Source organism: Enhydra lutris, unplaced genomic scaffold (genome assembly GCF_002288905.1).
Source record: "Enhydra lutris kenyoni isolate GAN:26980312 unplaced genomic scaffold, ASM228890v2 scaffoldscaffold3, whole genome shotgun sequence".
Lineage (NCBI taxonomy): Eukaryota > Metazoa > Chordata > Mammalia > Carnivora > Mustelidae > Enhydra > Enhydra lutris.
This window is the reverse complement of record NW_019154087.1, coordinates 61,599,226-61,670,045: the sequence shown is the minus strand read 5'-3', so window position 1 is coordinate 61,670,045 and position 70,820 is coordinate 61,599,226. Positions and strand designations below refer to the sequence as shown.

At 48.4% G+C, this 70,820-nt stretch overlaps 1 protein-coding gene across 1 annotated transcript; it reads left to right on the top strand.

Annotated features, from left to right (window-relative positions):
• Positions 1 to 11,534: 11,534 nt before the first annotated feature.
• Positions 11,535 to 43,316, top strand: LOC111157429 (FH2 domain containing 1). The gene is made up of 11 exons (XM_022518828.1): positions 11,535 to 12,032; positions 21,211 to 21,272; positions 21,951 to 22,053; positions 27,485 to 27,570; positions 27,872 to 27,972; positions 30,902 to 30,972; positions 31,076 to 31,183; positions 33,185 to 33,255; positions 34,782 to 34,899; positions 38,733 to 38,897; positions 41,283 to 43,316. The coding sequence occupies exons 1-11, from the start codon at positions 11,535 to 11,537 to the stop codon at positions 43,314 to 43,316; spliced, it is 3,417 nt and encodes a 1,138-aa protein (XP_022374536.1).
• Positions 43,317 to 70,820: the final 27,504 nt, after the last annotated feature.

Genomic DNA, 70,820 nt, shown 5'->3' with positions numbered 1-70,820 from the left:
TGTTTGCTCCAGCTCCGGCTCACTTCTTCAAAGGGTAAACAATTTGAAACAGTTAAAACCAGTAGCAAAAGAAATTGCCATCTGACGTCCTCTTTAACTTAATTCCTCTGAGGGAGACGCACATACTTGTTTTTGATGATGGGAGGCGGAAAGAAGTGATACGCTTTCATGTTATATTTCAAAGGTATTTTTCTCCTCAAAATTTGAATGTTACAACAGCCAGACCCTATATTGGTCGCTCATACTGATCAGTTCTCTAAGCACTGTAGAAGTTATAAAGTAAAAAAAAAAAAGGGGGGGGTTGCTGAGCTGAGGATTTTCTGGGTGAGAACCTCATTGATGTGTACAGTACTTCTCCTGTATCTGTCTCCACTTCCATCCCTGCCCCCAAAACACACACGCACACACATGTGCACACACACACACACACACACACACCTTAAAAGGGAGCAAATGAACATTGGGCTCTAAGGGGACATAGCAGGAGAGAGGTCATCGGCTGTCTAATTGCCTCATTCTTATATGCTGGTAAGCGTTGCCTGTAATCTCTCTTACCCTCAAAGAAATCAGGCACTGCTGTTGACGAAGTACCTGTATTTACTTCTGGCCAAGGAAATGCCTGTTGATGTCACCATGGATATCGACATCACATGCATCCCATGTGAAAGCATTTTCTTTTCTTCTTCTTCTCCTTTTCTTTTCTTACTGTTTTTTTTTTTTTTTAAAGTAGCCTCCACACCCAGTGTAGAGCCCAAAACAGGGCTTAAACTCATGACCCTGAGACCAAGACCTAAGCTGAGATCTAGAGCCAGCTACTTGGAAGATTGAGCTACCCGGCTGCCCCTCCATGTGAAAGCATTTTCTATTTAAAATTTTCAGAAATCGCTACTTAGCACCCAGAGTAAAAGTTTCTCCCTCTAAGGATCAGAGCCTAGTTACTTTTTACTGTACTTAAAGGCAACTTACTATTTCCATTTCTTAGCCTGTGAAAACATTTTCTCAGTTCAGAGTTGTTTAGAAAACAACAGCAGTCCAGTGCCTGAATTCTTTTTTTTTTTTTTTTTAAGATTTTATTTATTTATTTGACAGAGAGAGACAGTCAGAGAGGGAGCACAAGAAGGCGGAGCAGCAGGCAGAGGGAGAAGCAGGCTCCCTGCTGAACAGAGCCTGATGCAGGGCTCCATCCCAGGGATCCCAGATCATGACCGGAGCAGAAGGCAGATGCCCAGTGACTGAGCCACCCGGGCACCCCTGGTGTCTGCCTTTTGTCAATAAGATACTTGATGAAAATTTGCATCATAGTGACAACAGTTCTGTTGATTTTCCTTATTTTATACTTTTCAACCTTTGAAGGAAACAAGGAGGTCTAGCAATTTCTCTTAGAAATGGCTGTTATTAGGAGTGATGAGTCTTGGCATTTGTCTGCCAAGTCTGTTTAACTACAGAGCTGGTAGACTTAGTTTCTTCTGCAGTTTTCCGATTTTAAGAGCAAAGGCACAGCCTATAATCTAACGCAACAACTGATTTCATCAGATATGTTTTAAGAAGAACAAAGACTAAGTAAGTCTCAGTCTGCATCCCTGAGAGAAAGGAATTTAAAAACCAGTTTGATGCCTCAATCCTATGCCAGAGGGGACTTGTTTTAGGGTGTCCCTGTGGTTTCTTAGAGGGCCAATGAAGTCAGCTCAAGCATTAGACTTCCTCCTTAAGCAAAGAAGTCTGTTTGAGAACCGTAAGGCATTTTTTAGGATGGATTCTGCAATTTGATTGATTTGGGTTTGATGGTTTTGTTGAGGAGCTCCTAATGACAGATTCCAATACGAAAATGCTTGATGTAGAGGAAACCACAAGCTTCTCAGGGCTGAGGAAGAGAAGCTGGAAGAGAGAAAATGAACAGGGCAAAGGGAAAAAGAGCAATCTGGAAAGGACAGTCTGGGGAGAGGGAAGACAAGCTGCAGACTGAGAAGTTCTTGGGCAGGTGTTGGAGCTGGTACCTGTGGGGCCCATGGCTGGGGCCACACGAAGCTAGGAACACGCTCCAGAGAGGTTTAGCTGGCCAGGAGAAGTTCACACTGGCCACACTGGCCGCTGCTCTGGCACCCCTGAGGTCACAGCCGCAGCTTCCTCCAAGCCACAAATTCCAGGGGCTGGGCTTACTTTGGGCACGCCTGGCTTCAGGAGTCTTGCCAGCCTTCCCCCCAGACAGGGCTGCTGGCGTTTCTGGGGTACAGACAAGAGGCTCACCTTGAGGCCCCATCACAAACTCAGGTGAGACGAGGTTAACAATCAGTGTATTAATGTATGAAGAACAAAGAGTCTTCTAGATTCATACCCATGAAGACACTGACTCTATTTGAGAGTTGTGCCCTGTGCTACTCAGCCACCTTTTGGCCACCTAATAGGCACAACATGTCATCAAATAAGAGCCAAAGATGAAGGCTGGTGCATTCAGCCAGCAGTGCTGCTTGGGTGCAACAGAACAGTTCAGACCACAGGAGGGGAAGGGAAAATGCAGCCAATGTCAAATGGAAGATCGCCACTTTCTTCCCATCGGCACATATGTGAACCTACCAATGCTTTTGAACGGGTAGCTCATGTGATGAAATTAGACTTTCAGAAAAACACTGGCCTGACAGCAGAGTCAGGGAGAAGAGGGGAGAAGGAGAAAGGACACCAAAGCAGTGGACACAGGAGCCCAATTTAACTTCTCTAAACTAGAAAATATAGAACAGTGGATTTCTGGGCTTGGTAGGAGAATCCCATGTGATGCCTGACCCATGGACAACAGCAAATAAATATCACCTCCCCCATCCTCTAATTGGGGAGAGTGGATGTGGATATAAAGTATAGAAGTAAGAGACATGATTTGTGGAAAGAGCAACAAATTCAGAGAATACTTAGATATAAGGAATTCAGAAGAGAAAAAGAACCAGAGGAAAGCCAGGATTTTAAATTTTAAAAAATCAGGTCTTTTTTAAGATTTTATTTATTTATTTATTTATTTGAGAGCGAGCGAGCACAAACCCGGGAGAAGCAGGCTCCCCACAAAACAAGGAACCCGAATTTGGGACTCGATCCCAAGACCCTGATCATGACGTGAGCTGAAGGCAGACGCTTAACCAGCTGAGCTACCCAGGCACCCCTAAGAATCAGGTCTTAAGTAAGAGGTATGGGTAGGATAAGTGCTAGTTTTACAAGAAAGATGAATTAACCCTTGGACATTGAATTTGGACCTGAGATATTACAGAGACAATATGGATTTGAGAGTCGCTGACCTAGAGGTGAAGTCAGAAGTGGATTTGCTTTAGAGCTGGAGTTTTCCTGCCCCTCACTCTCCTGGACACTTCCAAGGACATACACTTAGTGGTGTGTTTATAAGTTATTGATTTTCTTTAAAAAGCTCCGTCAAGAGTTATACAAGCTTCAGGCCCTACAAAATCTGGACCCTTCCAGGTTCAAGTCAGAAGACGGAACCCATGGGATAATGGGAGACAGAGTTGGAAGAATCCAGTTACTGTCCTCAAAGGACGAAAGGGTTCAGCAGAGGAGGCCAGAGGGGCAGAGAGAAGGCCTGTAGGCCAGACTGCTGCAGGGAGATCAAAAAGACTCATGGTTGATGATGGGTCACTGAATTTGACTCTTCAAAAAAGTGGCTCATTTGACAGTGCATACTTAGTACAGTGTGGGGGAAGCCCGGTTTGGGGAGGTGGGAGCTGCTGAAGAGCGGGAAGTGTGCAGTGGGTGCAGACCCTTCATCTGGCCAACCCTCCAGAAAAGAAAAGGAAAGGATACCATTCTGCTCCTCACTTGTGAAATTCTTCATTCAACTTTTGCCTTTGCAATCCATAATCCTTTGGGATTAATATTAACTTCCTGAGCATGGATATCTTTCTCTTTTATTACATTTCCCACTCCTTGAGGTTTACTCTGGTCTTGGCTGGATCTACTCCTCACGTGTAATGTAAGCCTGGTCTATGGCTGATAAATGAGCTCTTGGCTGGTATTAATTTTGTTTATTGCTTTTGCTTTGCTTTGTTTTTGTTTTTGCTCTAATAGCTTCACTTTTTTCCATCCACATGGAGAACGAGTTGTGGGAGTGCAGGGGTTGAAGACCTGGGAGGAGAGACAGAAGTCATCGGGCACCAGAGACTGGAAAACTGTGGTCTGTTATCTGTTAACCAAGTCAAAGGTAAGGATGACTTCATCCCTACCCAGGGCGCCTCTCCACCCCTGCAGCTGATTTCCGACCGGCTGGTTTGCCCAGTAAAGGTTTTCTTTGACTATGTTTCTCACCGCCTGGTTTCACAAATTATTGGGGGGGGGGGGGATGCGATTAAACTGTTCCCCCGTTTCTTCCTGTCAGTCTCCGGACAGCCTCCGTTCATGCTGTCTCACTTGCAGTGGCTTTTTTTCTTTGCTTTGTTTAAATATAATTGAAAGAGCCCTGCTACCATCATCACCGAGGAGATTAAAAAAAAAAAAGTAACAAACCTACAGGTGGCAGGACCCAGAGAAGAGGTGACCTTGGGCAGCTCCCGCTCAGCTGGGATTTGGCTTTAAGAGCTGGGACATTCCCCCCTCCAAAGCCTGCCTAGTACTCCAGGGAGAAACCAGCGTGGGGCAGAGGGTAGCCTGGCGCGCGCGCCTATGTGTGTGCGTGTGCGCGCGCGCGCCGAGGGTGTGCGTGCAGGAGTGTGCGTGTGCGCAGGGGAGGGTGGCGGGGAGGTTGCGGCAGAGGCAGCTTGGTGGAAAGCACTTGCAGGTTCAGAAGCGGCTTGGCGCCTCCCCTCGCTGGTTACACGAGGATACCTGGCTCTTCTTCACACTCGTACTTCGCTGTTTCCCGCCACCCCTACTTCCCTCGGGCGCCTTCGGGTGCGGGGAGCAGCGTGCCCGGGGGCGTCTTCCAGGCCCCCGGGGCCCGGGATAGGTGAAAGCAAGCGCCGCGGCGCCGACGCCGGCGCTCGGAGGGTGGGAGGAGGGAAGGGGCAGAGCAGGAAAGGGCGTGCTGCCCTTTGCGGCAGGCTGTGGGAGCGGGCTCATCTGCAGCATTGTTACCTGGGGCAGCGGCTGAGCCCCGCCCCGCGTCGCCCTGCCCCTTCGCCGTCCCGAGCCGCCTGCTCCGGCTGCAGAGACCCGGCAGAGGCGTTGGCGCTGGAGCCCGCAGTGGGGATCCAGGAGCGCGCGCGGGGAGCGCGGGCCGCGGGTGAGTGGGAGCCGGGTGGCCGAGGCCGGGGCGACCGCCGCTCGGGGGGAACAGGGAGCCGGACACTCCCCGGCTCCAGAGGGCCAAGGGCAGGGATCAGCTTGGACCCCGGGCTGCGGCGCCAAGTCTCGGCTGCCTTCGCGTCTCCAGGGGAAGGGCTGGGGAGTTTTGCGCGCTCCCTCCGCACCCACTCGGGTGACTTTGGTGCCTGCACTACCCAGACTGCAGAGGACAGCGATAGGTCTCCTGAGGCCAAGACGCGCGGCTCTGGACCCGCGTCCGGAGAACGAGCTAGGTCACGGGCCGCCTCGGGGCTGGACCAGGGTCGGCTAATGGAGCTTTGGCTGCGAAGATATTTGGATAAACCGCGCCCCCACTTGATCCCCGCCCGGTCCAAGAGCGCGCCACTGGCCAGCGGGGAGCCAGGACTTGCAGCTCCAGAAAGTGGGTGCGGGGTTGGCGAGGACCGCGTCGGAGTGATGCGGACCGAGGACGGGGCGCCTCTTGCTACTGCAAACTCGTCCTGGCGGTGCGAAGTTCAGATTGGAAGTTTCGCCGTCAAGTTGTCGAAGTTTGGGGAGGAAGCGGGTGGGCTGGTGGATGAGCTCCAGCCGCTACGGTGCCCCCAGCTCCGGGACTGCGGGCTCTCGGGTTTTATCCTCCGACCAAACACCAGGAGTCTCCCCTCTACATATTTTTTTTTTTTCTTTCCCGTGCTCTCCCTGGCTCCCATCTGCTGGCCCGCAGTGCGGCCGCGAGGCTTTCTCCTCCGCGCCCGGGACCCAGACCCCGGACGTGGGGGAGGTGTCGCCGCGAACGTTCAAGGACCCGGCAGATCCCAAGTCCGCGAACCAGGAGATCCCCTCTTTGGCTTCCAAGCACTGAGATAACCTTCCCTCGTTAGCCTCCGCAGCCTACCCGGCTTCTGGAGCTCCGTGGGGCCGCGGGGCCGCGGGGCCGCGGGGCGGAGGGGCGGGTATCCAAGGAACCCTGCTGGGCGGGGGGGGGGGCGGGGGGGCGGGCGGACCCTAAGTCTGGGTCCTCCGGGCAAGGGGGCGGGGCCGGGCGACCCCCCCCCCCGACACGCCCAGACCCGCCCGCCCCAGGGGCCCGGGGAGGGGCGAGCGCCTGCTGCGGCAGCTCGGGTCGGTTGGGCTCCAGGACCGCGGGGCGCTCGGCGCTCCCGGGAGGCGGAGGGTCCAGTCCTTCCCCGGCGTTTGCCCTTTCGGCCCTGCCTGTTCCCGCACGGCCCGCAGCGGCCTCTCGGCGGAGCGCGCCCTCGCCCCGCCGCGGCAGCAGCCGCCGAGCCTGCGCGGCCGTGTGGGCGTCTATCTCGGCGGCGCACGGGCGCCCGCTCCCCCACCGCCTCTCCTGCCGCGGCGCAGATAAGGACGCGCGCGGCTGGGGGCTTGCGCGCGGCCGCCGGACCTCCCACTCGCGTCGCTCTTGGGGATCCGCGCGGCGCCCCCGAGCCTTCTGCGCGGCGCCCCCGAGCCTTCTGTGCGGCGCATCCGGGGCCGTTTGGGTGAGTGGCTGGGGCGCGACCCAGGACCCGGGGCTTGGGGGCGGAAGGACGCGGCGGATCGCCGGCCAGTGCTGTGACCTAGGAAAACTACTCTGCGTCCAGACTTCTTGAAAGCAATCGTGCCCCCCGGTGCCCCCACGCCGAATTTCTTCAGGACCTGGGAGTCAGTTTTCAAACATCTGTTTGCACAGAAATTGCCCCCAGTGTTCGGCCGTCTGTGACCCCCTCAACTGACCCACAGCTGTCTTCCTGGAATGAGTGGCCAGCGCTTCCTTCCCTCTCTTTAGAGCATCCTTTGGCGCTCGTGCGCTCCCCCTCCCCCTTGGTTTGGGGACCTTGATAGAAACTGAAAATGCACATTCAGAAACAACCGTTCTCTCTCTACTCTCTGGGTGTTGCACTCAGGGGCATCCGTGAAGTGTTTATGTTGTGTTGCGGCTTAAATACGCTGACTGGAGACAGTCTGGGGTTCTCTCGGTGCCGCGTGCAGTGCCAAGGAGGAGGGCTGGATGCTGCCGGCTCTGGTTCGACTGTGTGATTGACATTCTGGGTTTAACGATCAAGAAAGGTTTTGAAAGATAGGCGGTCGGGGAGGGGCTTTTCCCCGGGGAATTAGTGGAGGGCAAAAATTCCATATTTTAGAATCGCCTGTACCCTCCCCACACTCCTTTGTCCTCTGCTTTTCAAACCTGGCTTGTTCTGCCCCCATTTGTCATTAGGAGGGTGTGGGCCAGGCCTTCCTGCCCCCACCTCATTTGTGACACAAGTCAGAAATGAAGGGGAAAGGTTTTCTGGAGGGTTTTCCTTGGGGTTCACTTTTGATTTTTGTTGACCTAGAGGGTGAGCGAGCAGCTGAGCCGTCAGGCCCCACTAACCGTCTTTCAGGAAAACCTGAGCTCTGAACGGTCTTACAGGAGGAGCTTGCTTTCCTCCTAAATGTACTGAGAAAGGAAACGTACATATTCTCTCATCTTCCCTGCCACTCACTCCCTTCATGTTTCTAACACCACAAGCAAAGTGGTGCTAGCTGTTGGGTGAGAGGGCCTCTTTGAATTCCCTTAGGAACATTTGCATTCTAAGACTTATTTTGGCTGACCAGCTAAAGACTAGAGACATGGCCCCAGCATGTGAATTAAAAATTTATAGTTCAGTGATGCTCTGTTGAGCTAAAACCTCTCTAGAGGGTCGGTCACTTAGACACACCCCTGATGGCTTATGATTAGCACTCGGGGCTTGAAGAGTTCTCATCTTCAGAGCCTTACGGTGACAGCTCTGTTTTACTCAGGGCTGAACATTGTCAGCTTTAGCAGCTGTCCTCCCTGCTGCTGAGGTCCCCAACCTGTAGGTGGGATGTTAAATACAAACCTGTCTCTGGCTGCCCTGGGAAGGTAGATGGGACCCTTGACATTTTCCAGACAGAGCCAAGACTAATTCCATTGTCCCTGCTGGCAGTTGGCAGCTGTGAGAAGAAGCAAGCTTTTCAGGGCTGCAGCATTACCTGTGGGGTAGCAGACTTGGAGGGTATGCGTTTGCATCTTTGCTGGGAACTGTACCCTAGTAAATGAAATGTTCTTTGTTTATCCTCCGTTTTAATATGTTATGAGACTGTGGAAAGGGTTAGAATGTCTGTCTGCACTCTCTTTTTCCTGTGCCTCTTTGACACTGGAAATCCTGCCCAAAGGGAAAGCCCTATTAAAGCCCTATTGAAGCCAGTAGTAAAAGCATTAGCATCTTAGCTAATCATTGCTGGAGAATTTATTCATTAGAAGCTGCTGGGGGCCTAGGACCCTTATTTGTTACCCTGGGAAAAAATGAGCCAGACAACATACCAGTAACAGTGTTGTAAATTTCATTTTGTTCTTTGGACTTTTAAAAATAACATTCTTTCTCTAGATGGGGCCGTGGTTAGAATTATAGCCGGCTCCTCACTAACACTTGTCACTTTTTACTTTGACAAGCCTGTATCTTGTACTTCTTGTGTGCAATGGGCGGTACTCAAAAGGACTCGCATCCTTTGGAGCTTTAGTGTCAGAAACTAGTGCTGGTTTGAGTGTAGAGTCTTTCTCACTCTCTCTCACACATACACACTCCTTATTTGCTGTGTGAGTTTTAATGGCACATCTGTGGATAGACTTACGCAGCACGGGGGGAGTCCCTGCTTTGTAGGATGGAGACTTTTTTAAGGTTATCGCCATTCTTTTTTTTTTTTTTTTTCCAAAGATTTTATTTATTTATTTGAGAGAGAGACAGTGAGAGAGAGCATGAGTGAGGAGAAGGTCAGAGAGAGAAGCAGACTCCCCGTGGAGCCGGGAGCCCAATGCAGGACTCGATCCCGGGCTCCAGGATCACGATCTGAGCCGAAGGCAGTCGTCCAACCAACTCAGCCACCCAGGTTATTGCCATTCTTAACGGGAATGATCTGTAAACGAGTCAGCATATCTGCAGTTGGAGGTGAATTGGAGGATTAGCAACTCTTTAATACATGAGATGTTTTATGTACAGAAGTATTTTAAACTATGTAAGGGATAAACAGCCAAGATTACCTGTGCAGTCTTGAAAAAAGAAGAGTTCAAATGTAACTATAAACTGTAATTGACAATGAGTCATTGCTTAAGGGGTGCCAGCTATGAAAACAGCCTAGTTATGCCCCTAATGGTAATTATGCAGACTCCTTTTAAAAGCCAGTTGCATCGCAAGTGAACTAGAAGTTGGCTTGGATAAATAATTTCGGTTTTACTTTCTAAAAAATTATGCAGCGGGGATGGCTACACAGCACTGCAGATGTACTTAGTGTCGCTGATACACAATTATAAATGGTTAAAATGGTAAAAAAAAAAAAAATCCAGTTAGTAGCTGACAATACCGTCTTCTACACATGCATAGTTTTCAAAAGTTAAATTTTCATGTTTCATAAAAACATTTGTGCTTGTATTTATTTATTTATTTATTTATTTGGCGGAGGAGGGGCAGAGAAGGAATCTTAAGCAGGCTCCACCATGCCCAGCATGGAGCACAACTCGGAGCCCAACTCCGGGGTCGATCTCACAACCCTGAGATCATGACCTGAGCCAAAATCAAGAATCAGATGCTAAGTGACTGAGCCAAGCAGGCACCCATGTTCTTATAATTTAGAGATAGCATAATATATAATCACTGAGTTTTGAAGAAGGACAAAGCTAGTAGCGTAGAAAGCAAAGAATAGGACTATTAAAGGTATTTTTCTAGCAGCCAGGAGTAACAACATTTTATCCATGAACCCGATACATATTTTAAAGAAAATACAGTACCTGTGAAAGTGAAGAGAAATCATATATACATACGACATTGGTTATTGTTAATAGTATCTTGGTACATGTATTAGCTCATTTATTCTTATGCAAACCAATGGAACAATATATTTTTATATTATAGATAAATATGCTGAGACATAGGTTCAGCAGCCTCCCTCACTCAAACTGCACATCTAAGAAGGAGCAGAACCGAGATCTGAGGAAAAAATGGTCTATTTCTAGAGTCTCTGCTCTTCTTCCCAAGGCAGTCCTGCCTTTTATGCATGGTTCTGTGTAAAGCATTTCATAATATTTGAATTAGTGCTATCAGACAGTTTATACATTTTCCGTTAACCTGTCCTTAAGTCTGAAGAAATGTAGTTGTTTTGATCTCTGTTTCCACATCCGGTCCATAACAACTCAGTGCCAAAAACAGACATTTAAAGGCCAATGAAAACACAAGCCAGAAATATAACTCAAAGACTGTGTGGCTCAGGGATAGATGTGTGGCGGGTATGATGCGAGCAGCATATCTGTGTGTGTGTGTCTTCTCTGCTGAGAGTGTCACAGAAGAAGCCAAAGAGGTCAGCGTGAAGTTGTGGTTGTTTCTGCAGAGTGGCTTAACTAGAATCTAAAGTGATAGCGTTGGCAGCAGTGAGAGAGGTCATGGAATGGATCCCAGCCTCCTAGTTTTACAAAGGACAGAACGGAAGTCTAGGGAGGTGAAGTGACTTGTCTAAAATGTAAGCAGTAAAGTTTGATTTGAGCTACAACATTTAATCTTCACACCTAGTGTTCTTTTCTCTGTTTGCGGCGAGCAGGAACATGGTGGCTCTGAGTCTGGGGGAATGAGTTTGGTTGCTATTTTATCATTTCCAGATGCCCTGCCTCATCTCTGCAAGGCAGAGGATACCCTTTGACCAAGTGACTGGTAGGGGACACGTCCACACAGGAGAAAAGCGGGGTCGTCCACGACTACCTAATGCTTCAGCCATTTGGGTAATTCCCCTAGGGCTCGGGTATCCATTGCCTAAGGAAGAGAAGCCAGTTAGTGAACAAGTAGTTTATTCATAAAGTGAGCGATGCTTGCAGAACCTATAGCAGGTTCTCAATAAATATGTGTTTTATTGATGAATGGAAGGTTTCCAGGTTGGGGTTGTTGGTGCTGCTGCTTTGGCAGCATTTCCAGGCATTAAAATTTTGTCTGGTTCACATTTAGAAAAGTATTAGTCCCTTTTTATGCTCTTTTGGATGTGTTGCCTCTCATGGATTGTAATACCCAGCCGCCGCAGGAAGACCGGCGCTGGGCACTGAAGGGAACTAGCTGGGCACTGAAGGGAACTAGCTGGCATTCAGATGTTTTCTTGTACCGATGTAAGGTTGTTTTATCTTTGTAGGTTTGGAAGATGACACACAACCCTGTTGCCTTTTTCTCTGGCAGCCGACCAGTGAGTGAAAAAGTATGACACAAGTTTAATGTTTGTGTCTGCTTCCCCAAGGCCAAGAAATTATCTCCTTAGAAGGCAACAGTACTATGCATGTTATGAATTGTGTCTCCTTGGTCAGCGATAAAGAGAATGGGACGATCACCACGGCAGCCGGCTTCATGATCCGGGAAACAGCACCACGGCCGCCTCCTCCTCCTCCTCCCCCACCTCCACCTCCACCATGTCCCTATTCAGGGGAGGGCTTTCCTCCCTCTCCTCCTCCTCCCCCCCCACCTCCACTCCCCGGGGGGCCTCCGCTCCCACCTCCCCCTCCAGGACTACCCCCAGCTTCTCACCTGAATGGCTATAGCCACCTTGGTAAGAAAAAGCGAATGAGAAGCTTTTTTTGGAAGACCATTCCGGAGGAGCAAGTTCGTGGCAAAACCAATATCTGGACTTTGGCCGCCAGGCAGCAGCATCACTACCAAATTGACACAAAGACCATTGAGGAGCTCTTTGGACAGCAAGAAGATACTACTACCAAGTCTTCCCTTTCTAGGAGAGGAGGAGCCTTAAATTCATCCTTCAGGGAGGCTAGGGAAGAGGTAAGAATGGATTGGGTTGGGGCGGGGGTGGGCATAATCCTGCACACACTGCATTGTTTTGTGTTTGGAAGGGTGTGTACATTTCTAAACTTGCTAAATCACTGAGAAATAAGATAATGCAAATGCGTGTGCTCTGGAAATGATAGAAAGGGCCTTATATGATGAGCTTGAGCTGACTAGCAGGAAAGTGTATGAAGCGCGCATGCCACATCCTCCCAGACATCCCGGTGGATTATGACCTCACGCTGAGAACATGCTATGTGGGGCCATCGTTCTTTGGCCTCTCAGCACTGCCCTGTCTCCAGCACATCTGCTGCGGTTTCCCCTGGTGGAGCAGTTCTGCCGAAGTCCACATTGTTAGTCTCTGTGGAAACAAAAACCCAAGTTCCTGAACTCCACTAACTGAGAGTAACTGGAACTTTCTGAGACAGAAGGCCCTTTGTTAAAGACACCCTTAACTAATATATGTCTTGAAGATTTTATCAGTATTTTTCTCTCTAGTTTTCCTTCCCTAAGTGTTAGAAGGGAGCCTTCATTCCTAGAGCTCTGGATTGAGCCGTGGCCTTTGTGGAATAGAGATTTCCAGAGAGTTCGAAGCGTAAAGCTGGTTTTAGGTGGATTTCCTAAGAAACATTTCCAGTGAGCAGTAAATGCCTTACACGGAGAACAAAGTAAAGCTGGCAGGTTATAAGAAGTTCACCTCGAAAGCATGGCTTCAGGGCTGCCAATAACCATATATTCTGGAAACTGAGTCAAAACATGCATTTAAAAGTACTCTGTTTAGAAACAAAGTAAATTGAGAAACCTCTGCTTACTAGCAGAAGTACTGAGGGAAGTAGAGATTGAAAGGAAAGAATGTTGAACACCAAAAATGGAAAGTGGGGTGGAGGGGTGGGCAACAATGTATCATTTTTAAAATCTGTTCTACAGGAGCAGAGGCTATAGGTCAAAGATGGAGTGACTCGGGTAAGAGTGGGCAGGGCTCCAGGATGAAGTAGCACCCCTCTACATAATTGAATTCTCAAGCCGACGGTATTGACCTCTTTCCTCTGTCTGGCTCAGGAACAGGTTAACTTCTCTCCATGGGTTCACTTGGGGGGATTCACTTGAAATTGGTGATGTAGTCCCCTGTTGAAATAGCCAGGAGTCTACGAACTATAAAATGCAGAGAATGCTAGGATTAGAATTAAATGTGTACTGTGAAATAAATCTGAGAGGAAGTCTTGAGGACAGCCCCTCATGCCCTCGCCCGCTGAACTCCGACCTTCCCTGTTCTTCCCTTTCTGCAGAGCCCTTTTATTTCTTAGTGGATCCTTTCAGTATTGGACGGAGCAAGAAGTCACTTCCTTAGTACCCTGGCCTTTGCCCCAGCTTCCAGCAGAGACTCCTTGCTGTACCGTAGGGCATTTCTCACCATTGTTTCCTAGCTCTCCTTACTGAATTTCAAGAATTTGGAAGGAAAGAGTGGATGGGTACAGCGGGAAATGGAGTGTACCTCTCAGGAAATCACCTGTAACAACCAGAAGGGGGTCTAGCTCACAATACTGCTGAGGGGGCAGCTACCAGGTTAGAATGCATGGCCTCCCTTATAAATATTTTTATAATATAACATAATATATGATATGATATGATATGATGTAATATAAGTAAATTGATTTTGGAAAATGATAGTTCCAGGGGCTGCTGGAACTCACAGCTTTAGGTTTGCTAATTCAAGAGCAGGTAAAAGCACTCAGGGAGGGAGGGAAGTAGCAGGGATAAAATACACATTACATTTACCGTCTTAACTGTTTATAAATGTGCCGTTCAGTGTCAGGAAGCTCATTGACATTGTGGTCCAGCCGTCACCACCACGCCCCCATAGAACTCTTCCCATCTTACAGAATTGCAGCTCTGTACCCGTTAAGTCCTGTCTCCCCATTCCCTCCGGCCTTCAGCCCCACCAACCACCTTTCTGCTTTCTGTCTCTAAAAATTTAACCATTCTATGTGCCTTATGTAAGTGGGATCATATAGTATTTGTTTCTTTGCAACTGGAACACTTCAGTTCGCATAATGTCGTTAAGGTTCACCTGTGTAGTACGTGTCAGAATTTTAAGGCTGAGTGATAATTCCTCTGTATATATACCACATTTTGTTGATCTAGTCATCCATTGATGGATATGTGGGCCTCCACCTTTTGGCTATTGTGAATATGGTGCGATGAATATGGGTGTGTGACTGTTTTTAACACTGGTAGGTCCTAATCTGAGAGAAGCTGCTAGAAGGAAAAATTAAACCACCATGACCGTGTGTCATAAGATAATCTAACTTTTCAACTCTTTAGAACTCAAGTAGGATGAGTAGTTTAGGTGGATGGATTTGAGTGTCTATTAGGCAATATCGTCACATAACAAAGGGTTATCCAGAATTATTTTTAATTTTTCATGCTATCTCCAACATGGTTAGAAGTATTATATATATAAAATATTTATAAATATGTTAATACTTATAAATAATTCATAAATAATTATATATTATATTTAATTTAAAAATATATAAATTAATAAATATATATATATATATATATATATCGTAGTAAAAGAATACAGTACATGCTATTTTCTGCCCTCATTAGACTTTCTCCTAAGGAAATTATGACTCAGCAGAGTGATAGTTTCACAAGGTCCAGTGATAAGTTTTCCAATTTACTCAGAAGGAGCAAATGGAATCCAGCGTTGAAAGTAGTAGTTCCCGGGGCGCCTGGGTGGCTCAGTGGGTTAAAGCCTCTGCCTTCGGCTCAGGTCATGATCCCAGCGTCCTGGGATCGAGCCCCGCATCGGGCTCTCTGCTCAGCAGGGAGCCTGCTTCTTCCTCTCTCTCTGCCTGCCTCTCTGCCTACTTGTGATCTCTCTCTGTGTGTCAAATAAATAAATAAAATCTTTAAAAAAAAAAAAAAAAGAAAGTAGTAGTTCCCACTCCCTGTCTGCGTGGAGTGGAGAATACCCTAACGAGCACGTTTGGCAGAGGGACCCATCCTGAGCCTGGAAACACAGGCCATGATTTGGAGCACCTCAGGGATCAGATAATGTCCCTTTGAAACATAATAACCTCCTGCAGAAATGGCCTGCCATTATGTGGTTGGCTCCTACTTGAAAGGGCTTATAAAGCATTACAAATAAGTTTCATTATATCCCAGACAAAGGAGTTGCTGGAAGATAAGGAAGACCTGGGTTCAGGAATGGCTGAATTTAGGAAGAACAACACTCAAGAGAGTAAATTAGAACATTTAGTAAGGGGGAGGGGAGGCAAGGTTATGAAATATTACTAACCTTGTGTTTTTGTTACCTAAAAATTAACCCGAGGAGGCTACAAATGTTATAATAATAATTAAACTGTAATAAAATAATTAGAAATAACAAAACTAAATAACGGGGATTAGTAATAACCCAAGTCAGCTCGAACTCCAGAGTTTGCAGAGTTCACTGACCTCTTCCCTGAGATGTTTTCTGTCTGCCTGTTCCCGCTGTTCCCAGCCCCTTCAGCATCGCTCACACTGGTAAGCTGGGTCTCATGTCTCCCATTAGAATCTACAATGCTCTTAAAGGAACGGACAAGGTGCCTGGGTGCCTCAGTCGGTTAAGCATCTGCCTTTGGCTCAGGTCATGATCCCAGGGTCCTCGCATTGAGTCCCACATCAAGCTCCCTGCTCGGTGGGGAGTCTGCTTCTCCCTCTACCCCTCTCCACTGCTTGTGCTCTCTTTCTCTCAAATAAAATTAAAAGAAAAAAAAAAGTGACAGTCTTAGCTAGTTGATATCCTCTAAAGGAAATTAAAGGTAGCTGAGCTGACAGAACTGAACCAAGGGAACAAAGGGGGTGTTTACAATATGATAGATCCATATGATCAAAAGCAGGATTGACAATACACAAGATGAACGAGGCCTGAGGATGTAGTATAAAACAAGGTAACTACAGTTGATAACACTGTGTTGGATAATAGAAACTTGCTAAGAGAAAAGAACTTAAATGTTCTCACTGAAAAGGAGGAACCAAAGATGACCGTGAGGTGGGGGGAGCGGAGTCCTTTCACCATGTTTACGTATATCAAATAAGCATGATGCACACCTTAAATATCTTACATTTTATTTGTTAATTATACCTCAATAAAAGTGAAATAAAAGAAAAAAACCCACAAATGTTGGAATACATGAGATCATTCTAGATGCTGTCTGTAATAATTTTATAATTAAAATTAATACCACCTTATGAGAAATAACTAAAATTCCTTATTAGGAGAAGAGAGCAAAGAAGAGAGGAAGGGAGGATGGAAGGAAGATTGCTTTTTCTAATTTTCTGAACAGTAATAACTTATTCTCCCACTCCAATTTATTCTTTCTCAACTTTTGTTATGTTTTCAGTATGTTCCAGAATTCTGGGACATGCTCAATCCAGAACTATAGAACTAGACGAGTATTTGAAATACATTTGAAAGGAGGGGGAAAAAAAAGAAGCTTCAGCTAGGTTTTTTTTTGTTTGTTTGTTTGTTTTAAGATTTTATTTATTTGTCAGAGAGAGAGGGAGAGAGAGCGAGCACAGGCAGACAGAATGGCAGGCAGAGGCAGAGGGAGAAGCAGGCTCCCCGCCAAGCAAGGAGCCCGATGCGGGACTCGATCCCAGGACGATGGGATCATGACCTGAGCTGAAGGCAGCTGCTCAACCAACTGAGCCACCCAGGCGCCCCTTCAGCTAGGTTTTTATCCCCACCCCCACTGCCCCCCAGCCTCGACCCAGGCTGGAACATTTCCCAGTTGGCAGCCAACCAAAATGAAAAAGAAAATGAAAAAAACAAAACAAAACAAAAACATCAAAAACCAAAAGTTATGTCTATATAAGAGGATACAGGAAGATTTTTTTAAATTTTGCTTTTTCAAATTTGACATAGCATTGAAATATCCACTACTTAGTGGTACTTAGAAAGGGAAGCCGTCTTTGACCTATTGAAAGAAACGTGGCTTAACCATTTCTACTGCCTTGAGGACATCATGCTCAGTGAAATAAACCAGTCTCAGGAGGACAAATACCATATGATTCCACTGGTGTGAAGTTTCCCAGAACAGTCAGACTCAGAAATGGAAAGCAGAAAGGTGGTTGGCAGGGACTGAAGGCAGGAGGGGGAGTTAGGACTTAATGGGTACAGAGCTGCAGTGCTGTAAGATGGGAAGAGTTCTGTGGGGTCGTGGTGGTGATGGCTGGACCACAATGTCAGTGCTCTTCCTGACACTGACCATTTAAAAATGGTGCAGGAGGGGGGGCTCCTGGCTGGCTCAGTCGGTAGAGTATGCCGCTCCTGATCTCGGGGTCGTGAGTTCGAGCCCCACATTGGGGTAGAGATTACTTAAAAAAAAAAAATAGAAGTGGTTAAGATGATAAATGTTACATTTTTTTTCTTTTTTTAACCACAACTAAAATACAAAAGCTGCTTCTTCCTTGAAAGACTATGGGAGGCAGATTGTGTAGGGGATTGCTTGTGGATGAATGTTCTGGAATCATAGAAGAAAAGAGGGGTGCTTAAAGGGTTGCGGTGGAACCAATCAGAGCCCTGCCCGAGTGCTGTAGTCTCAGTGTTTCAGAGGGAGACCCGACAGCCCTGGTCAGCCGGGCCATGTGTGGGGACACTGGTTCTCCAGCAGGGCCACCTCCCATCCTAGTGGGAAGTCCTCAGAACCACGTGAATGGGGCACAGGACGTTGTATTTTGTTCCCTCGTTCTCCCAGGCTGGCGTAACTCTTCGGTGGCCCTTGATGGGAAAGCCTGTGAGCTCTGTAGTACTCGGGCTGTCCCTGCTGTGACAGGCCCTGATTTCAGTGGGAGTCCTGCCTCCCTGCCCTGTGGTGTCCAGAAAAGAAGATTTTGGTCGATTGGAACTGGTGGGCAGGGAGGGAGCTGGGTTAGGCCATCCTTGTTCCTGAGGCTGTCTGTTGTGGCCTGTGCCACCTGCACGAGCACAGTCCGGTGATCTGGGGGATTCCAGAACACCGCCCAATCCCACACACACAGGTTCCTGAATTGTCCAGCTTTGAGCTGGCAAGCATTTGGCGAGTAAGATAAGCTAATTTGCATGTGAAGTGACAACCCATTTTAAAAGACTTTAACAAACACTTTTATAACACTGCTTTAGAAGGATCCGGTGTGACAGCCTGTGAGGAAGAATCAGCTCGCATGCTAGGCAAGTCAGAGGATGCCAGGAGAGAGCAGGACTGCCCCTGGAATGCTATCAGTTTTCCTGCTGTTTGGATAAGGCTCTGGGCTCTCTTTGCCCTATAAGGTGCTCAGTGATGGCCAGCCCAGGTTTTTCTTTAGGAGTATTGCTGAATTCTCTTAAAAATTTTTTTATAAAGTTTTATTTATTTGTCAGAGAGAGCGTGAACACAAGCAGGGAGAGCAGCAGAGGGAGAGGGAGAAGCAGGCTCCCGGCTGAGCAAGGAGCCCAGTTCAGATGAAGGACTGACCTGAGCAGAAGGCAGATGCTTGACCAGCTGAGCTACCCAGGTGTCCCTCTGTTAAACTGGTGGCCAGTTTCTGAAGCTTTGCTTCAAGTGGTGGAGGTAGCCACTGCCCCAGGCTGTAGCTGCTACCCCGAGTCAAGGGGCACTCATGATGGCAGCTCCTAGAGGCTGTCTCAGCTGTAAGAATATGATTTCTATCCATCATCTCCCACATAGAGCTCTGGGGTTGCCAGGGGACTTGGCCAGGCCCTAGGGTTGGCTTTCTTTAGATCTGCCCCCATTTCTGGAGTGGATACCAGTCTGAGGCTGGTGGGGAAGCCTGGCCCCTTCTCTCTATTCCTGTATCCTAGCGATATTCAAACTCACAGGAACTAGAGTGAGAAGGAACCCGAGAGACCCAGACTAGCATTTCAGTTCTCGTGTTGCTTTGGGAAAGGGATAACGTGACATCTCTGACATCTCGGTTTCCTTATCTGTCAAATAGGAGTGAAAAGAATAATTTCTCCATCCCTTTTCCAGGGGCAGGAGCTATAAACCTAGGTCGGGGACATGCAGTGTCAGGGGGTCATGGGTGGGGCTTGGAGTTGGGGGCGGGAGAGGGTGCTGCCATCCAGGGTTAAATAGAGCAAGAGGTGGTGATTTAATGAGAGAAATAAGAAAGAAGTTTTTTCCTCATTCTCGGTAGAGGTGAGTGCCGAGGGAGTCCTTTGGATACGAATACTACTGTATCAGTATACGTGTTCTTACTTGTGGCTTTTTAATTGATGGATTATAATATACACTTGTTTTCTGTCGTACTAAATTTAGATTCCTCTGTTTCGTATGCACTTTCCTCTTTAAAGGGTGTTATGTTTGACAGGTTTTATTCTCTGCCCGTTTTCTCCCCTCCTTTCACACTGAGCTTGAACTGCAGTCCCTGGGTAGGTTTCCAATAAGGAGCCTGCCCGGTGCGCCTGGGAGTTTATTTTATGGCTGGTAGGTGATTGCACAAACATGAAATAAACCCCTAGGATGGTAAATAATGTGATTGTTTAAGATCAGCCTTCAAAAGAAGGCAGCCACACTCCCGTAAAAATTTAACCTTATAGCCAAGAAGTGCCATTAAATTTGGTTAACAGTTCTCGATGCTGCTAAGAAACTTACAAGCAGGCCTAGAGAACAGGAATTTAATCTGAAACCTGATTTGCTTTTGTTCACAAATGAATCACATACATTTGGAAAGGAAGAGAATCATAACAACATTCCTGTTTTAGCTAGTCTCCCTTTACCAAAAAACAGTTGGAAAAAAAAAAAACTATGGCAGTGTTAAGGTGATCTTTTCCTCCATGTATCTTGGATGTTTCCTTCCAGAGAAAGAAATGGCTTCTGTATGAATGTTTATGTATGTATGTATGTATTTATAAAGATTTTATTTATTTATTTTAAAGATTTTATTTACTTAAGAGAGAGAGAGAGAGCCCAAAGGAGGTGAGGGGTAGAGGGAGAAGCAGACTCCCTGCTGAACAGAGAGCCTGATGTGGGTTTGATCCCAGGACTCCTGGACTCTTGGACTCTTGGACCCCAGGATCATGACCTGAGTCGAAGGCAGACACTTAATCAACTGAGCCACCCAGATGCCCCGGCTTCTGTTTTTAATAACAACATCCTCCCCACCCCCTGCCGAGCAAAGTTTCTGTCTAATTTCTAGTCTGATAAAACCCTGCCCAATTTTTCATTTTGAACAGCTAAAACCTATTGTAGCCCAAATCTGGGTTTTGACAGTATATTCAAATGGCACCATATTTCATTAAGTCGAAGATGCTGTGCATTGTCAGACACATCCTGATTCCAGTGATGTTAATATGCATGGTTAGACTTGGTGAAATATAGCACAACAGTTTTCCTTTTTAAATTCTGAGTAAATAAAACGTAGAAGACTTTCTTACCTTCCCCTGAAGGACAATATATGAAGGACACATATTCTTTCTCAATGAAAAGAAATTTATCTTTTAGAAAAAAATTAATTGTATTACATTTCTTAAAATAACAGTACTGGTCCTTCTACATCCCTAAAGCAGGGTTTGGAACTCTGCAGTTGCTTGAGTTATTTTTTGCTTTCTTAGTTCAAATCTCATATGATCTGGCTATGCTAACACAGCTGTTTTTCAAATTTGAGCTTTTAAATGAAGGCTATATTATTCTAAGAGGAAATAGCTAAATTTAAACAATTTTAATATACATTGTTCATTAATAATTATATAAGATAAGGGGCGCCTAGGTCGTTCATTCAGTTAAGTGTCTGACTCTCGGTTTCAGCTCAGGTCATGATCTCAGGGTCCTGAGATCGAGCCCTGAGTCAGGCCCTGCACTGAACATGAAGCCTTCTTGGGATTCTTTCTTTCTCCCCCTGCCCCTCCCCTAGCTTGTGCACACACACCTTCTCACTCTGTTTCAAAAAAAAAAAAAAGTTATGTAAGATTAAAATAGATATGTATTATTATAGTTAACGAAATAGATCATTGCAGGAAGTTTGGGGAGATGATAATATTTTAAGATTTGCAAAACTGTGTTAGGTATGCCGATTAATAACCAGATTTACACACTGGAAGTTATTCTTTCATAATTAGTGTTGTATTTTGATAGGCTTTACTTCTCTTCTTCCCTCCCAAGTCTTCTCATTTGTGATAGTCTTCTGTGTGTCTGTTCTTTTCCAGATTACTGTCTTGGATGCAAAACGGAGCATGAACATTGGGATATTTCTTAAGCAATTTAAGAAGTAAGGTTTTTGCACATATTTGCAACTTTAGGCATATCTCTGGTGTCAGCATCAGTCTGTGGGTGTGGCTGAGCTGAAAATTCAGCTTCTAACATGAGCGAAATTCATTCCTCATATCTGCCTACCCTCCTTCAACACACGGCGTGATGAGTGTGCGAGTGCCTGTCGCTCTCTGCTCTTTTCCTGCATGGAAGCATAACCTAGTGGCTTGAAGTACAGGCAGAGTTGCCTAAGGGTATCTGTTCAAGCCTGTCATGCCGGGGAATTTATGAATTCACCTATAGTGTTGCCCCTCAGTGGAGGTTGGACTGGTCAGAAGACACTGGTGAAATGCCAGTGTTCTAAAGTGGAGAGGAGAGGCTCGCCAGGGTTCCATGCGGCCAAAGGGGATTGCTTTTCTTCTCCCAGAGAAGACTCCTATGGTTTGCTGCCACTTTCAGCTTTTCTGGGATGCCCAAGGGTGGGCTTCTGGGTGTAGGGGCCTCTGGGCTGTGTGTCGGGACCCCCGCTTTCCCTGGCATTGGGTCTCCTGTGATTGCTGACACAGCGCGTCCCTCCGACTGGGAAGAAGGCGGGATGGGCAAAGGGTCAAGGTGATTTGTTTTAGTTTCCACTGACTTGTGTTTCTTTGGCACTCCAACAGACGTGAAATGGAATCTAATTAATTGTCTTTTCAAGGTCTCCTCAGTCCATTGTAGAAGATATTCATCAGGGAAAGAGTGAGCATTATGGATCAGAAACCTTGCGAGAATTTCTTAAGCTTTTGCCGGAGTCAGAGGAGGTAAGGAATTTGGCACAGGAGTTTTAGATGGTGGGAGTGATGATCAAAGCTCAATATTTTTCAGAGTGTCAGAACTCAACCTGGGAGGGGCCCTCTGCCACCTAGAGCCAGAGTCTTCTCATATACAAGTAATAAAAAGTGACTTAGTAGAGAGAGCATAAATTGTGGAGTTAGGGAACAGATGTCCCCTTGCTTGGGCAAATTTCCTAACTCTGGTGAACTTAGTGTCTGCACCTGTACAGTGAGGGTTTGCTAGGATGCCAAACCCTTAGTTATTCATCAGGCGTGGTACCGGGCACATGGGACCTCAATTAAATTTGGTTTCCTTTTCCATCACCAAAGACAGTTCTTGCTGAGGCCGTATCTAGGTTATTTTATAAATATGTATACCTTATACACACAAAAATAAAAGGAAATCGCTTTTGGATAAAGATGCTTTAAAATTTTGGAGAAGTAGGTAAACTGCTAAGAAATGTTGTCTCTGTAATTGACTTAAAGGGGGAAATTGCTGTGATAGTGGTTTAGTACTGCAGTATAAAGTTAATCATCTTTTTGGGGGGACTGAATTAACTGAGCCGTTGAATGGTTGGAAGCTTTGTAAAATCTTATAAAATTGTAATACTGCCTTTTATTTCTGAAGAAGGGAACCCTGAAAAATTTTAGTAAGAAATGACATGAATATATGCGCTTGCAAACATTTAAATAATGTAAAATCTTACAAAGTAAAAAGTTTAAGTTACCCTTTTACCCACACAGCTGGTTCTTCTCTTCCCCATCCCACTCCTCTTCCCACACATAATTTATGGCATTTGACTTTAGTGCCATAAATAACAAGAGGAGTATATATCTGTACTTCTTTTACATCAATCTGTGATAAACTTGCAAAGCCAACTCGAGGGTCATACTAGCTAACTGAGGATTCTAGGTATATTTGATAATCTGAACCTCTCTCTCTGTGTCAGCTTTTCTGTTTGCAAATTAAGTGTAATTTACCTAAGTCAAGATTAATTACCAGCATTTATTAATGACCGTAAAGGGTCTTAAAGTCTTGAGGGAAAGGTATGTTAAATCATAATTTACCCTGGATCTTAAACACCGAACAGCCCTTAGTCTTTTTTAATGTAGAGAATGAGAGTTTCAGAGTTCTTTAATTAGGATGGCTAGGGTTTAATTAATTTGGATTTTAAAAAGATTGAGTTGTTCTTGAAATCTTACTCCCCTTTGGGCTTTTCTCGTGCCTCCTCCTTAGGACTTGCTGTGGTGCTCACTCCTGCCTGACCTCATGCCTTATTTCAGTGAGGGTCACATTTGAGAGCGCGTGTGGACATGCTCCAAAAAGCTCTAAATTTCTAATGAAAGGGACGTTAGGCGGGGTTGGGGGAGGCTGCCAGCTTCGTGCCGCAGTGAAGAGGTGGGAGATTAGGTACAGGTTTTCCTAATACCTTCGTTTCTAATTTTAAATTCAGGGGTGATTAGAGAATGCAAAGGCTGCAGAGGCCTCGGGGATTTTTCAAAGAAGCAACTTAGCTGTCAAGCCTCCCATGTTGTTGAGCTGGGGGGGGTGGCACATAATTCAAGGGGGGGTGTTAAGGGTAAGACGACTGAAACCCACCCAAGTGCTGCACTCACTCCCCTCCAGACAGTTAGCCAGCTCCAGAGACAACGTCCTGCTGGGATGAGACAGAGCCCTGAGACTGCCACCGAGCCAAAGGCAGCTGCTTCTCCTGTCCCCCTGTCCTGCCGCAGGGTCATCCTTAGCCTGAATACCCGACAGGCTTGGTCACACTTCTTGTTTACATTACCGACTCTGGGCTTCAGTTCACCACGCCCTCCACACTCAACTGGGAGCTTCCTTCAGCGGGAACACCCTGACCATCTCCAGGGCTTCTTGGCGCCCCTCCCTGAACCACTGCGGGAATCTGCAAGGGCGTCTCCGTGCCTGTGGAAGCCACCTTCTGACAGATGCCTGCTGCGGGGACCCACTGGCCTCGCTCTGAGGGCTGCGTGGTCCCCAGAGCCACCCGGACCAAGGCCAGCCCCCAAGTCTAGGGTAGAGGGTGGAGGATAGGGGTGGGGCCAAGGGGGAGCCAGGGCCAAGTGAGAGAGATTTAGGAATGTGGCAGAAATATGTTAATAAGTGCACCAGTGTTTGTGTAACCACATGTCGCTAAGCTTGGGGTGTAGTGTTCTGTGCTCATTTTTCGCACAGGAAGGGACTGAACATTGACGGAGCGTGTGTGTCCCTGTGTTCCAGGCACTGGGCAGGGCAGAACAGAATGCAGTCGGGCGAGATAATGGGATCAAGTGTGTAGTCCGGTGTGCCTGGCACGTAGAAGGTCACTCCGTTGCAGCTCTGATTATCTGGGGTGCCTTTGCCACTGAATCCTCTCGGCCACATTATCAGACAGTCCTCAGGGTACAGATGGGAAACTGAGGCTCACGCAGGTTCGCTGGAACTCCGCTCGTGTGTCCCATACTCAACAGGCCAGAGGGGAAAGTGGATTTGCACGTGATTCATCTGACCCCAGCACAGTTCCTTCTGTGGCACTCCGCCGCATCCCTTTGAGGAAGGAAGGGCAAAGGTTCTCACAACCCCACCCCGCACCACCGTGGGCCTCCCTCCAGCTCTTTCATCGCCCCTGCTCCAGAGCGAGCACCAGGCGAGTGTCGCTTGAGTGATACTGTCATCTTATCAGCATGTTGAAAAATATGAGCGGAAACAGCCCTTTTCAGTCGTGCATTCTCAGCTGACAAGCCAGAAGAAGGTTAATTTGTTTTTAGGATTTCTGTGCCCTTCCCCACAGATCTTTTATCTGGCATGTTTTTTTTCATTTTGCCCTAAATGTTTGCACAGTTAAAACTTGGAGAGGAAGAAGGCAGGCCCAGAAATAAAAGCCCTGGGAGGGGGTTCTTTGCCCTGGAAAGTATTCCTGTGGGCAGAGAGGGGACAAGGGAGAGGCTGGTGCAGGAGCGGGGTGGATGGTCAGAAGGGAGCCCAGATGCAGCCTGCAAGCCCTTCCCTCCCTTGGGGGTGGGGCCCCACCGCTGTGTCACTTTCAGGGACAGAGGGCTGGAAGGGGGTAGAAATTTCCTGTTCTCTCAGGCAGCAGGTTGGTTGCCGCCTCTGACATTTTTATCCCCTCCTCCCAACCTTCTATACCAATTCTGCCCCTTGTTGGGGAGAATGACAGAGAGGAAACCCCAGGGTCTTCTCTTGGGTGAACCTGTTGGTGGGAAATCTCGCTATTTCGATGCCGTGTGAGTGGAATTAGATGGGACGAAGGAGGTCTGCCCTTGGGAATGTGTGCGTCTTAAGGAGCATGCTTTCTGCTGTTAGGACACAAACTGGGCACAGCCAGGTCATAACGAGAGTCACTTGGCTCAGCCAACAAAATTATGCCTAACAATGTGTGATAAATGCTTTTTCATGATGACGAGAATGTACAATAATTATAGGGTTTGTTCACCTCTCTTTTTTACCTCCCTACCGCTGTGAAGGTACAATAATCCCTCTTAATGAACGAGTCTCATTTTGAAATGGAATTAACGACTGTATACATGGCATTTAAATTAAATACTATCTTTCCATCACCATGCTCTTGAAATCCATAAACATTTTTAGCTCTTTATGTAAGTGAAGGAGATTAATCTTTGTTCAGTTACAGCTTGAGCACATGTTTAATAGAAATATCTACCAGGTTTATTTAGTGTGACCTATTCTATATGCTTTAGACAGAAAATTGCACTCTTCTTTTCAGAAGCTTTGCACATGCTGAGTTGATGGTCTTAGAAAAGGGACAACCTCGCTCTGCCCCTTTCCATATATAGTGAATTGCTAAACTCTAGTTCAGAAAGGATCGGGACCTCCTCCTACGGTTTTCTCCATTCAGCAGCTAGGAACTGACTTGAGTTTAGCTCAACCAGAAATTTCATCTGCCCCTAAGTCAAATAAGCCTAAAAATGGGAAATTCAGTTTGGGGCCCTAACGGTAGAAGTAATGCCGTTCTCCCAATGGCTATTTTCTGCCCATTTTTAAAAAAATGTAGTCTTAAGCATCAGACTTAAGTCTGGGGTGTCCATTGGCCCTGTACATTTTGTATTTTCAGATTGTTGATGTAGACACTTCAGTTTGTGGATCTTTGCAAAACTCCCTGCTCTGTGTTTTGGAGCTGTCATTTCCTATTTCTCAAGACACTGAAAAGGCATGTTATTTTTATGGGCACCCGCCATGATCCCAGGGATGGAACAGAGTAATCTTTAAAAGACTAATGAAAGATGGTGAGTGCTCATTGGCAACAGTTAGCTGCAGAGGTGGGCTGTCTACTTTACTTGTAGTCCCAAGGTTCGATTTACCGTAAAGTATTCTTGTTGCAAGACGCTCTACGACAGTGGACATAGTAGAAAAGTTCCCGTCGCTGGGCTGGTCCAGTTCTCTGCGTGATGGAGGTGCTGATTTGCTCTGATGCAGTTTGAGAACTTTCTCTTTGCTTCCATGCCCCACTGCTAGCTGTTCGGCTGTATTCCTGGGTCAGAACTCTTGTTTCTCTTTGCTGCGGTTAAAAGGATAATTTTGAGTTGAGTTTAATTTTTTACAAGAGTAATCCATGTTCATACAGACATTTTAGGACACAAAAATGAGCAGCAGAAGAAAATAATAAACCTATCACCTTGTGTAGGTAGGGGGAGTGCATTCTAGTCTTTTCCTCCACACCTGTGGTATGTGTATGGAGAGTGGGGGTCGCAGTGGATGCCTCTTGTAAAATTTCTAGAAATGGGATCTGAACGTACATTGTTTTATTACCTGGTCATTTTCAAAGGGGAGGTTTTGACATTGACCCCTCAGCTGCTTAAGCCCTGTTCCTTTTTCTCTTCCCACTGGACAGCAGGTGTGTTCTTGCCTAAGCACACAGCAGCCGTTTGGTGTAAGGTTGTTCTGTGTGGAGGGGGGATTTGGCCAGAGAAAGGTCTTTTAGCCCTCCCCCAGTCCGAGTATTTTATATCCAAAATATCCAAAATATTGAGATTTTTTTCATTAGGGACCTAGAGGACCGTGTTAGAATGACAACCCAGTGTCCTCCTCTTTCTCCCAATGATCTCCTTTCCAGTTTATAACTTACAGAACATTTCCATCCTTAGAACTGACCCTTCCCTTGAGGACTCCTATGTCTCTAATTCTCCAGACAGACTGAAGTTATTTATACCCACACACATGACACAGCTCTTCTTCTCATTTGTCTGGTTTCTCTTCTTTCAAAAAAACATAGTCATTGTGATGATTTCCTTTTCTGTCTTTTCTTGGGTCTATATTTTTATTAATTTGAATTTAGTACTGAAATCTTACTTTCTTACAGGGATTCTAAGATGAAATTTAAAATAATGTATTTTAATCACAAGTTATTTTCTTTTTCTCTATTCTCTGTTTGTCTTTTAGATAAAGAAACTGAAAACATTTAGTGGAGATGTGTCCAAGCTGTCCCTGGCGGACTCCTTTCTGCACTACTTGATTCAGGTGCCAAAGTAAGGATTGTCCATCATTGTTCCTCACAGAGAAAGGGTTCAAAATCAGTGACATCAAATGCTACAGTTTTACTTTTTTTTTCTCCAAGACTTTATTTATTTATTGGATAGAGGGAGACACAGCAAGAGAGCAAACACAAGCAGGGGGAGTGGGAGAGGGAGAAGCAGGCTTCCCGCCGAGCAGGGAGTCTAATGCGGGGCTCGATCCTCAGGACCCTGGGGTCATGACCTGAGCTGAAGGCAGCCACTTAACCCACTGAGCCACCCAGGTGCCCCTACAGTTTTACTTTTTATGTTTCAGCTATTCACTTCGGATTGAAGCCATGGTGCTAAAGAAGGAATTTTTACCTTCGTGTTCTTCTCTATACACAGACATAACAATTCTAAGAACCGCGACTAAAGGTAAGTGACCACGTGAGGCTTCATGTAATTTGTTTTTATTAATTTTGGTGGGAGCACTTTATTTTAGTTTTTATTCTTTTTAGTAAGCTTTCTTCTGATTTTTAAAATCAATTTATTTCTTTTTCTTTCTTTTTTTTTATGGTTTTTTTTTTTAAAGATTTTATTTATTTATTTGACAGAGAGAGAGAGATCACAAGTACACAGAGAGGCAGGCAGAGAGAGAGGGGGAAGCAGGCTCCCCGCTGAGCAGAGAGCCCGACGTGGGGCTCGATCCCAGGACCCTGAGATCATGACCCAAGCCAAAGGCAGAGGCTTTAACCCACTGAGCCACCCAGGCACCCCTAAAACCAGTTTATTTTTTAATGCCAGTGTAGTTCACACACAGTGCTCTCTTAGTCTCAGGTGTACAATGTAGTGATTCAGCAGTTGCCCACAGCACTCGGTGCTCATCACGAGAAGTGTACTCTCCATCCCCTTCACCTCTTTCCCCCATCCCCCACCCACCTCGCCTCTGGTGACCACCAGTTTGTTCTCTAGAGTCCAGTCTGGTTTTTTGGTCTTTTTTCTTTGTTTTTGTTTCTTAAATTCCACGTATGGGCAAAATCATAGAATTTGTCTTTCTCTGACTGACTTATTTTACTCAGCATTATACCATCTGGATCCATCCATATTGCTGCAAGTGGCAAGGTTTCATTCTTTTTTGATGGCTGAGTATGATTCCACTGTGTATACACACCACCTCTTCTTTATCCATCCATCCGTTGATGGACACTTGGGCTGCTTCCATAATTTGGCTACTGTAAATAATGCCCCAATAAACATAGGGTTGCATGTATCCCTTTGAGTTAGTGTTTTCATATTTTGGAGGTAAATACCCAGTAGTGGAATTACTGGATCATGTGGTCATTCTATTTTGAATTTTTTGAGAAACCTCCATACTGTTTTCCATGGTGGCCGCAGTGGTCTGGTAGCATTTTCTTTTTAAAAAAACTGTTTAGTTGAAATGAGAAATGTGAAATCCTAATACTGCTACACCCTAAAAAGGGAAATGAGATATTACGTGGGATGACAGACAGTTAAGGCTTATTTCCATTTACTTTCCTCCCTAATTAATTAATTGATTAATTGACCAATCAATTAATTAGCATAGTAACCTCCCATAAAAGAAGATTTCTTTCATCCCCAGCTTCAGAGTAAACCTTGCTGGTTGTAGCTAGCTCTTGTTCCTCTCCCAGGTCAGCTTTCCGTGTGCATGCTGTGTGTGTGTGTGTGTGTGTGTGTGTGTGTGTGTGTGTGCACGCGCGCGCACGCACAAACCCTGGGCACTTAGGCCAGCCGCATCCTCCCTCATCCTCTGGCCTCTGGTGTCCAGGCCTGCTTTTTCAGCAGCATTCCTCCTTTCCTCCTGACTCCTCCTGGGCATCTCCAGTGTGCCCTTCTGCAGGTTCCTGATGGTTCTGCCCTGTGTTTTTTCCCACCTGCTTCCCCTCAAGTCTCTAACTCCTGGTGGGCTATTTGTGTTTGAGAGGGGTGAGTGGGTCGTTTCCATTTCTTTGAACGACCTGCCTGCCCAGGTAGACTCCTTGGAATTGCTCTCCTGCCTCCCTCCAAAGCAATGGGGTTTTGCCCTCAGGCATGTATGATGCTGAGCAAGCAGGCCTAGCCCAGTTGTGGGCACCCCTCATCTCCACGGCAGCATCTCCGGTGCTCTCCACCCCTCACATCCTTCTGCATCCCACGTCCAGTGCCAGCCCGATTTCCTCTGGGTTGTTTTCTGGACTTCTAGGCATTGTAGAGCTGTTGATTCCTACTTGATTTTCCTGTTCCGTTGCTCTGGCCCGTATTGAGATAAAGTTTTGCTCTTCAGCCCGTCGTATTTTCTTCAGTTTAGAGAGGAGTCTCAGAATTCAGGGCAAGTGTTCTTCTTTCCATAGGGAGGCCTGTTAAAATTTCTTCCCACACACACCAGGGCTATTGCAGCAACTTTGGAAAGGCCGTTCCTCCTGTTCACATGGAGATGGAATAGTTCTTGTAGTGAGCCATGCAAATTTGTGGGCACGGCAGAAACATTTCTTATCTGGTTAACCTTCAGATACTGGCCTTCTTAGATAACGTAATACAGGCAGTGATCCAAGTGTAATTTTTTGAAAGTAATACCACACTTAATGGAGAATATGAAGTTAACAAGATCATAGGTAGCTTTTTATTATCTATATATACTGTAATTTTAATAATCATCAAACCTTGCTTTTAGCTTTTGAAATACATTAATAATTTTTAATAATGTTAATTTGCATAGATGTGTGTGCAAAAGCTGCTATGTTTAAAGAACTAAAGATATATTACAATGAAAGCTCCTTTATAAACCTTAAGCCAATCCAAATGAAATTTGTAGATTTGAATAAAGTGGACTGAGCCTCTGGGTGCCTGGCCCCTAGGGTTTAGTGCTTTGCAAGTCATTTACATGTCATCCCAGCCTGTTTATTTTTTTATCTCCTCATAGCTCGTGGACTAAGCAAAATGTTGCTCTCATTAGTTTCCATCTTCTATAAATATAATCTCAAAGGCGAGGGGATAGAAAGGAAAGAAAATAAAGAATTGCTAAGAAAGAGGTTGTGCCTATAACACAGTGCTCTGCTTTTCCTAAGGCCTTTGCATTTTCCACTCCTTGAAAATGTTCCTTATTGAAGTGTTTTGTGATACACTGAAGCATCATATGTATCCATTCCCAGTTAAAGACCAGGACACGGATTGCCAGTAGCAAATGACGCATTAGATACACCACAGAATGTGTGGCTTGATTTGTTTTTTTCCGGTCTTAATACGTGGTTTAAGGTCAGAGCTTGCTTCAGGCCCTCTTGAACTTGGTTGTGGTGGCTCTCTTTGTGCACGGAAGCTCAAGGTCCTGTGGCGTGTTCTTTTTTGACAGAGCTGATGCTGTGTGAGGAGCTACATTCAATATTACACTTGGTGCTACAGGCAGGGAACATCATGAATGCAGTAAGTAAAATAAAAAAAAAAAATTAAGATGTTGTGTTTCTAAGTTTATTTGCCCATCTGAAGATATACGTATATATATTTTTTTCTGATTTGTCTTCTTTAGGGAGGGTATGCTGGCAATGCAGTAGGATTTAAACTGTCTTCTTTGCTCAAATTGGCAGACACAAAAGCAAACAAACCTGGGATGAATCTTCTGCACTTTGTTGCACAGGTATGTGGAAGTGGGAATTCAGAGAGAGAGAGAGAGAATGAGTGTGAGACCTCGCTGGGGAGGTTTTTCCCAGGTATTAGGTGGCATCCCACAGAGACAGGAGAGGACCAGGTGGGCTCCATGAAGGTTCTATTTGCAGAAGCACCCTGCAACTTCTGAGCTGAGCTGCCCAATGCCTGGGGCTGTAGACTAGGAGGGAAATAGAGAGGTTGGGGGAGGCAGGGGTCAGGGTTGGTGAGGCCCGATTAGGAAGGATCCACATCCTAAATACTGAGGAATCTGGATTCATGCTTTAGCAGTGGGGAGCCAGTGGAAGTCGGAGCCCAGGATAATGGCCTGGCCAGGTTGGCTTTGTTTTTCGGAAAATAAGGCACTGTGGGGGATAGGTGGGAGTGGAGAGAGAACTGGAAATGGGGCCCCTCTTGGCAGAAGGTGGCTCTCTGACGGTTTGGAGAGAGAGAGCTGAGACTCGGAGTCTCGGCCACAGGGATGGAGGGCAGAGGCCTGGGTGCTGAGACATTCCCAGCTTTGGGCTGACTAGATTTGTGACTGGTTATGTGTAGAGAGTGAGGGAGCCAGAACAGTGAAAAGGATCGCTTCCAGTTGTTCCGCTTTGTGAACTCTGAGGCAGGCTACCTTGTGACAAGCATGCGCTTGGTGTTTGCACCCTGGCCGTCACCTCCGATTCTGGCTGGGGCTCTGGGATACCAGAACAACCAGTTACAAAGTGAAAAGTCTGTCTGTTGTTACATTATCTCAAATTACGAATTGTACCACTTTGTTTTTCCTTCATTGGATTGCCTTTGTTGTTTTGATAGTCATCACGTAGATGTAGCTGTAAGCTGGGGAGGAAGTTGGGCTGGCTTCCAGTGTGAGCTTCAGGACAGGACAGAACTGGGATTTTGATTTGTCTTTTATTAGCTGTACTTCCTCAGACAAGTTCCTTAAACGTTAAGACCCTCAATTTCTTCCTCTAATCATGGGGCTAGTGATCCTTCCAAACAGGTAACCAAGAGGGCTGAAGGGGATAATTCCATAAACTGCTTACTTCAGTGTTCGGCCCATAGTACGTGCTCTATAAATAACACACATAATTATTACTGCATTCTTCAGAAGACAAAGGACATGTTGAACTCAGGACTCATTTAATAAGTTGATTTTCAGGACATTGAAAGCAGAAACTGTGTTCCGTATCCCGTGGGTCTTACAGCGAGTCTTCTGTCAGTCCCTTTATTTTATTTATTTATTTTTTAAAGATTTTATTTATTTATTTGACAGAGAGACAGAGAGCACAAGTAGACAGAGTAGCAGGCACAGGAAGAGGGAGAAGCAGGCTCTCTGCCGAGCAGGGAACCAGATGTGGGGCTCGATCCCAGGACCATGGGATCATGACCTGAGCCAAAGGCAGACGCTTAACAACTGAGCCACCCAGGCGGCTCTCTGTCAGTCCCTTTAGATCCATGGAGCCAGGTGCTATGTGTCACTTGGTCCCTACCCATGGGGGGACGTTTCCAGAGCTGGTAATTGCTCCCTTGGTATCCACCTTCCTTGTGTCCCCTGAACAGGTGAAGAATCCAAAGGCCTCCGTGGCTTGTGCACCTTAGGCTTAAACTCAGTTTGCAAACTGGTTTAACTGCTGTAGGCATCTCGTCACTTAAAGGCACCCTCACAGGTATGGGTGGTATTTAAGGAGGATGTATTGGATTCTCGCAGCAACAATGGGCCCTGCTAAGCCACCACCCACCTCCATTGAGTTTGTGTGCCCATGAGTTGTATTTCACGTCAGGATCGGTTGCTCTGGGAAGTTAAATATATCTGGAGAGTAGGGGAGTTCTGGTAAATCTTACTAACTGAGGAATATAAGAGTTCACGTTTCACTGAGTTGCTTTGAATAATATATCAAGCATAAAAACAAGAACTTTAAAGTCCCTTTCAGTCTTGGGATAATTGTTTCCTTCCAGTTTTATACATACAGTAGAGAAAATTCTGTTTTCATTCTAGGAAGCCCAAAAGAAAGATGCCATTCTTCTAAACTTTTCTGAAAAATTGCACCATGTTCAGGAGGCTGCTAGGTAAGTAAAGAAGACTGAAAATGAATTCTGAGAATTCACGGTTTTGTTTCAAATGACTTTTTAGATTAATTAATTGATTTGAAAAAGAGGGCGAAGGCATGAGCAGAGGGGGCGGGGGTGAGGGAGAGGCAGGCTCCCTGCTGAGCAGTGAGCCCGACATAGGACTCTATCCCAGGATCCTAAGATCAGGACCTGAGCCAAAGGCCCACATATAGCTGACTGAGCCTCTCAGGTGCCCCTAAACTACTTTTTAAGAAACTGGTGAATATTTTATAACTTTAAAACATTTTATAACTTTAAAGAGTTTTGTCTTGTTGAATTTTCAGACCTCCCTTTCATTTGCTCACAGAGGTGTGTGTGCACTTTTGGAATTTGGGGGTTTTGAAAAATTAATCTGTATTTTTAATCAAAAAAACACCATTGTAGTCGTTTTCAATGAATATCATCAGTGTAAAAACAATATGGATCAAGAACTTCAAATCCCTCCACACCCAAAGATAGAGCTCAAACAGCACAGCCTCTTACCTTGGGAGTTGGTATACATCAGTCAAACTTCAGGGCCGTTTCCTTGTAGAATCTAACATGGTACGTTTATTTTCTATTGCATTTGGAACCATACCAAGGGTTGGGAAAGGATTTTGTTTTCAATTAGTCACACAGCCTCACAGAGAAAGTATCTACCAGACATAAGGCTGTGTTTACATCACTTTAATTTGCTGCTGATCCCAGTATAGGTGTGCATTTTAATGTGGCTGTAATCTGTGTACACAAGCGCTTTTGAGTTCCATGTTTTTTAATTTATAGTATATATCCCTGTATTCGGTGGTATATGTTCAATAACGAGCTTTCCTGGAAAGAAGTCCTTGTTTGTAGCATTTGCTGATTTCCATGGTGTGCATACTGCTACCGTGGCAGATTCAAGCCACTGGTGTGGCCTCATTGAGTGAGGAGTCGGGAGGGGTGCCCACGCCCACAGCGGCCTCTTGCAAGCTGGCTCCAATGAACCACTTCCAGTCCTGTGCTTGCTATCTGAGGGATTATATCTGATTATAAGAGCTATGAACCCGATGCAGAAATACACCAATCATAGCTCTTCAAGCCAAGCCCTGTCATTGGCCAGTGTCTCAGTGTTACTGACTGTGAACATCTTACCACAGATGACATGTCTTTCCCAAAGTGAGCTTATTAGGCCAAAGTTGTGAACAGTTCATAGTTTCCATTTACAGAATTTCATATTCTCTCCTCTCCCGCAAAGAATGAGCATCTTATAAGATATAAACTGTTCTGGTTTTGAATTTCTAGAAGAAATTAGTGTGGTAATATTTTTTCCTCTGACTAGTATAGAAATATACTAATAAAGAAATAAACCATTACGTTTTTGAGCTGACATTTCTGGTCAGAGTTAGCTGGGGAAGTTTAGCTAGACACTGTCTACTGTGAAAATAGAGTTTGTGAAATATAATGTGAAAATAAAGTTCGTTTGGCTTCCCTGCACCACCTGCTCACTTTCCCCTTTCTTCTTGTAGATTATCTCTGGATAACACGGAGGCAGAACTGCACTCGCTCTTGATCAGGACAAGATCTCTGAGGGAAAACATTCAGCGGGATGGTGAACTCTGTCAGCAGATGGAAGATTTCCTTCAGGTTTGTGGGCGATTGGAGTCCATCTCTCTCATTTTGGCTTCCAGCTGCTCCTGCCAGGGCTGGTTCGGTCTGCAGGGCTTTGGGGAAGCAGAAGGTTCCCATTCATAATTTTTTCCCCTGGGTCAGTAGAAGGACCTCTGTATTTCAGTGCCCATTCTTTGCATGGTTGGCTTTCTAGAAGGGGCTGTCGAATGTGGTGTGAGCCAAGGGCTGGCCTCCGTTGATCGCCACGTGATCGACAGCAGCACACCGCTCTGCGGGGAACTGATACCAGCCTCTGGAGCCAGCACTTGGCAGCTGATGCCTGGTAACTCAGGTTTGGCTTCTCAGCCGTGGTGTAGGAGTTTTTGCCTCCTAATCAAATCTCTGGACGGCAGAACGAAGTTTCACGGAAACCGTAGACACCTGAAAACTCGGGCTTGTTTGTTCCCTCACTTGTTTTTATTGAAGAAACAAGCTACGTTTTGGCATGTTTTCTATCGAGAACGGGAGCACACAGGAGAGCTGTGCCTATCAACACCCCCAAATACATCAGCCCCACAGGGTGTGTCGGGAGCCGCTCTGAATAACATCAACAAAAAAACCAGCAGAGTGGACATGTTTGTGACAGCTCATTGTGACTCACTAATCACATAGTCTGACATACTTCTTTTATCTTCCTTATTTGAAAAACAAAAACAAAACAAAACAAAAACCGGTGGCAGCTTTTCATGCTTTCAATCTTCAGGGAAAGTGACAGGCTACCTTAAATATCAGCGCTTCGAGCCTTGCGAGGGGGCGGTGTGTGTGGCGGGGCTGCCTTTGGGGGCAGGAACAGTGTGCTCCGAAGGCTGTCCCACCTGAGCTTTCACTCATCGACTTGTAATTAAGCCACAGCAAGCAAATATTACACGTTTCAGCTCCCATCAGCAAACATTTCGTTTGGCTCTGGAGGGAGCATATTTTTATTCCTAAACATGGGTTCTGTATTCTCTTTCCACTATCACCAAACAGATACTCTCTTTTACATGCACAAATTTTTCCCAGAGTGAAACAACACAGCAGACATCACCACAGAAACACCTAGCCGTAAGTAAGAAAGCACTCAGCAGTGAGCACACATGAGGGAAAGCAAGAAACTGAGGGAGAAGGCCCATCCCACAGTGAGAGGAGCATTCTGGATGTCTCCTTCCCTGGCTCTTAAATTAAACATTCATATTTTATGCTACATAGCAGTACAGAAAGGCATCTGATGGAAAACAGCTCTGTCCCAGCTGCAACCCCGGAATGCTCTTTCAAGGCAACCTTGTTTTAACTCTAAATGTTTCTTTCTAGGAGTCCTTTTTATCTGTGTAAATAAAATGTTCCCAAGCAGCTATTTATTTTTCTTTTTTATATTCAGTTCCTTTTTACATAGGGGAGGGAGTGTAATTCTGTAAGGTAGGGTAGGCTCGGGCCATGAAGGGCTCTGAATGCCAGTCTGAAAACGGGACTGTGCTCTTAGCTATGGGGAAAGATTGAAGTCGTTTGTGGAGAAAAAAAAAACAAGAACGCAGCTTCGTAAATCTGACCCTCTGGGCAAGAAAGAAGGAGTAAATTGGTTTGGAACTTGGGTCTGGGGCAGGCAAGTGAGATGTGAAAAGTCGAATTTGCTAGCACAGCTGCTTGTCTCCTGTCGATTCCGCTTGGCCAATGTAGCTTTGGACTTTGTCATTTGGGGTCCTGACTGGGCAGAAAACTAACTTTGGCAAAAAAAAAAAAAAGAAAAGAAAAAGAAAAAACAAACCAAAAAAACCCCTCTGAGCTTGGTGATTTTCCACATCCACATTCAGAATGTCTCACTTTCCGGAGTCCTCAGGGTGACTGCAGTGCCTGTAAGTTTTTCCTTCCTGGTTCTCTCTCCATCCCCACTGGATCTAGAGATGAGACATGGGAGGTGGAGCTAAGCTCCCATGTAGGTTCTTGTCAAGAGTCCTATTTTTCTGCCGTTGAGTTATCTTTGGCTGGAATCCACCTTTCCCCCTGTGGAAGAATGACAGGCAAAGATTTATCCTTTCATGAATGCCCTTCTCTCCATAAAGAATAACAGAGCGTGAACACACACACTGCCTTGGGCTACTGACTCAGATGGTTACTTTCTCTGGTATTCGGTCTCCTAAAGGGTTTTGGTTTCTTACTACCTCTTGAATGTGTTTGGTGCAAGAAACGGACTTGCAAGGGGGAAAGTGTTTTGGAGTGGGAGGGAGGCGATGAGTCTCAGAATCGCTTGTCACTCTCCAAGCATGTCCCAGCAGCAGTTCCACTCCTTGAGGGTGGGCAGCCCATAACTTCATATTTCTGAGGCTTAGCCCTCCACTCAGAGGAAGTTTCTCAAATATTAGCCTTTTTAAAAACATGATATTTGTGATTTATTATGTACTTCACACATTCCTTCTTCATATAAGCCTTGTTCCCCAGTGGAACAGAAAGTAACGTGAGACTTGAGCGTGATCCTAAATATTCAGTTCCCACGGGCCTGTGGCTCCTCTAAGCGGCCGCTGCCTCATTTCAGCTCAACAGTGAATGTCACATGCTGCTGTTGGGGAAGGGTGCTTGTGCATCTCATAGCTCCCCAGCCTGAAAGGGTTGGCAGCCCACCAGAGGAAAGCACTCTTCTTTCATTTCTGCTTCCTTGTGGTGGTGGTACCTGAATCGATTTTTTTTTTTTTTTTAGATTTTATTTATTTGAGAGAGAGGAGAGAGAGGGAGAGCATGAGCAGGGGGAGGAGCAGAGGGAGAGGGAGAAGCAGGCTCCCCACCCAGTAGGGAGCCTGATGCGGGGCTTGATCCCAGGACCCTGAGATCATGACCTGAGCTGAAGGCAGACACTTAACCTTAGACTGAGCCACCCAGGTGCCCCGATGCCCTAATCTGTGGAGGCACTGGAGGTTTTGTCCTCAAAGGATTAGGAGAAAGTGAACATGAGAAGTGGATGGACTTGTAGGATGTAATAGTTACTAACCATCGGGACTCCTCAGAATCTCCTGGGGGTTGTAACAAAATATTAGTGGTAGTGAGGCACCTGGGTATCTCAGGTGGTTGAGCATCTGCCTTTGGCTCAGGTCATGATCCCAGGGTCCTGGGATCGAGCACCACATCGGGCTCCCTACTCAGCGGGAAGCCTGCTTCTCCCTCTCCCACTCCCCTGCTTGTGTTCCCTCTCTTTCTGTGTCTCTCTCTGTCAGATAAATAAAATCTTAAAAAAATATATTAGTGGTAGTTACACCTCAGACATACTGAATTGCGTGAGTTCTGTACAAGCAGGGACTGTGGACAGTGCTTCTGAGCTGACTCGGATAAGCACCCTGGTTAAGTAGCCTTGGCTGGGGCATGTGTCTGGGCACGGGGGCTTCCATCCTGTGGGGGTGATCCTGACCCTGACACAGGTCATTTGAGGTGAGGTTTAAACTCCCTCTCAGCAGCTTGTCCATACAAGGGCCTTCTGACATCCCGAAGGCCAGTCTCTAAGACTCATTTTTCAGAGAAGGAAGAACAGATGCAGAATGAGTTTTCCTCAATCAAACCAGCTCTTTACACCTATGTCATTTTTCAGTGACCGTTTCATCAGCGGCCTTCTGTAGAGGAAAGCTCTTTAGTTTTTTGGGTGGCCTCCAGGTCTCACACAGAAGTTCACCTTGCTTCCCCAGGGCTTTGTTTGGGTTGAAATAATTTCCTTTTGACTCGGAGGGTGTTAGACTTGCGGTCAACTTTCCCCTTTCCCCGAGACCTGAAGCTGAACCCGGGAGCGCAGGTGGTGCGCGCCGCGCCTCCTCGGCTGCCTTTTTCCCTCAGTGTGTGCTTGTATTTTCCCGCAGTTTGCTGTGGAAAAGCTGACAGAACTGGAGCGCTGGCAGCAGGAACTCCAGGACGAGGCCCACACCCTTATAGATTTTTTCTGTGAAGACAAAGAAACCATGAAACTGGACGAGTGCCTTCAGATATTTAGAGACTTTTGTGTCAAATTCAACAAAGCAGTTCAGGTATGGCTGATGGCATCTCCTGTGTTTTCTGAGTGGTGTGGGGTTTCAGTTTTCCTCTTCCAGACCCAGCCCTCTGCCTTTGGCAGAAAGATGGTTCGGCACTTCCACGGTTTCAGGGAAGGCTGGCGTGGGCAGCACCGCCAGGCTCTCGGTTGGGATTCGTCTGGCCTCCTTGGAGGCTGTGCTGCTCGCACCAACACTGGCTTTGATGCCCCGAAAGCATTGTGTTAGTCACGTTTATTTATGATGGCAGCCCTGATACTAACAAATCTCTTTGAAGGCCCTGAACGTCTTCCTCATCACCCCCACCGCTCCCAGGAAAGAATTTCCTCTTTCACGGAGACCTGTGTTGCGGTGGGAGGATGGGAAGGCCTTCTCTGACCTGTTTCAAGCACCACGGCCATTGCCAGGCGGCTGGTGCCACGGGGACCATGCTGTGTCCTCAGCCAGAGCTGGCTTCGAAGTTCTCCAGTAGTTCGGAGTCTCCTGCTGACAGGGACACAGCAGCATTTCTTGCCCTTTGACCTCCAGTTCCAGGAGTCCCTGAGTTCAGTGTAGGAGCCAGAGAACTCTGGGGCGCTTGGCTTTGCAAGTACAACTTTCATCTGTCAGTTAAAAACAAAACAAGATCCCTTCACTTCAGGTGGTGAGGAGGAGCTACATACTTGTGCCTTATCCCTTTCCCTGTATTTTTTTTTTAAAGATTTTATTTATTTATTTGAGAGAGAGAGAGAGAGCATGAGTGAAGAGAAGGTCAGAGAGAGAAGCAGACTCCCCGTGGAGCTGGGAGCCCAATGCAGGACTCGATCCTGGGACTCCAGGATCATGACCTGAGCCGAAGGCAGTCATCCAACCAACTGAGCCAGCCATGCGTCCCCCTTTCCCTGTATTTAAAAGCAGGCTTGCCCGCAGCTGAGTTTCTTGAGTTCTCAAGCCTTCTTTTCTCTCTGCAGCTAAGTGAAGGAGGCTAAGCCTGCAGCCACGTTTCCTCTCCCTTGTCCAAGCAGTGAGCTCAGCAGTGGGAGGTGGTTGTGGGAGGTAGAGGCCAAATTGGCTCTTTCTGAGGCTCTCACTCCCTGTCAGAATTCGGCAGGCCCAAGAGGCCACCTGCGTGATTCTTTGGGTCCAGCTGTCCTGAGCGCCAGGAGCTGGCCCCACTCCCACCCCCACCCTGGGCAGCCTTGGAGGAGAGGGCCTGGGGGACCTGGGACACTGGAGAGGCCGAGCCAGAGCAGAAGGAGGGGCCGTGCATCCCCAGCCAGAGCCTCACAGAAACTTGGAAGGGAAATCCACCATTTGAGGAAATTGATTTTTGAGTAAAAAGTGCTATCAATAACAGATTGGGGTTGTGGGATCCACACATTTAGGTGACACAAATATATTTATATGTTTTCTAAAAGATGTTTTATTTGAGAGAGAGATCATACATGTGCACGAGTGATGGAGGGGCAGAGGCAGAGGGAGAAGCCGACTCCTGCTGAGCTGAGCAGGGAGCCTGATGCGGGGCTTGATCCCAGGACCCTGGGATCATGACCTGAGCCAAAGGCAGACGCTTAACCAACTGAGCCACCCAGGTGCCCTACAAATGTAGTTAGAGTGCACAGCCAGGGGGTAAAGTGTGCTTTAGTATGTGCGTTTGTTCTGGTTTGGCTTTGTGGGGGGAGGGCTGGGTACTTGGAGCAGGGCGAAGGGTGGTGGAAGGATTTGTAAAGCAAATCCTCCTGTCTGATTGTGGGAGCGGGGTGGGGCATGAGGGACAGAGCCATCCTGGCATCTCTGGGGTTTCCTTACCAGGGAGCGTTCAGAGAGCAGAGATTTGACTGGCGTCTCTTCGTATCTTGGGTATATACTTACGCATCCAAGCCATTAAGTAGAATGTGCTGCACATGTGTGTGCATGTGTAGCTGTATTCAACACAGAAGCAACAGGGAGGTATGGTCTCAGGTTCCTTTTTTTTTTTCCTCTCCCTCTCTCTGTCCTTAACTAAATAGCCTTTTCCTGGAAGTCTTTGCTATCATGCCCTACTTAGAAGCCAAGCTGGGTTCCTTCGGAGTTGAGGTGGCAGGCATGTGTGGAATCACAGCCCACACTTAGGGGACAGTGCCTTGACCAGAAAGCTGTAAGTTGGGTCCATGGATCCGATGAGAACCTTAGGTTGGTGGGGTCCTCTCCAGGCAGCCCTCTCCACACCCACCTTCTTGCAAACAGAGAGCTAGCCCTCTCCACACCCACCTTCTTGCAAACATGTGATTGTCTTGGTGAAGTTTGGGACCCAGGCTGTCCTCCATACCTGTTTCTTGAGGTCTTAAGGCAGGCGGCTGTGGAACTGCACACAGGTCCCACGGGTCTAATGCATCTTGGGGCTTCTCTCCACCCCTCCCTCAGGACAACCAGGACCGGGCAGTGCAGGAGCTGAGGAGGCTGCAGCGGCTGAAGGAGCTGGAGCAGAAGCGTCGCTCCTGGGCGGCTGGGGAGCTTGGGGGGTTCTGCCGGAGCAGCAGTGAGAACGACGTGGAGCAGCTGACTAAGAAGGGTGCGGAGGACCTGTCCCCCTTCCTGCAGCCCAGGCCCGTCAGTCCCTCCTACCGACCTCCCAACACACGCCGCTCCCGCCTTTCCCTGGGTGCGTTTGCGGACCGGGAGCTGCTGACCTTCCTGGAGAGTTCCACTGGCAGCCCCGAGGAGCCCAGCAAATTCAACAGCTTGCCCCGGAGCAGCACCCGGCTGGCCCGGCCCACGATGGCCTGGTTGGAGCCCGAGGACCGGAGAGCCCAGGACCCCAGCGGAGCACAGACACCACAGGCCTCAGAGGGCCAGCAGGGGGCCCCCGAGCCACCCTCATCTTGGCAGAGCCAGCAGTTCCTGGCCCCCAGGCCTGAAGACCCCACGCCCCCAATCCCCCGAGTTCGGCGCAGTGGGGTGGGCATCCTCCGAAAGAGGAATAGTGAGCCGGTGGGCCTCGTCCCGGCCCGATCCCCTCCACTCTCACCATTGGCTCTGGGGATTAAGGAGCACGAGCTGGTGACAGGGCTGGCTCAGTTCGACCTTCAGGGATCCAAGAGCCCAGAGGAGGTGCCCCGATTGACCCTGAATGACCTCAGTCCCGTGGAGCTGGCGTCTCTGGGGGATGGGAGCGTGCAGTCCCTCGGTGCCAACCACGACGGCCTGATGCCTGTGGACAAAGGTGTCCCGGCTGGTCTCACCCCAGCCTTGGAAGGGGATGAGGCTGCCCCCGAGGATCCTAGCAGCAAGGCTGTAGTATCTGTGGGCAGCAGCGACCCTGACAGCAAAGACCCTGGGCCTCTGTTCTACATCTCCGATGCCACCGACTGCTCACTGACCCTGGACTGCTCGGAGCCGGGGGAGGTGGCCGGGGCGGATGGCTCCCTGTCCTCTGGCGCTGGGGAGACGGGCAGCCAGGTCTCCTCTCACCCCACTTCCAGCCCCCTCGGGGAGGCTTCGGCTCCAGTCTCTGGGAAGAGCCACCCCTCCTGCAAGGACAGCCTTCCCAAGGACAGACCCGCCAAAGGGAAGGATGTGATAGCACCGAAGAGAAGCTCCCTCAAAGAGGCGTCTCAGGGGACCTCGAAGCCCGCTAGTGTCCGGCGGAGCCAGGGATCCCAGGGGGCGGCGCCCAAGCCTGTGAGGACCTTGACCGCCTCTGAGAGTGAGAGCATGCGCAAAGTCGTGCCCATCTCCAGGTCGAGCCGCGGATCGGTGGGCTGGAAGCGGCCCCCTCGGGAGACCCCCAGCAGCACAGACGCACCGTGGTCGCGCCGGAGCTCCATGCGGGGGACCTCAGACGTGTCGCCCAAGCGGTCCTCGGCGGGGGCAGCGGCGGGGACGGAGGAGCAGAGGCTGGCGAGGGTGAGCAGTGGCTCCGGCAGCGCTAGGTCGGGGAAGGACCCCCCCCTGCAGCAGAAGGGCTCTCTCAAGAAGCCCAGCGCCAAGCCCCTCAGGAACGTCCCCAGGCAGAAGCCCGACGAAAACAAAATCTGCCACTCCAACTCCCAGGAAGAGATCCCCGAAGAGGAGCCCAAGGCCCCGCCGGCCCCCAGCGTCCCCCGCGTCCCGCCCCCTGTGCCGAGCTTTGCCCGAAACACAGTTGCCTCCTCCTCTCGGTTCATGAGAACGGATTCCTCTCCTGTGGCCAAAGCCCCCGGCATCATTCGGACGGTTTCCCAGCGTCAGCTGAGGCCCAAGGGTGGCCCTGAGGATGCTGCCCCCAAGGACAGCAGCACCCTGCGGCGGGCCAGTAGCGCCCGGACCCCCAAAAAGTGTCCAGAGTCTGCTGGGGCTCCCAGTGCCAACACAGAGGCCCCTGGGAAGGGCCGGGGGGCTGGGGAAAGGGCCTCCCTCAGACTGAGGAACTCCGATCAGACCACGCTAGGGAAAATCCTCCATCCCTTACGGAAGTGAAGTCTGATCGTGAGGACTGACTCCTGGGAAGGGCCGGCACCGAATGTCCTTGTTCCGCATAAGTGATCCACGCGTTCCGCCGGCTAACGCTCATGTCACCAGAGGTGAGGTCCGGGAGGCCTGTGGACCGCCACCGGCTGCGCTGACGTCTACTGTAAAGTCCCAAGTCTGGGCGGCTGCCCGCTACTCTTCACTGCTGGCATCTCCCTCCCACACCCTGGAGGAACCCCCTCCCCTCCATGAAGATGTGTAAGCTGACAGTCTTCCCTACAGAGTTAAAAAACAAAAACAAAAAAACTGGCCAGTTTTTATATGTCAAGCTTATTTTTAAATATTATAAAAATGAAGTAGTTTATTTAGTTCCTTTTGCAGAACGAAATGCCTCCTAGGAAAAAGAGACAAAACCCTGAACAAGAAGACATTTTTATTTTCCTGTGTTTCCTGGTCTCAGGGTGCCTTCCACCTGCCCACATCCTGTCCATTGCTGGCAGCCGGACTTCTCTGCAAGCCCTGGGTGTTCTGTGATTGGCACCGTCTCCCTGAAGGCGCTCTGCCTTGCTCACCTCTCCGTGTGTGGCTCTGGGTGAGGGTTTGCGTGTGAGCAGGAGGGGAAGTGAGACTGGTGGATAGAAATCGGATGCTCTCCTGTTTTCAGGGCGGGCACCGGGGCAGTGCCTTCCCTGCAGACGAACAGCAGCCGCTGGCAGAATGCCGGATCTCCCCGAACTTAGAAGGGCCATATCTTCATGGAGAGGCATCAGGGGCTCTTCAGCGGAGCACACCTTTCCCTTCCGTGTTTTCCCATTTGTGTATCTGTTCTGAAACTGAGTGAAGGCTGCTAGGACTTGGGTTCGCTCTAGTTAGGGAAGAATAAACCCTTCTGTGTCCCAGTCTCGTCCCTCCCTCCTCTCTCTGCCCGCAGCCAGCCCTTCCTTCCCTTGTTAACCCGATGTGGAGCCTGGAGAGGCTGTGTATCTATGTCACTGATGATACTTCCTAACGCTGACATGTCTCCTTCCGTAAAGTGGTTTTTAAATACCGAGAAAAACCAAATCACAGACCAAAACAAAACAATTTCCGATTTTATGTAATCAGGAAAATCTTGAAAAAAAAAAAAAGCTTTATTCAAAAGAAAGAAGAAAATATGTGCTGTTTCTACTCACTGCCCATTTCACAGCTTCCTTTTGAGACTAATTAGGGAATGAGAGGATTCTTGAAACTTTCTTGTATTTAAAGTTGCTTCCTGCCTTTTTTCACTTTTGGTCACTTATTGAAACTTTAGTGAAACCTTATTTTAGACCCAACAGTGGTAGATGGATTTCAGGGAATCCATGTGCTTGATGTTACAATCTTCCTGCTGTAGAATGTTGCCTTCCATCCAAATAAATTGAAACTGAGCTTCCATACGTCCGCTATATTGAAATGGTAAACTTCATGGTTAAAAAGTAAGGCACTTGACCACAAAACTTCTTATAAAAATGGCCTTAGGTAGCTATTTCCTGGGCCCCACAAAGATGGTTATGGGAATCCTGCACTGTTTTTTACCATCTCAAAAAGCCTGAGAAATCATGTATTTAACCATGCAGACAACAATGTCCAAAACATAGGGCCTATGGGTGGGTGGAAATGGATGAAAGAGATCAAAAGTTGGTGGGTAGTGGGGCACCTGGGTAGCTCATTCGGTTAAGCAACTGACTCATGGTTTTGGCTCAGGTCGAGATCTCAGGGTTGTGGGACGAGCCCCACATTGGCCTCCATGCTCAGCACAGTCTGCTTGTGATTCTCTCGTCCTCTCTCTCTGCCCCTCTCTTCATTCCTAAAATAAATCAGTCTTAAACAACAAAAACAGAAGTTTGTAGATAGCAATGGGGTCAGGACCCCCACATAGGACCCTGTCCGTGCTCTGTCGCTGATGCTATGTGACTTTGGCCAATCACCACTCCTCCTTCAGCCCCTGTTTCCCAGTCTTTGGAAGTGGGCGCATGGCCTCAGTGGTGGTTTCTAAGGGTCCCTCCAGCTCCAAGATTTGAGTCATTTTAAACAACCAAGGACCTATCTGCCCCAGGACCAGCTTTTCGGAACCGACCCCCAGCACCTGCATAGCAAAGGCCTCATGTCAAAGGCCTGCTCAAAAGAAAGCACCTTCAGAACTTGCTGTTGCTTTGGAATCTAATAAGCTGAGTTTCTTGAGAAGCGGTGTTTTACTTAGCCCTATGGACCCTATGTGTATGCATCTGTATGAGCAGGTGATCATTCTATTACCTTTTATTGGTAGTAAGCTTTGAAAAATAATTTAAGTATATAATGGAGAAATGTAAATAAATTTCTATATAAATTTGTTTAAGATGAACTGAATGTATTTAAAGGTCCATTTATATGTTCTTTTATGTAACATGTAGTTTAATAAAGTTCCTGTTTATGGGAGTTTCTGTTTCATCCTCAGCTTACTCTGTTGATGTACGTGTGTGTGTGTGTGTGAGAGAGAGAGAGAGAGATCCTGGTGGAAGAATATATAATTTCCTGCACACAGAAAGGCCCAGATGCAGGAGGGGCAGCAGGTTTGAGATACAGTGGTCTTGTCCTCAGAAGGCACAAGAGCCAAACTGGGCTGTTGATGTGCGTCTTCTCGGTAGCCCGGGACCCATGTTGAACTGAAGGTCTAGAGCACGGGCCTGGCGCCAGGCCTGTGGGAAGGCAAGCATGCATCCGACAGGCAAGCCATCGATGGAATGTTCACCTCGTACATGCTCGCATTATTCCATGTTTGGGGCCAAGATTTGTGTAATCTCTGCGGGACCAGCAAGTCTGGATCTGCTCCTATGTGTCCTCATGCATGTTGGCTCGGGACAGTATTGGGAAATCACAGCTCGTTTCTTCGTTTCGGCTGCCTCAGGAATGCGCAGAGAGGGAGGGAGGAGTGATTTTATTTGAAATGCAGTGCTGGTGCTTACAGGAGAAGAAAGGGGAATTGTTTGGAAGATGCTCCTCACACCTCGGGGCTTCCTATCAAGAATCAGTCCTGGCTACTCTTGCACTTCATCTGAAGCGGTTTAGACAATCCCAGGGTCAGGCACCAACAAGAGCGTGAATGAGGGGCACCTGGGTTGCACAGTTGGTTGAACACCCAACTCTTGCTTTCGGCTCAGGTCGTGATCTCAGGTTTGTGAGCCCAAGCCCTGCATGGGGGCTCTGTGCTCAGCGTGGAACCTGCCTGAAATTCTTCCTCTCCCTCAACCCCTCCCCCTGCTTGTGCGCTCTCGCTCGCTCTCTCTCTCTCTCTCTCAAATAAATAAATAAATATTAAAAAAAAAAGTAGAGTAGATGATGTCCTTGTGAGTGGCTGTCTGCCCTGCAGGCACTGAGAGCCTGGTTTTGCCTGTTATAAGCTGATTGGGCCATTGGACCCCTTCCTACACCTTCAGCCTGTTATATCAGGTTACTGACATCAACCAAAAAGAAGACTATTTTCACAGTGGGTCTCAAGTAGTTTTCTTTTTATCCTTTTATTTTATGGCTTTCACAAGGAATCTGTGTTCCAGTTCCCCTGAAGAGACATGTTGAGTTTAAAGGGGCCACAGTTGTTCCCAATGGTTCATTCAAAATTCTGCTTCTTTATGCATTATGGTGGGAGGCCCCAGAATAGTTGGGTGGAACTATTAATTCAGCTCTCCAAAGTGTACAAATTCACCAACTTCTGCCTCTAGGGGTACAATATCCTACCTCCTTCCATCTGGCAATGATGATATTTTGCAATTTCATAGAATTTTCTATTGAAACTTAAACTTTTAGTCTCCATATATATATATATATATATATATATATTTTTTTTTTTTTAAGTAAGCTCTATGTCCAGTGTGGGGCTTGAACTCATGACCTCAAGATCAAGAGCTGCGTGCTCTACCAGACTGAACAGCTAGGCACGCCTCAATTCTTATACCTTTGATTCACGTTCCAATCCTGCCCCCACAGTGAAAAAATGAAGAGATTTTTGTTTTGTTTTTTTGGTATGTGTCCTCAAACACATATAAGCATGAAACATACAAACCAAATTAGAATAAGGGACATTGCATCTGGTTATTCACTAAGTACTTTTTTTTTTTTTAAGATTTTATTTATTTGAGAGAGAGAGAGAGAGCAGGGGGAGAAGCATGGGGGGAAAGACTCTCAAGCAGACTCTGCTAGCTGAGAGTGGAGCCCAATGCCGGGCTTGATTTCACAACCCTGAGATCATGACCTGAGCCAAAACCAAGAGTCGGATACTCTACCCACTGAGCCACTCAGGGACTCCATTCACTAAATACTTCTTAAAATTATTTGGGCTGTGAACACACACAAAAATGGAGGCCAGTGGATTGGCGGGGTCCCTCTACTCAGCGTCTATGGAGTAAACTCACATAGCTTGGACTGAATTTATGGCATGGTTGAAAATAACCCAGAGAGTGCTTTCCCTGGGGGAGGTCCCCATTTGCAAATATCTTCCAGTAAAGTGCCTTATGGCTCACTGGATCACCTCAGGAAGACAAAAGTAACATTCCCATAGTGGAAGAAAATGGCTTTTCTGTCTTCCAAGACACAGCTCTTCAATGAAGTTTGGCTTCCTGGTTGGTTAGGTAGGACAGGTGGACACCACTGCAGGTGAGGTCACAGCCACGGGCAGCACTCACAGGCCAGTTCTTCATGGGCCCTCGACCCAGGGCCTACCAGGAGCAAGGTAAAACCTCACTGTCAGCCTGTGGCACGAAGGTGCGTGGGTCTTTTAATGAGGATCTGCTTGAGGTTCCTATTGATGCATTGATGCCAGGCCTTTGGAATCAGGCCTGGAGTTTGCCCCCAACCTCCCTGGAAACACACAAGGGCTGAGTCATAAGCCGGTCATATTCCCCGAGCCTGCTTGCCAAGTAGGTGACGAAGAGTTGAGAATGCACTTTCCCAGAGCAACTATGTCACACACTGTAGGTAGGTTTCTAGGCCAACTCACACAAAAAAACCTATTTAACTCATCCATGGGTGGACCATGACATTGACGTTTCCATACAAGAGACCTCACTTGCAGTGGAGTTCCTCTAGGAAAATGAAATGCCACGGTGCCAGGAATATCCCTCCCCAGCTTTGTGGCAGCAAGCAGAGGTTAAGGCTCAGCACCCTGAGGGCACCAGTAATGTTCACTCTCCACCGCTCCAGAAGAAAAGTCCTCTCCATTCTGGAGGTCAGACACAGAGGCGTCCATCTTCCAGGTGACTCTGGTAAATGTGAGCCATTTCTGTATCAGAGACTACCTTCAGTTTGTTTTTCCTAATACAGGGCACGTGAGTCCAACGGAAAAGTGTTCCCCTTCTGCTTTCAATTTTCCAGGAGGGAGGCTGGATTCACCCATATGCCCTTGCCTTCTGATAACCAATGGGAAGCTGGCAGGGGTCATGGGGCCGGTTGCTTGTGTGACTAAGGACAACGGGGAGCTGGGCAAGTGGGTCATTCAAGGAGGACAGGATGTTTGCTGTAGGTGGTGAGCTCCCTGATGGTGTCTGAGAGGCCAGTTGCACACCACCTCCCATAGTGTGGAGTGCAACAGAATCACTGGGGCTGGTGGGTGATTCCTGTTCCCACTCTAGACCTATACCAGCTCAGAATCTTTCTGGTGGGGTGCCCAGATTTGCATTTTAACTCCCCAGGGATCCATTTTTCAGCCTGCTGTTGAGAACTAGTGGGCTGGAGAGAGGCCGGAGACTGGGGTCCTGATGAGGGGGCTGATGAGTTTTCTCTGGGCCGGGCCCCTCTCTTAGCCCCTATAAGGCAATGCAGGTGATTTCTCCTGAGCAACTGATGCAGAAAATTTATTCTGAGCTCAGTGCTGAGTTAAGAGGAGAGCCTTATAAGACCCTGAGGAGTTGGTCTGATTTGCATCTTAAGACAGAAAAGCACCTTCAATTATACCGTTGGCCATTCCTTTGAGTCTGGAGCTCTCTGTGATGCAATATCAGGGCTTCTGGAACAATGGCTCCACAAGAACGTAGGAAGTGACACTTCACTCAAGTCTTGCCAAGGGCTGTCTTTTAGGAAGATTATAATTCAGTGTCTGTGAAGCAATTTGGGAACACACAAGGAACAACGCCACAGCCATATGAGTGCCCACAGTGAGATTTTGTCAGCAAACACACTCTTTGGAATCCTATTCTTCCTGGGTTCTGGAGCTTTCCGCAGCCTTCGTGAGCATCACTGCAACTCAGGTCCTGGGAGCTTTGCCCAGTGGCTGCCGTTGCTCCTCGCTGTGTGCTGGGGTGGGGCAGGCCGGCATCTGGGCTGACCTCACTGGTCAGGAAGGGGGTGGGGCAGCTCTCCAGGGTGCTGACTCAGTGCTGCATGGCAGGCTAGCGCGCACGTGCCGTGTTCAGAAGGCCAGCAGAAGGAGGGGCGTGGGAAAATAGCCCTCCTCACCCTGTTTCACAGTGTGGAAACTCTTCCTGGAAGGAGGACTGGGCCCCGGTTCTGCAGTGAGTACAGAATAAGTTACCTCTTGCCACTTCTTGCTATAAATGGCTCCCCATCAGCCTGGAACATTTGCTGGGGGAATCTGGACATTTTTGCCACTCTCAGGAAGAGCCACTTTGCCAGTTTGGGCACATGCAGTAGAAGGGTCTGAGCTATATTCAGATTAAAATGATGGTTCAGCACTGGAAGCTGCCCCAGCAGAAAGAACAGTACCTCCATTCAGCTCTGGCTGAGCGGAGAGACGTCAGCCTCACTGGTCAGCTGTATTTTCTTCTTTCCCAGGGCATCAGTACTTCCCACCTGCTGATTCATCCCTAGGGAGGAGAGAGAAGAGGTGGGCTGCCTGCAGGGCAGGTTTCTTGCCAGACAGCAGAAGGGCCTCCCCGCCCCCACAGGGCCTCCTACTCCCAGAGTCAGGTTTGACTCCAGTACAATAGAAAGAAGTCACTAGATAAGCACCTGGCTAAGTTGTCTGATGCTCTCAGCCCTTTCTCAAGACCCTGTTTCCCCCAACCAGATCATAACAGACTGAAGTCTGGCTAGTACTTTTCTCCCCAGAAGCTCACAGCTTTGCCGAGTTACTCGCCACACACCCACGGTCCCCGGGACCCAGCAGGAGGCAAAACTTGTCACTCGCATGTTTCGGTGGAGAAATTCATTCTGAGAGAAATGAAAGAGGAGTGTGTGAGTCAGTGGTCTCACGTGGCTACCTAAAGCTCCGTCTTCCGTCACATTCATGGAATGACAGCACCCAGTATGAGGTCTGGCTGGTCAGTCCACATCTGGACCCTGTCCATAGCCCTGGGACACCTTTCAGGAGGAACGTTGATGAGCTGGAGTCCGACAGAGGAGAATGACTGGGATAGTCAAGTTTTGGGTCCCATGCCGAGGATGAGCCACCAAGACTGTTTAAACTGAAAGAGGATAGTAAGAATCTGGTAGTGGGGTTGATCTTATTCTGTGTTGTTCCAGAACAAGATGGAGGTAACCCTTCAGGTACAGGAGGAGCTCATGCCAAAGCCACGTGTCCACCTCCCTGGTCTGGAACCAAAGTCACGTGTCCACCTCCCTGGGCTGGAGGCCCTCCTGGTTCCTTCCACCTGGAAGACTTTTCAAATCTATGAAATGGCTGACCCAGACTCAGTTGCTGAGTGGATCCAGGGGCCCCTGAGAGGGGTACCACTGCCCAGTGCCCCTCCCTCACTGGCGGGTCTCTGCACCTGCCTGCGCTTGGATTGGACAGGCGATGGTGTGGTCCTCAGGAACTCCCAGCTGAAGGCCCCACTGAGGGTGCAGGGACCTTCTGGGAGAAGAGGGTCCTTAGAGGCTGGAAGAGGGACAAAAACAAAGATAAAAACATTGTTGAGTGCTGCAGGCACCAGGTCTGTGTTTGACATTGAGAGAAATGGGAATGGGAAGCTCATGGCCACTCTGCAGAGGCCTGTTGGAAGGCAGCTCTCCCCAAGGGGGCCAAAACCCCACCGCAGGGCTGCCTGCATCTGCCCAGACCCACTTGGCCACACCCCTGGGCACGGAGGGCCGGCAGAAGCAGCCCCCAGGCATTTCAAACCTGAGCCCCTCGTCTTGGATTTGTGAAGGGCCCTGGATCATTTCTGGGGATGCTGGGCAGACAGACATGGTGGCGGGGTGTCTCCCTGCGTTGGTAGCTAGCCCACAGCCTGCCCTGCTCTTTAATGGCTATATGGCCTTGGACCTTGGACCCATCGTCTATGCTTGTCATAGCTTTGAGCAGCTTCAGAGCAACTGAGAGGGTTAAATAGCTCAGTGTTCAGACAGTGTTGGCTGTTATCACTGTTTGAGGTCAGAGCCTGTACCTGGCGACCACTCAGGGCCTCCAGTGATAGGGGCTGGCCCACCAAGAAGGCTTCAGAGACCCATGTGAATCGGGTAGGGAGGCCAGCACGTCCCACAGCAGCCTGCTGGCTCGGGGTAGTGGGTCCTCACCTGGACTCTGTCCCTATCTGGCTGAGTGACGTCGGGCAGCTCCCTAAACCCAGATTTGCTTCTCTTTCTGCTTCCTCTTCCAGTGCAGTGAGCAAGGCAGGGCTCCAGGACACCTGATGGATCCTCAATAGGCGAGTTGTATCTAATTTATTGGATCTATAAAATGCATTCACTTCCAAGGCCCATGACTTCATCCTGGAGGCCAAAGTCTACAGGAGATTCCCTCCCACCTGGGACTCTGGTGTCCCTTCTCTGGGAAGACGTTTGCCTGATGCTCACAGGGAGGGGAGGTGCCCTCCACATCATGGCAGGCAGGTGTGGTTCAGGGAAAGGCCAAGGGAACACACTGAGTCTGGAGTCTCCTTCAAGTCAACACAGCCCAGTGGAAGCGTGAGGGGAGAGAGGCTCTCTCCACAGCCCAGCACCTGACTCTGCTGTAGGGTCACCTGCTGCCCTGTGACCACCCGGGCGAGGGTGTCCTTCCCCCACATAAAAGCTGCCATGCTGGTTGCCAAGAAGGCAGAACAGAAAGGAGAAAGACATTCCGTGCCCCAGCGTCAGCTGACACTGGCAGAAAGGAGACCAGCAGACAGGAAAGGAGCAGACCCCTGGCACTCATGAGACCCCGCATCCTGTTCTGAATGGCTCTGGGCCAGTTATAGATCCTCTCTACATGTCCATCTCCTCATTCCTCCAGAGAAGGCGGAGCTCCATGCCCTCCAAGTTCCCGTCAGGGCTCACATTCCTTGATGTTAATACGGTTCTCGAAGGAGAGTGAGGGACGGGGGAGTCCCAACGTCGCCCACCTCTCTGCTCCACTGGCTCACATCGTACACCAGTGGCTTCAGCCATCTCCTCAGAAGGGGCTCCAAGAGCCCACCCATTGCTGGTCTTAGTGGTTGCCTCCCTCCTGGTCTTCCTAGTGACCTGTGAAGGCTGACAGGGGAGCACGGGCTTTGGTTCCAGACAGACCTGATTCAAATCCCAACTCTGTTATTCCTAATTTGTTTACCTTGGTGAAGCCACTTGCCATCTGAGGCTCAGTTTCTCCTCTGTAAAAAGGGGGACATGGGAAGAATGCTCTTTGGTGGCTGTCATTAATGAGAATTATATCCTGGTGCATAGAAGATGCTCAGTAAAAGGTTAACTGGGATTACTAGGGAAGTCTATTTTGTGGCTACGTCCTGTGTGCCTAATGACAACTGGCTGGGGCTCTGTGCTCTGGTGGGCATGTGTGTGAAAAATGATGGGTCGTCACACACGCTTATCTTTCCTCGTAAAGATGGTTCATCTGCAGGATAAGAGAACTAGGGCTTATCATCTGGCTTCAAATGAATTTCTAAAAGAGAAATTCCAGGAGTGATTTGAGTGTACCAGACCCTCGCTTTCCACACATGCCTCAGTATTTGGCTGTTTCCCACAACCGAGCGCATCTTTGAGGCTCTGAGTTTGTCCCCACTGAGGCCTCTTGGGGGCCAGGGCCAGGAGCTTGTCACAGGCACTTACGTGACATTTCAAACCTGGGAGCCCTCCTGGCAGGGCCCAGGTGGCTCAGCAAAGAGCTACAGCCGGTGGCAAGATGCCCGTGGAGGTCAGATGGTGTCAGGGAAGCTGAGAGTCAGCCAGGGGCTCTGGACGAAAGGCTGGGTTTCTGCTGACTTATCGCAGGATTCTGTGACTAAGCAAGTCCACTGTGCCGCATGGAGGGGAGCGTTGCCTGTCACCTGCCTGTCTCATGAGAGAACAACGGGGTCAAGGGAACTAATACTTGAAAAGGACTTTAATCAACCACCACACGATTTCTCACCTGCTGACATCTACTGCCTCTGATGCTGATGGGGTTAGAACAGGAGACACACAACTCATCTGGGCTGTTAGAAGTCAGCACAGCGGCAACCCTTGGGAGGGTGGACAGTGACCCAGAAGAGACATTGCGGGGCTCCTGAGGTCTGGGAATATTCTGTAATCTGATCAAGGCATTGATTGGATAGGTATGTGGAATTTGTGAAAATTCAACCTTATAATAGATGCAGTTTCTCTCTGTGTGTGTGTGTGTGTGTGTGTGTGTGTGTAATGATTTAATAATTAAAAACTGGGCCATGGAGGATTTGGGGGTAGTAGTAATAGAAGCCCATCTCAAAGGCTGCTCCTTGGAGAGGCTCTCTGAGACGTAGTGTTCACGTCCCTCTCTCAGGAGAGGTACTGTCATAAACCTCCACCAACCGCCCACATGAACACCTGTTCAGTGTTCTTGCTTGCAGTTTTATGGGTCTGTGGGTTCCAGCAAGACTGTCAACATCCACACACTGTACCACACCGTGCAGGGCTTATGGACATGCCATGGGCAGACTGAACGCCAAGCAGGCTGTGGGAAGACAAGTCCTTCCTTTAACGATGTGCCTGCCCTCCGCACGGCAGTGACATCATTTCCTGCAAACACCACGAGCTCCCATGACAGCACTGTCCAGGTCCTGCACCTACCTGCCCAGGTGAGTCGGTGAGCTCATCTGGGCTCTAAAGTAGCTGTACTGGAAAGAGAAAAAACACGCAACAACAAAGTAAAATGGAACATGAGCCTCCCAGCTTCCAGGGAGGCTTTCACCTTGAACTCTATGCAGGAACGGCCAGTGAACGCCAGTGCATGACTTCAGACAGGGCGCCCATGTGCTAAGATAAACACGGCCCAGCCCTTTACACAAACACTGTAGGGAGGTTGGGCTGAGCGGTCAGAAAAGGCAACTAGACAGAGAGGGAGATGCGGAGTACAGGCCGGGGACTTGAATCTCCATCTGCCGTGCAGCTAGGACAACTAACGTGCCCTCTCTGGGCCTTGGGTTCCTTAACCTTAAAATGGGAATTTGGCTGGAATCATTCCTATCACCCCTGAAAAAAATGGAACCCAATCACCATTCCTACGTAAAGTGTCCTGAGTCAGGGTTCTACTGGTTGGTCGTTTTTGGATTGTCTTATTCTGCATTGGGCCATAGGAGCGTAGAATAAAGCTCACCATACTCAGTTCGTGGCACACGGTTATCATCCATCTGTGCAAAGATTGTTCATGCTGGACATTATTTTACTTTCCCTCATATCTATTCTACACTTTCAATCCCCCTCTCCTCAGTAGGCTCCCACCCTAACGCACTTGATATCTGTTCTTAGATGCATGTGTGTAGATATGTGTGTATCTATCCTTGTAAAACAGGTAGCATTGTTTTGGAGGTGTATTTGTAATTCACGTAATTTATAGCATTCCTATGAATCCCCTTCTGTGTCTTCACTCGCCACCCTGTGTGTGTGTTTTTTTAAAGACTTTATTTATTTATTGGACAGAGAAAGAAACAGCGAGAAAGGGAACACAAGAAGGAGGAGTGGGAGAGGGAGAAGCAGGCCTCCCGCTGAGCAGGAAGTGTGCGGGCTCAGTCCCAGGAGCCTGAGATCATGACCTGAGCTGAAGGCAGACACTTTACAACTGAGCCACCCAGGCGCCCCTACACCCTGTTTTTGTTGTTGTTGTTGTTTTGTTTTTATGATCTCTCCATGTTGCTGTGTGTACATGTAGCTTTTAATTCTTTTTTTTTTTTTTTAAGATTTTAGAAATATAAATAAATAAAATCTATTTGACAGAGAAAGAGAGAGTACAAGCAGGTGGAGTGGCAAGCGTAGAGAGAGGCAGAAGCAGGCTCCCTGATGAGGAAGAAGCCCAGTGTGGGGCTTGGTCCCAGGATCCTAAGACCACAACCTGAGCCCAAGGCAGCTGCCCAACCAACTGAGCCACCCAGGCACCCCTAGCTTCTTAATTCTTACTGATGCACAGACGTTGTTCTCCTTTCCCCTGTTGACAGACACTGTTGTTACTCACATGTCTTGTTACCCCACACTGCATCCCAGCAAACATTTTCATATGCATCTACTTAAGGAGCCCAGAGAGAGGGTTTCAGGAACTGCTACCTCATACAGTCTATGTTGCAGTCGCCATCCCTCGGGGAGGGGACCGAGCAGACAGCTGCACAGCACTGGAGACGCAGAACCCAGGATGATTCTGCAGAAGGAAGAGCATGGCTTGGCCACCTTGTCTGGCACGGGCTCTAGGTTCTGTTCTCCAGGGAAGGCACATCTTTCATTGATGGGCTCCAGTTTTGAGAGTCACGTATCTATCTATCCCCTTGCTCCACAGCCTGCACAATGGTTTGATTGTAATTGAAGTTGATTTAATTTACCAGTTAATTGTCTTTTCTCGTCCCAAACTCTAAGTTCCTCAAGGGTAGGCCCACTGCTTTTCTCACGCATGGTAGTAGCGAACACAGAAGCTACCCGGCCGTGAGGGAACTTGGGTGGTAAGGAACAGGAGCGTAGCCTTGGCAAGGCTGGGACTGAGGCGCAGGATTTAAAAAGATCTTGTGTCAACTCTATTCAAATAAAAAAATTACAATTAAATTAAACTTGGGGGTGCCTGGCTGGCTCAGTCAGTAAAGCAGGCGACTCTTGATCTCAGGGTTATGAGTTTGAGCCCCAGACGGGGTATGGAGATGACGTAAAAATAAAATCTTCAAAAAAACTAGATTAAAATTTAAAAATTTAAGAAGGCCTCGTCCTTTAGCTGCTGACAGAATGAACACGATCTGAGATTAAGGGTTTCCCTTGCCTTGTTCTAGATCCCGCTCAGATATTCTTTTTTTGTGGTAATTTTATTTATTTATTTGAGAAAGAGAGAGCGCACGAGCGGGGTGGGGGGGCAGGTGGAGAGAGAGAATCTCAAGCAGACCTGTCTGCCAAGCACAGGGCCCAACCACGGGGGTCTCAATCCCAGGACCCTGAGATCCTGACCTGAGCCAAAGTCAAAAGTTGGACGCTTGACCAACTAAGCCACCCAGACACCCCTGACCTCAGATATTTTTGCCCTAGAAAAGCTTTTGGCCTCAAATTTAGCAACTGATGTAGTACCTTCCTCTCCTTCTTCTGTCTTTCCTTTCTGTGTGCCCGACACAGTGCTAGGATCTGGCCTAGAGAAATTGTGACAGTCACTGCCCAGTAGGGGAGGGGGCATGAAAATAATCATAAGGCAGAGAGATGAGTTTGAAAATAAGGACAAGTCCCCACCTGGGACATCGGAGGCAGAGAAGGATGGAGGAGGTGATGATTGGGGTAGAATTTTGTCAGGAAGGCAGGAAGTGAAGGGGGTCTGAGTGGGGGCCCCATTTGCAAACGTCTGAATCAGAGCAATGCTGCGTGGTCAGGGGCTTGAGAGTGTCTGTTTCCAGAGCGCGAGGTTCAAGGCGGGGAGGCCAGGTGGTGAGTCTGGGGAGCAGGGAGGTGAGGCTGCAGGAAAAAGGGAGACCAAGGAGGTATGAAGCTCAGGGAGGACACGTGAATTGTATCCTGGGGGACAACAATTTATCAAAGAATTGTTAGCAGGAAAGAGCCAGACTGAATCTGCACTTTAGAAGACCACAGATTTGCACCACTAAACGCATGTCCCTGGGAGTCCAGAGAAGAGCTGAGGCATCTGGGGTAAACAGAAAGAGCCTGAGAAATGCCTCCCTTATGGAATAGGGGTCCCCAGCCCAGTAAAGCAAAGCATACCAGCAAAGTTGTTTTCCAGAAGCCAGAAAAGCCACTAGGCAAACTTCAGCCTGGCCCAGAAGATGAAGGACATGTCCCTGCCCCACCTAGACCCTAGGAAAGGCCATCCAGTGTCCCCGGTTGTCCCCATTCTGAGCAGGGAGAGGACCAGCTGACATGGCCCCAGGCAGGGGCAGCTCCATGATGCTGGGAGGGCACTTTCTCTTTATCCCAGGCTCATAGGCCATGGAAGGAGGCTGTTTCTTTCCTCTTTCCTGAAACTGAAACCTAAAACGCAGCCTTTTAAATCCGTAAGACCATCCCGTCTCTGCCATACTGAGGAAGCCTCATTACTTGAGAGAGGAATAATTATCTTTCTGCATACTTCCGACCTTTGCTTTGCTGAAAAGACATTCTCATTTCCTCTCCACCCATTTCCCAAACTGGTCTTTCAGGCTCGGGGGTTCTCTGGGAAAGTTTTTGGGGGTGTCTTTGCCTTTAGGTCCTTATTCTCCTCTCCTCACAGCCGAACCACCCTCCCAACCCCCAACAGCTCCCATTGGTTTGTTCATTCCCTTTGAATCTCTTCTTTGTCCCCTGATCTCAGATCCCTTGCCAGGTGGCCAAGTTGAAAACCCGGTGCAGCCTCTGCTCTTCCTCCTTCCCCACTGCCCTCCAGCTTCCAGAAGCAGGTGCCTCAGACAATGCCTTGCCAGATCCCCTCTAAAGGCCATGAAATCTCTCCAACTAGGAAAACCCCAGGCTACAGCCAGCTTCCTGGCAGAAGCAAGCTCCCCATGCTTAGAAACGGTGCCAAAACTTGGTCTGTAATGTCATTTCAACACTGGTGACACTCACTTCCCTCTTGCAGCCCTTAAGCACCTTCGGGCCCGTCCTGAAGGAAGTCTGAGTTTCCTCAGTCTCTTAACGCACCCAGGACCTGGGGATGTGTTTCAGCCCAGCTTGGCTACAGGGACACACAGCAGTGGCTCTCCTCTTAGGGAGATCTCAAAGTCACCAGGGAGCTGATTTTTAATAATAAAGCAATCATAAATTCAGTTTTGTTTTTGTTTGAGTTTGTACACCCAACATGGGGCTTGAACTCACCACCCGGGGATCAAGCCTCGCAAGGTCTACTGACTGAGCCAGCCGGGCACGCCCTCAGTTTTGTTTTTGTTTTTGTTTTACCAAAAGTTCAACTGTGACACCTAGGCTAATCCCAGTTCTTCTCTTCCTCCTCTTCTCCCTCACTTCCTACTCTGTCTGACTGCAGGTGAACCTCAGGAAGGCTCGGTGGGGTGCCAATATCAGCAGAAGTTCTCCAGGGGGCTCCAGTGTGAGACCAGGTCTGCAAAATGCCACCGTATCACGTATTGTGAGTGCACTGTTTGCACTAGGAGCGCGCTGGGTCATTTAGATGTTAAATCCTGGCCTGTGTTTCCAGGGAGTGAAGGCCTGAGAAAGTGGATGGGGAAAAAAGGACGTGGTTGCTTGGGGTTGGGGGGCAATCTGTGTCCATGGAACCCAGCGAGCTATTTGGCCCATTGGTCAATGGAACCTTTGACCTCATTCCTCAGGGCCCTAAATATTCGAAGCCTAGATCTTCTTCTCTGTCTTTGAATTCAACTCTTTTGCTACGGTTGAGGCCAGGTTTTTGATTTCCCGGGTCTGCCCGCAGCCCCTGTAGACCAGCAAGAGAGGAGGAGGGCAGAAAGGAGGCGGTTGTAGCGTGGCTATTTGGGATTCTCGGGGAGAAGAGATGGAGTTTCCTTACGCCGCGGTAGTTTGCTTTTGTTGTAGTTGTTGGGGTTGTTTTTTTTTTTTTTTTTTGCGGTTTTTTTGTTTGCTTCTTTTGTTTTGTTCTTACTTCAAACATCATGCTAGACAAAGTATACAGGGCAAAGTAAGAGTTGCCCTCCCTCTGGACCAGCCCCCAAGCCAATCCTGTCCCTGGCGCCCGCCGTGGTTGGGCTGGGGGCACTGGAAGCCGCGCATGCTCCGGCTGTCCCCCTGCGCGTGCCCACAGTCTGCACGCGGAGCCACTGCGCATGTGGGGTCCCGCTCCGGGCCTGGCCCACCGCCATCTCTGCCGTCTCTGTGTCGCCTCCTGCACAGTCAGGGAGAACTAGCAGCCGGGCACTGGGCTCTCGGGCAGGTGAGTAATCCAGCGGTTTTTCCTGCCTTGCGGTGGGTGAGGTCACCTCTTTGGTGCCAGGGCAGGAGGGAAGAGAGTGAGTCACAGCACTGTTCTCCTTATTTGTCCAGCGGGCGACTCTCCCAGGTCACGTCAGTGAAGGGTCTAGGAAGGATGAGCCACTTTATTTACCTGAGTGAGTCTATGTGCATTTGAGTTTCTTCTCAACTGCTGAGTTCCTGGGGCAACGCACGGCAGATCAGGGGCATGGAAAGGGCACTAGACTCCGAGCGCATCCATCAGTGAACAGCTAATTGTTGGGGTTCCTCTCACTGTTCAGAGGGATGTAGTGGGCATGAGGGATTGGTCACAGCCAGATAGGAAATAGGACAGGGTGAGCAGGACCGTTCCTGGAAGGGGGGCTGGGGGCAGCTCCCCTCTCACAGAGAAGCCACCATGTGACCTGGGACGAGGTGCAGACTTCACTTTCCTCCAGTGCACAGTGAAGGTGTTGGGCCAGGTTACCTCTCTCGCCTCCCCTCTGTAGAGAGAGCCCACAGGAAGTTCAAGCACCCTGTTCTATGACTATGTCTTCCCAGAATCCCTCTTCTGTGGTTGCAGCCTCTAGCAAGGGAGATCTTTGTTAAAATCCTTCATCAAACAACGGTCAAAGGTCTAGAAAGCACAGAACAGCAGGAAGAGGAACCCAGACTCGAAACCAATGCATTCTGTGCAAGTTCAAATTGACTTTGTGCCCTCTGGGCCTTTGCTGAGAGCCCAGGTGGGAGGAAGGGCAGGTGGTTCCCCAGAATTTGAAAGCCCTGAACAGCTGGGCTCACGAAGCCATAAACCACGGGGCAGGGCAGAGCCGAGACACCCGGGGAGGGAGGAGGAGGAAGGCGGCTGTGAAACAGAGGCCTGCTGGCCCTTGGGGACCAAAGCCCCCAGCTGCAGTGCACCCACCGCTGATGAGCCTGTCGCATCTCAGCTGCACTGAGTAAATCTCCTAGGCACGGCTCTGCTGCCAACAGGACCAGCAGATCTGGTTTTCCCAGTGCTCTCGGAGCCGAAAGGGGAACTGAGTTCAAGTTCCACCAAGAAAATCCTGCTCTGCTGAGAGGACCAGTTTAGCCCCTGAGAACCAGAGGTGGGAAGGAGTGGAGAGGAGCTTTACCTACCTCTACCCCAAAGGACAGTGACTCATACAGTTTCTTTCTTTTTTTAAAATTTACAGGTTAGTGTGTCACTTAAAAAGTGGGCACAGCGCCCTGGGGGGCTGGGACCCAGGGTTCTTGGAGACTCCAGCAGGTGTCATGAGCTTCCACCCATGCATGAGGTTCTCCTGTCTTGGCCAGACAGGAATGGCATGCACCTGAAAACACAATAGAGGCAGTGCCTATATTTTAGCGGGGAGGGGGCTCCCTGGAAACCTCCTCTCCTGTCTGATTCACACTCATCTGTGGTGCAGCAGGCTTAGAAACCGTGAATGACGTATTAGTGCAAGGAGAGCAAGCCGGTCAAAGAGACTCATACATCATGGCTCCTGTGACACCCGATTATTCATGCCATTGAGGCTTGTGATTCTTCTCAGGGAACCAGGACGGCCACAGACAGAGGCTGCTTGGGGGGTGGGGGGTTGAAACAGAACAAAGAGGTTGACAACACTAAACCTCACCACCTTCGGTCTCTGAACCTGGGACTTGCCATGGCAGGAACGCTCTGGGTGAGAAGGGTCTGTAGACCTAGAGCAGGGCCCTTGCTCAGAGGCTGTGAGCAAACCTTCCCCATTTTGTACTTTTCTAAGGAGGGGCGGGTGATGGAAGTGCAAGGGGGAGGGGGCAAAGGGGAAGAAGGGACAGCAGTAACCTCCAGACATCTGTCATTTCCCTGCCCAAGGCCAAGACTCTTGGGAATTCGCCTGACCCCACCGATGTCAGGGCTCTAGTGGCTTCCTGTGCGTGTGTGTGTGTGTGTGTGTGTGTGTGTGTGTGTGTGTGTAAGCTGCATGGAGTGTGCGTTTCTGCCAGTTATTCTCATTCCAATGACAAAGCGCAGGGATGGGGAGGTGGTGTGACACCAACAGACACAACCGGAGCTTGATCAGGTTTTCAGAGATGGGCAGAGAGGCTTCTTCACACGACCTCTCCTTCCTGCCGTCCCTCGAGACCACTATCACTTACTGTGGGATGACGAATGGTGGGTGCTGTTCAGGGCTGGAGTGCCAGGGACATCTCAATGGCCTGCAGACTCCCACTGTGACCAGAGGTGGGAGGGATCTCAGAGGGGTGGCTGGTGGGCACTGGGATGTCCAGCGCTTGCATTCTGCCTGGAGCTAAGCGCAGAGGCTCTGGCAGAGAGGTTTACCCATTGTGAAAGTTCCCAAATCAGTCCTTCCCGATTCTACCCTAAACCTCTTCACCCTTGCAGTTCTGCCCCCTTGAGCTCCTTTAGCAAAATCCTTTCCTAAAGCTGAGGTCAGAGAGATACCTGGGTGAGGGCAAATGAAGGGGGGTGGTGGTGCAGGTGAGGGACTTGAAAGACCCTTCTGTTTCCGTCATTAACTGAACCCCCCCTCACCCTTCCCCACCAGCCCAGTGTCCAGGCAAAGCCAACTGGCATGGGCCTGGAACTGGCCGACTGCCTCCCCACTCCCGCCGGCTGCCTGGAGACCTCTCTCAGGCTTGAGGGCCCATTTCAAGGGTCACTGGCTCTGGGAAAGCCGACCTGACTTGCACTGGGGCAGAGATGACCCAGCTCTCTTTCATGCTGCTTCTCCCAACAGCAGAACACACCCCCACGCTCGCCGTCACTCAGATGACACAATCTCTTTATATGTCCCTCTTGTACGCTGTTGGTGTCTTGTACTTCTTTGTGTCCCTGGCACTTAGCTCAGTGGGCACCCTGCGTGGGCTTTTTGTGTGAAGAAGTCTGCAAACAAGAGCTGTGGGGGGAGGAGCAATGGCTTCGAGCCCGGGGATGCCGATGTGTCGTTCTCTGGTTGCATGAGTCTGGGGGAATCGGGGAACCTTTCAGAGCCTCGCCTGGTAAGTGGAGACATGCCCATCTTGGGATTATGAGGAAAGTTAAGTCGAATGATGTTATGTACAGCAATACAACACTGTAATTGAGGGCCAACCCCATGACAGGCACTGTGACCAGCCCGAGAAATAGAATGTCAAGTAAGAGGCGGGCATGGATGGACCTCAAGGAACACACCTGCATGGGAGGGTCCCCAGCTGGTGCTCGGGACACAGTACTATGTTCAGTACACGCCAGTGAAGGGCTGGGCTTGGGAAGATAAAGCTGACCCAGGAGACCAATGAGAACTGACGGCTGGGGGCGCTCGTGGCAGAAAGCCCAAAGGACAGCAGCCAGCCAGCAAGATGCTGCTTTTTCTCCTCCCAACAGCCCAAGAAAGCACTTCCTTGGAGTTAGGGAAAGGACTGGAGACTTCTCCGTTTTACAATTAAAAGAAATTATATGATATTAAAGAACTACTTCCCCGGCCTTCTAGAAAGGACTAAAGGTAGGTTCTTCTTGCAGCTAAAAAACATTAAGAAATATTCCTAGAAAGGGCACCTGGGTGGCTTAGATGGTTGAGTGTCTGACTCTTAATTTCGGCTCAGATCATGATCTCAGGGACCTGGGATCGAGCCCTGCATCAGGCTCTGTGCTCAGTGTGGAGTTTGCTTGTCCCTCTCCCTCTGTTCCTTCTCCTCTCTCTCTCTCTCTCTCTCTTTTGCAAATAAATAAATAAATAAAGTTTTTAAAAATCTAAAAAAAAAAAAAAAAAGAAAGAAAGATTCCTGGGAAAACTTTGGCCTGAGGTTCAGAACCATGTAGCAATGCTCTAAACATTTGCTGGTGGCAACTTAAACATATATAAAAAAATAAAATAAAATATTTCCACATCAGTCAAGCATTGATAGATTCACAAGGAGAGTGAGAAAAATATTACCTGGTTCGTGGTCCTAAGGTTTTTACTCTGGCCTTTATTTATTTATCTTTTTAACATTTTTTTTTTAAAAAGATTTTCTTTCTTTATTTGACAGAGATCACAAGTAGGCAGAGAGGCAGGCAGAGAGAGAGGAGGGGAAGCAGGCTCCCTGCTGAACAGAGAGACCCATGCGGGGCTCGATGTGGGGTTCGATGTGGGGCTCAATCCTAGGACCCTGGGATCATGACCTGAGGCGAAGGCAGAGGCTTTAACCCACTGAGCCACCCAGGTGCCCCTTACTCTGGCCTTTAAAGGTTCACAGAGATTTCTTAGGGGCTTCAGGTTTGGTTTATGTTTGAGGGTGACCCCTTGCAGCTGTACCCAGAGGAAGCTCGGGCTGCAAGGTATCATGTTTCTGAAAATGTCCCCAAGAGCCATCTCTGAGACATATTATCTTCCCAGACTAATCCCTCCCAGGGAGGAGGGATAGGAAATGAGGAGTCGTGATCTTACGGAAGCTGGACCACTGTTGATGAGAGATTACAGGCATCAAAGGTTCAGAGCATTTGCAAAATCTCAAGTTGCTCCTGTTCCCATCCTTCCAGTTTGAAGGGCCAGGCCTTTCCCGGTGGTCCTCAGGGAGAGGGGTGGGGGATGGGTCAGAACCTCCCAGCAAGCTCTGTAAGAATGCATTTGCCTCCCCCCCCAGCCCATTCTAAACCTCCACAGGTGGAAGGGTGGCAGGGATTAGCCAAGAAAGGACTCCCTCTCCAACAGACTAATGACTTTCCACCATCTCCCAACCACCCCCCAAATTCATTTCTTATTTTTCAGAGAATGGAATCTGGAGTTTGCCAGAACTAGGTTTTAATCCACACCCACCATTTGTCTGTGGCTCATGTTCCTCACAGAAAACCCCCAAAGCTGGTGTGGCCCTGAGGAAGCTTTAGGGTGACCCAGGACCGAGGAGGTGCAAAACAGGTCAGTCTGGGGCAACGCCGACAAGCTGGTCGCCCTAGCAGCTTTCATCTTGCTGCGGGGGGAAAGGGGATGTGGCCTAAAGGGGACCCGGGGTCAGCCATCTTGGATAAAGAAATGGTGCATTAAGGCATTTAAAACAGCAAATGATAGCAAATGTGATTCTGTTCCTCCCAGGGGCTCCAGAAGGGTGGATGGGGCCTAGCCGCTGGCCTGCTCAAGGGGAGAGCACTGGGGACAGGGAAGGAAGGTAGTTGGCCTGCTCTGAAGCATTTCTTTTCTTTCTTTTTTTCCCTTTTTTCATTTAAATCACCACCTTCCAGGGAGGCTGCCTTGAGACCCCTATCTGCTGGGGAAAGGAAAGAAAGAAGTAGAACAGCCACCACCCCCAAGGCTGGGAGCAGAGGAGAGCAGACTCTGGGGGCTGCCCACACGGGTGGGAAAAGGCAGCCCTCCTCCAGGGCAGAACCACACAAAGGCCCTATTTGTCCTGGCGTTTTCCTGCCTAAAGCCCAGTAGTCTGAAGCCCAATGTTCAGCCTGTGGAGTGGGGCCCAGCAGGCATGTGGGCAGGACCAAGGCCCCTGGGGGCGGCTGCTCCCTCACCTAACCTCTGGGCTTGCGCTCCTCACCCTCATCTCTTTGCCTCCCGATAAAGCAGTCCCTTCCTCCCTGACTCTCCAGTCTTTCTTTTCCACTTTCTTTTTCCTCCATCCCTGTGTCCTGATGAATAAAGCAAGATCTTGGCAGGTCCCTTGCCCTAGGCTTAGACCCTGCCACAGAAATTCTTCTTCTTCTTTTTTATTTTTAGATTTTATTATTTTTTACTATTATTATTCTTAAAGATTTTATTTATTTATTTGACAGAGAGACAGCAAGAGAGGGAGCACAAGCAGGGGGAGTGGCAGAGGGAGAAGCAGGCCTCCCTCCAAGCAGGGAGCCTGATGAGGGGCTTAATCCCAGGACCCTGAGATCATGACCTGAGTTGAAGGCAGAGGCTTAACAATTGAGTCGCTCAGGCGCCCCAAAGATTTTACTTATTTATTTGACAGAGAGAGAGAGAGAAAGAGAGAGCGAGCACATAAGCAGGGGGAGCAGCACCCAGAGGGAGAGGGAGAAGCAGGCTCCCTGCTGAGCAAGGAGCCTGACTTGGGTGGGACTCAAACCCAGGACCCTGGGGTCACGACCTGAACTGAAGGCAGACACTGAGCCACCCAGGTGCCTAACTCCCCCCAACCCTCCCTTTTTAGGATTTTATTTCCTGCCTCAGCAATTCCTTTTTTTTTTTTTTTTTTTCTGCCTCAGCAATTCTTAAATGTTTAAGGGAAAGACAGACTTCCACACAGAAAATGTTAACTTTTATTCCTTCTCACGGGGCTTTGAGTCCCACAAAGGTGGGCACTCGGTCTTCTTGTGGCCCACAGTCTCCTGAGCAGGAACAGAAATATGTGTGCAAAGAATATACATACACAAAAAGGGATTGTTGTTAACAAGGGTGGCCTGTGATGACCCCTGAGCTGAGGGAGAAGGAGAGGAGTACTTCAAACTGCTAATTTTTGATGAATGCCTTCTCTTCAAAGTTGTGAGTGGGCAGGCCCTTCGGTCAAATGGAAGGTCGCGTCAGCTCCTTTGTTGTCCAAGTCACCTCAAGGGACGGGATTTGCAAGGAGGGCCTCCTCGCCTCCAGCACCTCAGAAAGTCCCATTCATCCAGGGAGCAAGATCAGGGAGATAAGAAGCAAAAAAGTGGGACGAAGGTGTAAGTTTAGATGAACTTTCTCTATCACTCCATCTAGCCAGCATCTGTGCTTTGTCTGTCCTGCCTCGGGAAAAACTCGTTTGTACTCTAGAATCCTCAGGAGCTGACGAGGAGGAAGGAGCTAATTTTATTGAGCATCTACCACGTGCCAAGCACTTTACATAAACTATCACACTGATCATTTATAATTCATAATAAAACTAGTTGATGACATTACCCTTTTCGGACAGAATGAAGTACCGTGATTCACCTAGGGGTGCCTGGCTGAGGGTAGGAGGAGCGTGTGGCTCTTCGTCTTGGGGTTTTGCATACGAGCCCCATGTTGGGTGTAGAAATTACCTACATAAATAAAAAATAAAACTGAATAATTCACCTCATTTACCCTAAGAGAAGTAGAACCAGAAATTAGCTGACCCTCTGGTTCTTAAGCCTGTGACCCTCTTTTCCATTATATTATACTGCAGTGGTTATTTGTATAGAGAAGATAAAAGAGTCAGAGCAGGAAAGCAGAAGGATCTTTTAAAACTAGAACCATGTTGGTAGATATGAAGGATTTGCACTGGGCTTTGGGCTCAATGCTGGCTTGTGAGATTTTAAACCAGTTCCCACGGAACAGTTTGAATCCCAATTATCCCTCACTTAGCTATGTTTACTTGCATGACTGAGATCGTGATTTACACTCTTTAAACCTATTTATAATATCAGCTTGTATTGCATCGTGAGCTAGTGAATTCTTTGTTTACCACCTCCTCTAAAAGTAGTATTTGCTTTGATTTGTCCTACAATGACTTTTTCTAAGCTCCGAAGAAATACTTCTTCGTTTGAGTATTCCAGAATGTTCTGCTCTGAGATGTCTATAATCTCTTAGATTTCAAGAACATTCTTTCTTAGATTTTCATGTCTCAAACCGGAAGTTCCCTCCTCCTTGTCTTACCTCGCTGATTCTCTGGGCTCATCTAAATGCCACCCTTCCAGACCCTTTCAATGTGACTTTTTGTGCCAATAATATCTCAGGACAGTCTCCCTACTGTGGTATTTGAGTGAGCCTCTAGTTAATAAGATGCTCATGTCAACTTGGCTGATTTGTTGAGGGCCAGCTGGGCACACAATTTTAATAAGAAACCTTCTATTTCTCCTCTGCTCTTTGGGATAATCAGAAGAGAGAGCTCCAACAGGGCCATTCTTCCCCAAGAAAGCCTTGATCACTTCCGCAGAGCGTGTGGGGAAGAGGGAGAAAATCCACTGAAATACTCTTGCCGCAAGGGCTTTGTGAGGTCTGCTCACTGCTCAGTGACTTCTGTACGTCACTCCCACCAGACAGTGTCAAATTCATGCTCCAAACAAATGACACATTTCTGCGTGTGTCAGAGCCTCAGCTCCCCTTAAATGTGGGACACTGTGAATGCCCAGGGGCTGCTGAGGATCAAGGGAGAATTGGTCTTTCCTTCTTTAATCTGGAGGGCAGTGTGGCCCTGTTGCTTAGAGTGGGCATTTCAAAGGGGTTGCAGAGCCTCCGGTGACACCCAAGTTTCAGGAAGTTTCAAAGGGGACTATGGGGGGTGGTTTTTCCAGCCTGGGAGTGTGTGGGAAATCCTGGTGTTGGGGGTTGAATTGTGCCCCCCAGAATACATATGTTGAAGTCCTAACCCTCAGAACCTCAGAATGTGTGACCTTATATGGACACAGGTGCGTTGCAGAGGTAACTAGGTTAAGATGAGGAATGGAGACTGTTTATAGGACCACACTCTGGGACACACTCTTCAGACTCTGTCTTGTGAGCCCCACCTAGGTTCATCAAGCTTACCTGTTAGAAAGAGAGGTGACTTTCAAAGCCATCCCCTGAGATCTAGGTCATAGGACTTGGCACCCCAAACACTAATCTTCCCTGGGCCTCCTTTTCCTCCCATGTGCAGCCCGATTAGGCATTCCCCTGGGAGCCTGACCCAGGGCTCTGTGGGAGTCGGGGGAGCATCTCTAGAACTGCTTCCAGCAAGGGCCCCATAAATGATGCGGAGTCTCCCGGCAGTTCCCCTGTGGAGCCTGGAACGTAGGCCCAGCAACTGCCACGTGGGGAAAAACAGCCCTTGTCTCTGGCTCGAATCCCAGCAGAGCAGCCAGAGCCAGACCCCTTTCGGAGAGGTCCCCGGGACAGCCCAAGACAGGGGTTTCCGCAGGGTAGATTCCCATGGCCGTGAGGGCTGGCCACCGGAGGTCAGCGCCCTGTCGCTTTCCAGTCGCCCCAAGCGGCTCACCACAGTCCCCATCGTGGCGTGTTCTCATAGTGCCCATGGCTTCCAGACAGAAGCCTGGGCTGGTCAGAGCTGTAGGAAGGAGGCAGGGTGAGCAGCATGGAAAATGGGGGCTGTGAGCTGAAAATAACACACACACACACACACACACAGAGCCAGGGAGTGTCACTTCCTAATTCCTACCTCAGGATGGATCTGGCAGATACGTGGGAGGAGCAGGAGATGTGAGGGCAGAGGGGTGAGGGACACTAATTGTTATGTGGCAAATACCACGCCTCCAAAAGCACCCAAAAGCACACGGGACCCCTGAGTTCAGCTCACACTAGTTGTGGAATCGAGTTTAACCGTTCACACCCAGTGGAGGAGGAGAGGGTGGGCAGCTGGTTTTGGCAGCAACTAATCCCATGAAATAAGAGTGGTGACCTCAGGTTAATAATTCCATTCCCCCTTGCCCTGGGCCGCTGAAGGACAGCAGGGACAGCAAAGGAAGCAGAGGGGACATGGTGTACATGAGAAGGCTGAGGAAAATGAGGCTGGGAAGGCAGGTGAAGGCCAGATTTCGGGGTCTGTGAAGCCCCGATTCATTTATCTGTAAAGGATTTCAGGTCGTATTCCTCAGGGTACGGGGAAGTCAAGTTCTTTGCACAAATGAGTCCCATATCAGAGCAAGGCTTCCAGTGGCTCAGAGGAGTTGAGGTTGGAGGTGAGGACACAGCCGGTGACCAAGATGGGAGGCTGTGAGACTCCCCATTGAAAAGTGGGTAGGTGCCACCGAAGTTCCTACAAGAGCCCAAAGCCTAAGAGGTTAGCCGTGGGGAGAATGATCCTTGTCCCTCCTTGCACCTGCTAGACTCTAAAGAGCTAACCCTCCCAAGTGTGGTTGAGAACGTAGGGCACCTGGGACTCCCACACGGTGGCGAGAGGTTCCTTGAAAATCAACAGTGCATCTTAGGTCCATAAGAGAAGTGAGGTTACAGGACAAACTGCTGCCCCTTAAATTGGAGAGACAGAACCCCGAGGGTGGGGACCTCATCAGCATCAGTGCTGGGGTAGGGAAATCTGAACTGTAACGAACCAGGTGGAGGCTCAGTGCGGACAGCTCCGAGAGTTAGTTAAAATCCCTGAGGGAACTCAGCTATGGGGAGCCCTAGACTGGTGAGTTTTACTCCCTGGAGCTCTACCAGGTTCTCACAGTGACTGTTAAATGAATGAATGAATAAATGAATATCCTCTTGTGCTCATTGCAGGGTGCAGGGGATAAAAAGGAACTGGTTTTTGTTTTTTGTTTCTTTTTTAAAAAATTTATTTATTTATTTGACAGAGACACAGCAAGAGAGGGAACACAAGCAGTGGGAGAGGGTGAAGCAGGCTTCCCACTGAGCAGGGAGCCTGGTGCAGGACTCAGTGTGGGGACCCTGGGATCATGACCTGAGCCGAAGGCAGACCCTTAACAACTGAACCACTCAGATGCCCCAGCCCTAGGAACTGTTTTGAAATATGCCAAAGCTCTACTCTTAATAAGTCCTACCCTGAGAGAAAACTAGTTAATGCAGCCTAACTCAATAAGGATTTTATCAGAGTCTAACTGACCTGGGGGAAGGGAATATCCAAACTCCCGCCATCCTGTTCCACCTAAGGGGGGTAAACTGAGAAGCAGAATCCAGAGCCATGATCTCACTAAAACGCTGAGATAGAATCCCCGGAGTGTGCAACCCTTCCCCTACATCACACCTCCTCACCACACCACTGGGTACGATAAAGGACTATTTAAAGTAGTTCCTTTCACCCAATGATCATGCCCAGCCATCCAGAGAAAAACTATAAGACATAGTAATCGGAAGAGACAGAATGAGCATCAGAACCAGACTCAGACACGGCAAGGGTGTTGTAACTGTCAGACCAGGAACTTAAAGCAGCTATAATTAGTAAACCAGCAGCTGTAATAATAAAGTAGACCGCATGCAAGAACAGATGGGCAATATGACACAGAGATGGGAATCCTGAAAAAGAACCAAAAGGAAATGCTAGAGATAAAAACCACTGTAACAGAAATGAAGGATGACTTTGATGGGTTTTTTAGTAGACTGGACACAGCTGAGGAAAGAATCACTGAACTTGAAGACAGCATAATAGAAACTTCCAAAACTGAAAAGCAAAGAGAAAAAAAGACTAGGATTAAAAACAAACAAACAAAACAGACTATCCAAGGACCGTGGAATAACTGTAAAATGTGTAACATGTGTAATGGGAATTCCAGAGGAGAGAAATAAATAAATAAATATCTGGAACAATAATGACTGAGATTTTCCCCAAATCACTGTCAGATTCAGGAAGCTCAGAGAACACCAAGCAGGAAAAATGACCAAAAAACTACTCTTAGACATATCATTTTCAAATTACAGAAAATCAAAGATAAAAGTCCTGAAAGGAGCCAGAGGA

Coding starts and splice junctions, on each gene's coding strand:
- LOC111157429 (XM_022518828.1), top strand. CDS start 11,535: ATGCATGTTATGAATTGTGTCTCCTTGGTCAGCGATAAAGAGAATGGG. Junction 30,973..31,075: donor CAGGGAACATCATGAATGCA/GTAAGTAAAATA, acceptor TGTCTTCTTTAG/GGAGGGTATGCTGGCAATGC. Junction 34,900..38,732: donor AGATGGAAGATTTCCTTCAG/GTTTGTGGGCGA, acceptor ATTTTCCCGCAG/TTTGCTGTGGAAAAGCTGAC.